Source organism: Lithobates pipiens, unplaced genomic scaffold, assembly GCF_037356315.1.
Source record: "Lithobates pipiens isolate NorthernLeopardFrog02 unplaced genomic scaffold, aLitPip1_a1.2 Scaffold_22, whole genome shotgun sequence".
Classification (NCBI taxonomy): domain Eukaryota; kingdom Metazoa; phylum Chordata; class Amphibia; order Anura; family Ranidae; genus Lithobates; species Lithobates pipiens.
Window position 1 is genome coordinate 50,496,088 of NW_027507784.1, and position 72,089 is coordinate 50,568,176.

Sequence of the window (72,089 nt, forward strand, 5' to 3'; positions counted from 1 at the left end):
ATCCTGGCATAGGCCGACAAGGCCCAAGCCTAGTGCAGCACTTTTCAGTGGGGGCAGCACGGAAAGAGTCCCCACCAGCTTGTGCTACACTGTTAGTGGAGGCAAATTAGTCTAGTGCCCCCATAAAGCAGCCACACTGCTTCTTGTATGCAGGCGGCTGGCATTCCACAACTGTGTGTGTGTGGGGGGGGGGGGGGGGGGGGGTTGCCGCTTCTAATTTTGTCCTCTTATCCTGGACCACAAACCTGTGCAATGTTTTCTGTTGCACCATTAGCATGGTTATATCTTCTTAGTCCTCTCCATAAAATTATCAGAAATTTGTGCTTAAAGTAGAACTATAGGCAACACATTTTTTTTCATTTTAGATAGAGTAAGGGAGGGTTATAACCGCTGTCTGTTTATTTTTTTTACCATCCCTGTCCCATTGCAGAGATTTTCCATAGCCAAACCGGAAGCGAGAGGAAATCTATGCAAATTAAGGGAATCCATTGCCCCTCCAGGCCCTCAGAACTAGTGTCCCCACTCAAAAATTTCAGGGCGGGTCTTAAACAGCAAGGGGTGTGGCATTTACAGGAAGGGGTGGGTCATATTTAATTTAGTGGGTGCACAAGTTTAGTCAAGCCTAAGGCAGCACAAAACCTAAATACGCTACTGTGTATACCTACAAAAAGTTTGAGGCATGGGGTTCCCTTAGAACAATCCTTGATTACACATTACACATGGTCAAACAAAGAGCTTCCACATTGAAACCAACGTTTTGTTACCTTTAAAGATGAATTTCCCCACAATGCCTGCAGCTACATAGGCCTATAAAGGCTTATGCTGGTTACGAATATACACTTCATTACCAAAAGTATTGAGATGCCTGCCTTTACACGCACATGACTATTAACAGCATCCCAGTCTTAGTCCTTAGGGATCAATATTGAGTTGGCCCACTGTTTGCAGCTATAACAACTTAAATAGAGATGGGCCGTACAACCCCCCCCCCCCCCGTTCGGTTTTCAGCAAAACTTACGAAAAGGGGATAATTAAAAAAATTAAAAATGAGAGCCAAACAGGAAAAATAAAAGTGCCCATTTTGAAGGCTTATATGCAGGTTATTGGCCATAAAAACATATGGGGTTCCGGGTAATGCAAAAAAACAGAAAATTGTTTCGTACTTACAGTAATTATCCTTTCCTGGTGCCTATCCATGGCAGCATACCTGTGATAAGCTCTGCCCCTGGAGTCCTCCCCTCAGGATAGTTGATAGCTTATAAAAATGACAACCATACCCCCCTAGCATTCTCCAATTATATTGAATACCATGGGAGGGCATGTATGCTGCCATGGATAGGCACCAGGAAAGGAAAACTATGGTAAATATGTAACAATGTTCTATTTTCCTGGTGCCTCCATGGCAGCATACCTGTGATACAATAAATAGCTAACACCAGGGTGGGTAATGCTTAGAAAGAATTTTTTATTGAGGAAAGGCGAGAGCTGACTCAATCGCCCTTCTGCCAAACTCCACTGAAGTGAGTGCTCCTGGGATAATTCTGTAATAAAGCAGGAATGTATTTGGGGCTGCCCATGTGGCCGCTTTGCAAATGGTTTTCAGAGATACATTCACCCTTGCTGTCCATGATGAAGAGACTGCCCTCGTTGAATGGGCTCTCACCGCCGGAGGGTCCATCCCTCTAGCTCTCTACACTTTATGAATCAGCTTACAAATTCAGGAAGCGATAGTCCTTGATGTGTCTTCCTTCCCTTTATTCCTGCCCCAAGGTAATATGAATAGTCTGAAGCTCTCAAGGGACTTGTGACCTGCAGGTAGCGTCTTAGTACTGGTGGAAATGTCCAATTCTTATAGTGAACCCGAAAGTGGATCCGTAAAGGTAGGCAGTGCCCAGGCTTCTGAGAGAGTGGACCGACAAGAGACTTTTGGGACAAACCTTTGAACTGTCCGTAGTTCTACCCTATCTGGAAAGAAGGATATGTGTTCCTCTTCTTCCGCTCCTAAAGCTTGCAATTCTGAGACCCTTTTCCCTGAAGTTACTGCAATTAGATTTTGTGAGTCAAGTTTCATAGTGAAGCGTATTCTATTGGGATAAAAGGCTGAGCCATCAGACAGTCCAGTACAAAAGGCAGATCCCAGCTTTGGTTCGAATTTTTTTGACTGCTTTGAAAAATTGCATGATGAGTGCATCTTCTGCCCATCATTTCTGGGTACCTGCCGAAATTGCTGCCATGTGAACTTTAAGTGAACTAAGACTGAGACCAAGGTCTAAGCCGGTTTGTAAAAATTCCAAGAGAATGGCAGTGGATGGCTTTGTGGGATCTGAACACTTGTCCTCTGCAAACTTCTTGAATTTATTCCATATTTTAGAATAAATGGAATATGTGGATGGTTTTCTGGCCTTTAAAAGAGTATAAATCACACTTGCAGAACACCCTAAGGACTGGAATTTCTCCATTTCAAGATCCAAACATGTAGGTTCAGCTTGTGTGGAGCTGGGTGTACAAATCTCCCTTGGGTGAGGAGCTGTGGGAATAACAGAATCTTGAGTGGAGGACTCATACTGAGGCTCATTGCCCAGGGGAACCATGGCCTCCTCAGCCAGTAAGGAAGAATAGCCACCACTCTGATTGGTTCCATCGTCAATCTGAGTAGAAACTTTGAAATCAAGGGTCTGGGAGGGAAAGCATAAGCTGTCTTGCAATGCCATGGGCTTGAGAGGGCATCTACTGCTTCTGAGTGGGGATTAGGCAGGTGGGAGAGCAATCTTGGCAATTTTGCATTCGTTGGAGAGGCAAACAGGTTGATTTCTTGAGGATTCTGCAGACTCATGATCCAACTGAACACCGAAGGGTGAGGAGACCATTCGTTGATGTCTTGAAAACAACGAGATAGATGATCTGCCTGCTGATTCAAATGGCCCGAAAGGTAAACCGCCTTCAAATCCAACAGATTCCTATCCACCCACAACATAATGGGCTCCACTTCCCTTAGTAAAGTGATGCTGTGGGTTCCCCCCTGATGTTGTATATACGACACTGCTGCTCTGTTGTCCAGACGCACTAGGACTTGTTTCTGGAGCAGATGTTCTTCCAGATTCTCCAGGGCTAGATAGACCACCCGTAGTTCCAAGACATTGGAGACTACCCCCTTCGTGGGGACATCCCATCTCCCTTGCACCACACGGTGATCGCACTGTGCTCCCCAAACCCAAATTGCATCGGTGGTCCAGGAGGGGCACTGAAGGAGACAAGGTTTTGAAATTAGGTCTTCTTTTGACCACCAGAGGAGACCCCTCCTCATGGAAGTCATGATCGTTATTCTTTGACACAGTGACTTCCTCCTCCATTGTGTCAGGAAGCCCCATTGAAAAGTCCTCAAATGCCAATGAGCCCAGGGTAACATCGGGATACAAGATGACATGGTCCCGATTAGACTTAAACAAATTGATGCTGACAGGTGAGATAGTGTTCTTACATGGTGCATCTTCCGAACAATAGCCGTCACCTTCTGGGAGGGGAGACGCACTGTACTGGTTAGGGCGCTGAAAATTACGCAGAGGTAAATCATTACCTAGGTCAGGGTCAGGAAACTCTTCTCTCTATTCACTAACCACCCAAACTCTCTCAGGGTGGACAGAAGAATCTTCCTGTGTTCTAGAAGTTTGTCTGGACTGGAGGCTAGTAGTAGGATGTTGTCCAAAAAGTGAAAAACGTGCAGTCCTTTTTTCCTGAGGGGTGCCAGTACTGCAATTAACACCTTTGAGAATATCCTTGGAGATGTGCACATGCCAAAATGGAGGCACTGAAACTGAAGGTGTGTTGGATCTACTGCCACTCTTAAAAATCTTTGGAAGGCCGGAAGAATGGGAATATGGAAATAAGCATTTTGTAAGTCTACCGAGATCATCCAGTCTCCCGGTTGGACCATCTGGATGATCATCTGTAAGGATTCCATATTGAAAGATTCCGGATGTATAAAACAATTTAATCTTTTCAAATCCACTACTGGTCTCCATTCTCCACTCTTTTTGGGGATAAGAAAGAGAGGAGAATAGAATCCAGTGAATCTCTCGGAAGGAGGGACAGGGATTACTGCTTGCTTCACGAGTAATAGGTGAAGGTATTTTTGCAGGGTCTCCGCCTTTTGAGGAGAAGCTGGACGTTTTGTTAGAATGAACAAGTCTTGTGGGGGATGATCTCAGAACGTCCAGAAATGGCGGAAACAGACTGTAGATACCACCCAAGGGTCTTTGCACCGGCTGGACCAGATTTCTGCAAACTTTTTCAACCTGGCCCCAACTGGTGGGAGATGGAATGGCCTCTTGTCAAAAGGTTTTTGTCCCCTCCTGGGGGTTGGAAAAACTTCTCTGCTTTTAGAAAAGTGGCTTGAGTACTTCTCCAGTTCTTTGTGGTATCTATATTTTGCCAGAAGTGAGCGAAGTTCTTGCTTCTGGAAGATTTAAATTTAGACAACACAACTCGAGAGCGCCTCACTCTTCTATCCTAGGGAAGTAATCCCGATTTTCCTCCAGTCACTCTCGAGAGCGCCTTCTCCAGTCTCTCCCTAACTGTCAAAGGGGATTTTGTACCAGTTTGCTTGGATGCTGCGTCGTCTGCCCACAGTTTCAGCCACAGCGCTCAACTCTGTGTAACATCACTTTGGCTGAATACCTCATTGAATCTATTGCGGCTTCCCCTATGAAATCCATCAATAATTTGAGCTCCTCTAAAGCTTTAATTATGTCATCTTTTGGTACATCCTCAGGAATGGCTACCTCAATATTCTCATTCCAGACCCTGACGGCATTAGAGACTGAAGCTAAAGCTACAGCCGGCCTGCAAGCTCCCCCAGCTAACTGGTAGGCTTTCTTTAAGTCTACGTCTATGCGCCTATCCAGAGGGTCTTTAAAGGAGACTGAATCCTCCATAGGTAGGATATTTTTTGCTAGGTGCACTGTCAGAGGGTATAACTTTTGAAGCCTGTTTAAGGAGCAGCATTTGTACATCTTTTTTCATTGCCCCTCTATTAGATGTTTTAACTCTTCCATAAAGGGAAAAAAGGTTAGTTTTTTTCTTTAGAAACGGAAAGAATGACTAAGCCCCTGTTCACACGGTCGGAGATTTCCACAACCAAATCCGTCGGATTTTGCCCGTCGGATTTTGTCCGTCGGATCTTCTCCTAAACTGTTGCATACACACGGTCGGACAAAGTTGGCGAAAAATCCGATCTTTCAGAGCGTGATGACGTAATTTCGTTATGACAGGACTACATTCAGGCTAGTAGCCAATAGCTTTGATGTAGGAATTTGATCTGAGCATGCGTGGCACTTGGTCCGATCAAAATTATCTACACATGATCGGAGTATGTCCGATCGGCCCAGTTGGTCGGGAAATATTTCCAACAGGTTGGAAAATTGGGTCCGACGGATATTCCGATGGAATCAGTCCGATGCATACCACACACAGTCGGATTATCCAACGACACGGTCCGATAGGACACATTCCGACGGATTCTCCGACCGTGTGTACAAGGGCTTAGACTTTTTTGGTGGTTCCTCCGCCTCTTCCCAGCCGATAGCGTGCTTGACTGCAGAGACAAACGGTTGCACTAAAGAAAAGTTAAAGCCCGAGGGATCTGATTCGTCCATAGAATACTCTGAGTCACCTCTGTCCCCTGCTGTCAGGGGTGGTGGGCTCGGTGCGGCCCCTGCAGGGCCCTTGGCTGATGAGCCAGGAGGAGTTAACTCAGAGGTTTGCACCTGGCCACTAAGTGTGTAATGTAGTGAGGGAGATGAGTGAATTAACTCTGCTAAAGAGTCTTTGACCGCTCTCTTTATTAAATCTGTCACTTGTTGCACCTCAGCTTTTCCTTGGTCCGCATAACCCTGAAAACAGTCTCTGCAGATCAGCTTATCTGCCATAGGGGTTACACCACATGCCCTGTATCCCTTGGTATTTTCCCACCTGGGAGAGCTGGATGATCGATGTCTTTATGTTTTTAGGACTCTAAAAGATTACATACACCTTAACTAAAATATACCCCAACCTAAACAGTTTTAATAAGCATTAAACAGGAAAAATAAAAATGAAGTCTGAAAACATTTAGTGTTTTTTTTTTATCAAGAACTCACTTTTTATGAAGAGACCTGCAGAGGTGCAGCCTGCCACCGACAGAGCATGCAGCCAAATCAGCCCAGTATGCTTAAATAGGAAAGGAGGCAAATTTGCCTGTCCCCCTTCCCCGGCTCTGCCCCCGAAAGCGAGTGGGCGAATACTCAGGTTTTTGACCACAAACAAGATGGTGCCGGCAGCGTCCTCTGCCCACACATGCGCCGAATGGCCGCGCCAAATGGCCGCGCCTACCGCTCATCCAATCGCAGCCTACCCGAAAACACAATACTGCCCCTGTCCTGGCGCTTCCGCGCTCCAGTGCTCGCAGCTCAGGGAAGCTAAGAAACACAGAAAGAGACCAAGCACACTCAAACAGATCAGCAAAGCAAAGGCAATAAAAATAGCATGAAAGAAAGGCTCAGAAAGAGAGCCCCTACCCTACCTGCCTCGCAGAAAGCCAGCTTAGCCTGAACGCAGGACTGTTGCTCCTAATTAGATAGCTCCTGCCCCAAAAGACCCTCAGAAGGGGCCCCCCTCTTATTAGTGCTGTTAGCAGCCCAAGACAGGGGACTACATCTGGGAGAGGCCTGAACCCAGACGGAAGCTGCACAAGGCAGAGGAAAGACACGTACTGACACTATCCATCAGGTATGAGGAAAAAAAGGAGAATTGCTGGGGGGTATGGTTGTCATTTTTATAAGGTATTAACTATCCTGAGCGGAGGAGCTTATCACAGGTATGCTGCCATGGAGGCACCAGGAAACATTTTATTTTTTTCAGGAGCAGTGATTTTAATGATGTTTAAAGTGCCACAATAAAAATGAAAAAATCCTTTAAATATAGTGCCTGGGGGGTCCTCTTAGTCTGCATTTAAAGTGGTGCATCTGTAGCATGCATAAAAGAAATTACATTTCTAAAGAAAAAAAAAAAAACAAGTCAAATCACATTTATATTGACTGGTGGTTGCAATTGCTGGCACCCAGCTATTGAAACCATATAAAGAAAGAAATTATATGGTATGGATTTTAACCACATATGCAGCAAGCCTATTTTTGACACTTGTTTACCAGTTAAAATAAGCATTTTTTGCTAGAAAATTACTTAGAACCCCCAAATATTATATATATATATATATATATATATATATATATATATATATATATATATAATATATTTAGCAAAGATTTTGGAGAATAAAATGGTGGTCATTGCAATATTTTATGTCACACGGTATTTTCACAGCAGTCTTTCACACACAATTTGTTTGGAAAAAATACACTTCACTGAATTTAAAAAGAACTAAACAGTAAAGTTAGCCCATTTTTTTTGTATTTTGTGAAAGATTATGTTACGCCAAGTAAATAGATATCTAACATGTTACGGTTTAAAATTGCGCACACTAGTGGGATGACGACAAACTAAGGTACTTAAATAAATCTCCAAAGGTGGCCCTTACATAAATGGTAACGGTTACCAGTTTAGAGTTGCAAAGGAGGTTGTTTACATTTGCGGGCGCAACGTACGTAACAGTCTTCTTTGGTGCGCAAGCACACACTTTAAAAATCTTTTTTTTCTTATTTTTTTATTTTAATACTGTCTGTTTAAAAAAAAAATCTGACTCTTTTTTGCTGTCACAAGGAATGTAAACATCCCTTGTGACAGTAATAGGCAGTGAAAAGTACTTTTTATGGAGGAATCTGGGGTCTAAAAGACCCCAATCCCTCCTTTGCATTTAAAAGTATTTAAAACACCAAAATCTGTGTTTTGGAATACTGTGGATTTTTCAAAATCGGTGCCATAGGCAGCCAAGTAAACCGTAAGTGACGTTGCTTCCGTGTTACTAAATCGGAAACGCGATCTAAGACGATTTCGAGTTTGTTCGGGACTCCGGCCAGCTGAGAGGCAGGATCGCTCTTAGATCGCATTGGACTATACACACACACACAGTTTGATTACCGCCTCCTATCTCCTCCAAGGGCTGCTAATCTCCTGGCAGCAGAAAATGTGGATGGGAGGTGGTACTCAAACTGTGTGTGTGTGTGTGTGTGTGTACAGTCCAATGCTATCTAAGAGCGATCCTGTCTCATGCTGTATGGACGAACGCTCTTCTGACACAAGGTGAGAGCACGACACAGCGCACCTCTTCCTGGATGTTTCCTCTCTGCTACTTCTCCTCCCACTGCTCCAGCCTCCAGGCTGCTGTGTCCTTATCCCAACCCTGAGTGTGGGTGGGGGAAGGAGCTCAGCGGCTGCTGGCCAGCAGCTAAAAGCCGGCAGGAGGGAGAGGGGTAGAAACCGGCTTTCAGTTGCTGCAGAGAGCTGCACAGTTCTGTCATTGTTTGTCGTCTGCTCCACAAGTCCTCCTGCTATCCGGGCCCCCTGCAGGAGGACTGGTGGAACCTCCCTATTGGTGGCCCTGTGCAAATACGTTAACTGTAGGTATGGGATTTTGTGATGTGATTAATTTAAATCTTTTTAGGGAAAAATAAACCTGGTTAAATTGATTATGCATACAATAATAGTTCATTTTATATACATTTTTATTGTGGAAAATGTTAAAAAAAAAAAACAACAAAAATACGTATGTAGAAGACACTAAAATAATGTTATCCTAATTAGACAATCAGCTACAGATGGGCCATGCAATTCCACACCTTTCAAAGATGGCCTTCCAATACATTTAAAATATATGCTGTATATTGTTATATATATGCTTATGTCTGTACTGATCATTATAGCTTGCAGTTTTGGAAAAGCATTAGATATCAAGGAATGATAAAGGATAAGAATGTACTATTCATCAGCTCTGCTTTCTCTGCTGACTGCTGCATATTGAGGAAGAGCTCTCAACATTCCTAGGAAATAATGAGCGTTAAACATCACAGGTTCTAAAAACAGCCGTGAGTTGGGCAATGTTTTATTTTAGTGGCTGGGAATTAAAGAAAATCTATTTGGTGAACAGGATACAGCTAAGTCCCAATTTACATACTTATATCTAATAGATATATATGTATCGTAAGTGTCTTGTAAGAAAAAAGCATGTGTTGTCGATGAAATTACATTTATTTGTGGATTATAGGTTTTTGCATGTGACAAAAGGCAACAACTGAATCTTTTTTGTATAAGTAAGGAATCTGTAACATATCTTGTGGAATGATGAGCAGAAGAACCTAGAGGCAACTCAAGATGCCAATTTGTATTTCCTTTTTTGGTTTTATGAACACAGTTATTCCATGCCTATAGAAGCTATTTTAACGTGTTCAGATTTAGAATCTACCCAGTTGCATGAATTTGATTTTTTTCCTAATTTAAAACTTTTTTTTTATTTAAAACATTTATCTTTAAAAAAGTATAGGTTTTTTTCCTGTAAAATTCAAATAAAAGGACTAAAAAAATAATTTTTCTTTCTTTTTATTCACATAGAAATTGGATATTGGATATCAATATTTAACCTCTTTCAGACTGGACCATTTTGCTGGCTTAAGACCAGACCACTTTTTGTGATTCGGCACTGCGCCGCTTTAACTGACAATTGTGCGGTCGTGCGTCGTGGCTCCCAAACAAAATTGATGTCCTTTTTTTCCCACAAATAGAGATTTCTTTTGGTGGTATTTGATCACCTCTGCGGTTTTTATTTTTTGCGCTATAAACAAAAATAGAGCAACAATTTTGGAAAAAAAGCATTATTTTTTACTTTTTTTTATAAAAAATATCCCCCAAAAATATATATATATATATATAAAAAATTCCCTCAGTTTAGGCCGTTACAAATTCTTCTACATATTTTTGGTAAAAAAAAATTGCAATAAGCAAAAGTTATAGCATTTACAAAACAGGGGATAGTTATATGGCATTTTTATTAATAATTTTTTTTTTTACTAGTAATGGTGCCGATCAGCGATTTTTATTGTGCGGACACATCGGACATTTTTGACACATTTTTGGGACCATTGGCATTTATACAGCAATCAATGCTATACAAATTCATTGATTCCTGTGTAAATGACACTGGAAGTGAAGGGGTTAACCTGGGGGTGGCAGTGAAGGGGTTAAGTATTCCTAGGGGCGTGTTACTAACTGTGGGGGACTGGGCTTTGTGTTAGTGAACACTGATCTCTGCTCCAATCACATGGAGCAGAGATCAGCGTCACTTGTTGCTAGGCATCTCCCCGTTCAGCTGCCCCGTGAGACGATCGTGGGTATCCCCGTGGCGATCGAGTCTGCGCGACCCGAGCCTGGATTCACGGGGGTCCTGACCGGCATGCAAGCACGCGAGAGCAGGGCGGCATATAAAAATGGACGAACCTGTATGCCAATATGCCTGCCCGTGCCATTTTGCCGACATACATTGGCGTGCACCAGTTGGGAAGTGGTTAATATTTACCAACCGTAGATAGCAAGTAGCAGCAAAACATTCAAGTTTAGGATTTATTGCTATGACATGAATATCCTGAATCTTACTTTGACCATTGTCTTACAAGTCCACTCCCTGACCTACATAAACTCCCATTCATTGTGCACCACCATTTCTCTGTCACAGCGGTTGCAGATGCCTCTTAATATTAGGTATCGTGAAGCATGTAGACATTCCATGGCTCAGTCCAGTCACCAGACCGAACACTGTCAGCTGACAAGGTGGATGATAGGGTTGATCACCATAAGCACCATGATGGGTTTGGTCACCATAAGAAACACATCAGCTCCAGACATTTTACCCCTTTCCTGACCAGGTCACTTTTTGTGATACGGAACTGTGTTATTTTAACTGAAATGTAATGACATAATGAAACGATGAATAATGAAATGACATAAAATGTCCCTTTTTTTCCCACAAATAGAGCTTTCTTTTGGTGGTATTTGATCACCTCTTTTTATTTTTTGTGCTATAAACAAAAAAAGACAGTTTTGAAAAAAATAAATGTTTTACTATCTGATACCCAATAAAAAATGTAAAAAATCAAATTTCTTCATCAATTTAGGTCAATATGTATTCTGCTACATATTTTTGGTAAAAAAAATTAAAAAAATCCCAATAAGCGTATATTGATTGGTTTGCGCAATGGCATAGCTGCTACAGACTATGGGATATTTTTATAGAATTTTTATTTAATAGTAATGGCAGCAATCAGCAATTTTTAGTGGGTCTGCAGCATTGCGAAGGACAAATTGGACACCTAACTGACACGTTTGATACTTTTTAGGAACCAGTGACACTAATACAGCAATCAGTGCTAAAAAAATGCACTGTTACTGTAGTAATGACACTGGGAGGGAAGGGGTTAACATCAGGGACGATCAAAGGGTTAAATGTGTTCCCTTTCTATCTGTGGGGCGTGTGCTTTCACTAAAAGAAAACAGAGATCCGTGTTTCTAAAGAAACCGAAGAACTCCATTTTCAACTCCACCATATTTACATAGGCAGGCCGCCATTCTGCCTCTGCTCAGAATGACCATGGGTAGCCAGAGGACATTTTGTTCGCTGGACTCGCTGATTGGCTCCCGCTGTGTCCAATCACAAGCATGCACGCCGCGGCCCAGGAGCGGAAGAAGAAAAATCACGTACGGGTATGTGATTCTGCACTTAAGGGCCGCCCTGCCACAGTATATGCACATGGGGGGGTCCTTAAGTGGTTAAAGAACAGAGGGTCAGTTTATTCATTCACACAGCTGAATAAGCCAGAAGAGGGAAACATCTCTCTCTCTCTTTCAAGATCGTCTGGATATCAATATGGAGACACTCACCAGGCTGCTCATGTGATGGCCATTGGTGCACCCTGCAATAAATGTAAAATAAAGATTATTTACGAAATAAAGGACACAAATTAGACATTAGTTTACAAACTTGTAAGCTTAAAAAAATACCAAAAGCCATTATACTCTATCATGAAATATAATGAGAGTCACTTTTTTTGTTGCAGTTTTACAGGGTAAAATAATAATAATAATAATAAAATAACAACTAGGTTCTTCAGAACTAATTTAGCTTAGGAGAAGACAATCTTTAGAGGATTTGCCCATTGAGGTTGATTGTAATAAACCAGATATGGTGGGCAATATAATGCTCAGGTGAGGATTGGGATGGTTGAGATTACTCTGAGGAGTTATGACAAATGGTTCTAATATGAGAAGCATTTATTGCATGCAACTTGTTGTAAAATTTCTATAGTATGGAGCTGAAGTTGCTAATGATACATACAGTAGTTTTTTTTCTTTTTTTTTAATAATGACCATTGAAGTAATTGTGCAAGAAACAACACTAGATACTGTTGCTGTGAAGTATTTTCAGATGTCTCCTCACCCATTATACTTGGAGAGACATCTGCCCATTTATGACAAGCCATAAATGTTTAATGAAATCCAGAACATAGTTAGTGGCGTCACTATGGTTTATGTCACCTGGTGCGGTAAAACTTGGTGCCACCCCCCCCCCCCCCCTGGGGAATGGATGGAAACAGATGGAATCAAGGGAATAAACGTCATGATGGAGGATGGAATCTGGGAAATGGATGGAGCCAGGATGGAATCAGGGAAATGGAGCTTGGATGGGATCAGGGGGTGAATGGAGCTGGAATAGGATCGGAGGGATGGATAGAGGCAGAATGGGATCAAGGGAGTGGATGGAGCCAAGACTGAATTAGGGGAATGGATGGAGTCGGGATGGAATTAGGGGAATAGATGGAGCTGGGATGGGGTGGTGGGTGGAGCCAGGATGTGATTGTGGAGTGGATGGAGCTGGAATAGGATTGAGGGGGTGGATGGAGCCAGGATGGGATCAGGGGAATGAGTAGAGCCAGGATGGTTTGTGAATGGAGCCGGGGTGGGACGAGGTGGTGGATGGAGCTGGGATGGTATTGGGGAGATGGATGGAGCTGGGATGGGATGGGGGGGTGGATGGAGCTGGGATGGGATCAGGAGATGGATGGAGCCAAGATGGGATCGAGAGGGATGGATAGAGCTGGGATGGGGTGGTAGATGGAGCCGGGTGGGATTGTGGGATGGATGTAGCTGGGATGAGATTGGGGAGATGGATGGAGCTGGGATAGGGGTGGTGGATGGAGCTGAGATAGGATCGGGGGATAGATGGAGCTGGGATGGGATGGGGGGGAGGGTGGAGCAGGGATGGGATCGGGGAGGGGATCTTTGATTTTGGGGGGTTAGAGGACATGTGCTAGGGGTTGCTTTGGAAGGGGAGAGGAATTGTGCTGGGGAGCTTAAACTTCAAATCAGCCCCCCATCCTTATAGCACAAGTCATTTCTAACCAAAACAAAGCACCCCTAGCATATATACTCAACCCCTCCCCCAAAAGGACTCTCCTGGCAGCATAGATGTCCCCCTCCTCTGCAATACCTCAGCCTGGACAGGTGCTGTATCCCACTGTCCCTCTTCCTTCTCCTCGGCTCCTCAGCCGAGGAGGAGGTGGCTATAGTCTGGTCTGCAGAGAGTGCAACCGGCGGGGAGAGGGATGATTGTGGCATGTGGGACAGTGTCAGACTCCGGACACCTCTGTCTTTGCCTCACTCCCTCCTCCCTCACTCTTCCTGCACATCGCATGCAGCTGAGGCGATCTAGAAGGGAAGGAGGGAGCCATGGCACTGGTTTCAGACTGTCTCAACCTGGACCACACCCCCCATCCCCCCTAGAGACTCCACTTAACATAGTGACTCTCAGCTACAGATCATCAACTTCGTGCACTGAAAAATAATAAGGTAAAATAAAGGAAGAATGGTGATTGGACTGGTGATAACCAAGCTTTGAGAACGTTTTTAGGGCTCATGCACACAGGACGTTTTTTACAGCTGCTGTTAGGGGCGCCTGCCAGTTTTATTTACTGCCTCTAAACTCTCCTCCGTGTTAGCCTACAGCAGAGATATGCAATTAGCAGACCTCCAGCTGTTGCAAAACTACAAGTCCCATCATACCTCTGCCTCTGGGTGTCATGCTTGTGGCTGTCAGAGTCTTGCTGTGCCTCATGGGACTTGTAGTTCTGCAACAGCTGGAGATTTGCTAATTGCTTATCCTTGGCCTACAGTATCTCACAAAAGTGAGTACACATTTTTGTAAATATTTTATTATATCTTTTCATGTGACAACACTGAAGAAATTACACTTTGCTACAATGTAAAGTATTGAGTGTACAGTGTAAATTTGCTGTCCCCTTAAAATAACTCAACACACAGGCATTAATGTCTAAACCGCTGCCAACAAAAGTGAGTACACATGTAAGTAAAAATGTCCAAATTTGGCCCAAAGTGTCAATATTTTGTGTGTACATCATTATTTTCCAGCACTGCCTTAACCTTCTTGGGCATGGAGTTCACCAGAGCATCACAGGTTGCCACTGGAGTCCTCTTCCCCTCCTCCATGACGACATCACAGAGCTGGTGGATGTTAGAGACCTTGCGCTCCTCCACCTTCCATTTGAGGATGCCCCACAGATGCTCAATAGGGTTTAGGTCTGGAGACATGCTTGGCCAGTCCCCTTTACCCTCAGTTTCTTTAGCAAGGCAGTAGCCATCTTGGAGGTGTGTTTGTGGTTGTTATCATGTTGGAATACTGCCCTGTGGCCAAGTCTCTGAAGGGAGGGGATCATGCTCTGCTTCAGTATGTCACAGTACATGTTGGCCTCATCAAACCACAGGACATAGTTCCAGTAATCCATGTCCTTAGTCTGCTTGTCTTCAGCAAACTGTTTGCAGGCTTTCTTGTGCATCAGCGTATGGTATGAACACTGACAGGCTTACCCTTCAACCTCTGCAGCAATGCTGGCAGCACTCATATGTCTATTTCCCAAAGACAACCTCTGGATGTGACGCTGAGCACATGCACTCAACTTCTTTGTTTGACCATGGCGAGGCCTGTTCTTAGTGGAACCTGTCCTGTTAAACCGCTGTATGGTCTTGGCCACCGTGCAACAACAAATAACAACAATTATTTTTTGGATCCTCAGAGAGTTCTTTGCCATGAGATGCCATGTTGAACTTCCAGTGTCCAGTATGAGAGAGTGAGAGCGATAATACCAAATTTAACACACCTGCTCCCCATTCACACCTGAGACCTTGTAACACTAACGAGTCACATGACACCGGGGAGGAAAAATGGCTAATTGGACCCAATTCTGACATTTTCACTTAGGGCTTGAACTCACTTTTGTTTCCAGTGAATTAGACATTAATGGCTGTGTGTTGAGTTATGTTGAGGGGACAGCACATTATCACTGTTATACAAGCTGTACAGTCACTACTTTACATTGTAGAAAAGTGTAATTTCTTCAGTGTTGTTACATGAAAAGATATAATAATATATTTACAAAAATGTGAGGGATATACTCACTAGTGGGAGATACTGTATGTGTCCATGCACACATAAACTTTCAGAGGCATTTGAAGGCATAAGCATTTAGGGGCAGTAGAAAACAAACAACATCCTGTGCGTCCAAGAACAGAGACTGTTGAGCTGTAAAAACACAAAATGCCAAAGAATGCTGCTAAATGCGGCTAAACATTGCTAAATGCTGTAACAAGCGTTTAGCCGCGTTTGGCATTTTCAGGCGTTTTTACATTATAGGGAGTGTTTTTAGTGAAAAAACGGCAAAAAACATTAAGCTCAAAAAACATGGAAAAATACCCATAAACGGTATTTAAAAATGTAAAAAAGTTTTTAACGACCTTTTTTCCTGGCAGTAGCATTAGCATTTTTAAATATCCAGTGTGCATTAGGCCTTAAGCAGAAAATAAGCATCTGCTGCTTTAAGTATTTGTGGCCCGGGGACAGGGGGAGGTGCCCGTTCGCCTGCAACATGGTGCGGTGATTGGATGCTTCTCCCTCTGCTCTACTGACGCGATCAGGGGGCGGGTTCATTCCCCTCCCCTGATATTTCGCTGCAGTACTTGTGTGTGTTGTATTCCGCTGGGCGCTGTCGGCCGGACGGACCATGTGAGCCGAATGTCCATTATATGGGCGCGGCCATGTTTTTGGTGTCCGTTCGGACGGGGCGCATGCGCGGGGCGGATACCAGCTCACGCTTTGCCGGACCACTGACCCCGCCGACGTCATACGCTGGCGACACAGCGTGAGGACCTACGGCGGGGTTGGGAGGCTTAAAAAGGCGTTCGTAACGCCTATCCACAGCAGCAGCGGGACCCGGAGGACGTGACTGATAGAGAACACAGGGGTAAGCGCCGAGTCCACCTTATTAGATACTATGTAGGAATCTTTCCTATTCTCTAATATATGGCCCTGATTTTGCCTGTTTGTATTTTTCTACTTTATGGATGTGCCATTCAGCATCTGGTGGGCAACAACTGATACCACATGGAACACTTGGCCAATCAAGATGGACTTTGCACCATCCCTGTCTCCTAGATAGTCCTCGGCTTATTACCCTTTATAGCCAGCTAGTCTTCTGGCTTCCTCCCCCCCGGGATCCCCAAAATTCCTCTTCCTTCTTCCCTTAAGAAGAGGTAAAACTTAACATATATTTATGTATATACTCTCTTTTCCTTCCTTTTTCACTTTTTTGGTTACCTCTACTTCTCAATGGACTTTTTGGTCTTTTTGATTCACTGATTTCCATGGTTACCCTGTTTATTCATTTACTCTTTGCACCCTTCTCTTCTTTTTTATGTCACAGAACCCTTCTAGCTATGGAGTGATGATATATCATCCTGTGGCTTTTTTCACAATCTCTGGATTTCACTCGTTTGGTTCACTGTGGGTGCACATTCTTCTCTTTTTTTGGTGGCTTTCCCCACATTGACTCATTACATTTTTAATTATTTACTTTATTATGATTATATATATTTCTATATACCTAGCAAACCCTTATAACACTTGAACTTGCCGCTGGTGCTGTGATATATCCCTCCCCCAGTCGCCGGGAGGAACTCTTTTCCTTTTACATCATTGGGCTTGACTGGGAGCAGAGGCGGGGTTGAAATGAGAGGTAGGAATATGCCTCTACGTTTAATTGTAATGATGACATTGTCTCTCATGTCTCAACAAACTGTCCAGATTTGTCTAATCTATTAAATTGTAAGTTTTGTATTCATTGACACTAATGATATGTTTATATTTACTTGTATATCTGCAGACTTAGGTGTTATCCTGACGAAGCAATTAAGCGAAACTAGTTGAATAATCACCTCACGTGTCTCTACCAACTGTATTTTGAGATTTCTTATATATTTTTATATGTCTCATTTTTATCTGTTTTCTTTAAATAAATTGTTTTTTTATGACTTGTCTTGATATCCATTTTCTATGTATATAAAAAAAAAAAATCCATGTGCCCCGTAACAGTCCCGATACTCACCCCTTTCCCTTGTTGATGTCTCCCTTGGGAGATAGGAGATATCCACATTTTCTTTAATCCATGCTTGCTGATATGTCAGTTAGTATGTTAGTAATGCAAGAGGAGACTGAAGGAGTGAGGTGAGGAGTAGACAGATAGATTTGGGTGTCGTCGGCATAGAGATGGTATTGAAAGCCATGGGAGGTTATCAAGTGACCAAGGAAGGAGGTGTTGATAGAGAAGAAAAGGGGTCAAAGAACTGAGCCTTGGGGGACCCCTATAGAAAGAGGAAATGGAGAGGAGGAGACAGAGCTGTAGGTAACACTGAAGGTGCGTTGTGATAGATGATTATCAAGATAGAGCAGAATCTTGGAGGACAAGGCAACAGAGTTTATGGAGAAGGAGCAAGTGTTCAACAGTATGAAAGACCACAGAGAGGTAGTGCCCATTGGTTTTAGCAGTTAGTAAATTGTTACTGAGTTTTATCAAGGTATTTTCTGTGAAATGAAAGCCAGGCTATAAGGGGTCAAGAAGGTTATTTTCAATGAGTTAGGAGCTAAGACAGTTGTAGACTAATGCCCTGTACACACAGTCGGAAATTCAGATGGAAAGGCTTGGATTATATTGTCGGAAAATCCGATCGTGTGTGGGCTCTATCGGACTTTTTCCATCAGTAACTCAGACAGAAAAAATTTGAGAGCAGGATCTCAAATTTTTTGACAACAAAATCTGATCTGACTTTTTCTGATCATTTGTAGAGAATTCAGATTGGACAAAGTGCCACGCATGCTCAGATCAAAGTACGAGAGCAAAGCTATTGGCTACTAGCCTGAACGTAGTCCCATCAGAACAAACGAACGTCATCACGTTCCAAACGATCGGATTTTCCGACAACTTTGTCCGACCGTGTGTATGCAACACCAGTTTCAGACAAAATCCGTCTGAAAAAATCTGACAGATTTTGTGGTCGGAATTTCCAACCGTGTGTACTGGAGCAATGAGATGGGTCTTAAGTTGTTCAGGTTGGTGGGATACAATGAGGGCTTTTTAAGTATGGGGGTGATCTGTGCATGTTTTAGAGGGGAGGGGAAGGTTCCACTAGAGAGGGAGAGATTAAAGATGTGAGTGAGGGGGCATAGGATAGAATAAGAGGGTGACCGTAGTAGTTGGGAGCAAACAGTATACAGGGACAATTAGGTGGGTATATGAGAAAAGATTTGTAACCTCTTTAGTAGTAGCCAGTTCAAAAGAGGAGAGTGTTGACTGTGCACTTAGACAAGGTATGTTGAGTGGGGAAGATGTATGTACAGTGGAGGTATCCTCATGTATTGCATCAATCTTATCTTTGAAGTGATTGGCAATCTCTTGGCCAGTGAGTGAGTTAGTGGGTAGAGGGGATAGGGGACAAAGAAAAGAGTTAAAGGTAGAGAGGAGCCGATGGGGACTGGGTGACAAGGTATTAATCGGAGCCAAAGTAGGTTTTGGTTGGCAGCATTGCAGCAGCATTAAATTTACCACTATGTGCTGGATAACACTGCTATGCGAGTCGGCTACTGAAGTCAATGGGGCTGCACCGCAACCATAAGCCAAATGCTTAGCTCACAGTTGTGGCATTCAGGATCACCTCCTGTACATCTGACAGTGTTTTTCAGGGTTTTGCCTAGTATAAACCTAGAAATAGATATCGTTGGGAAGCCTATTTAAGGCTGTTCCATAAACCCTAGATTGTCACCCAATCTAGTAGAAAGGGTTTGGATCAGGAGGACGTTATCTTATGCCCATGGGTTGTCATGAGAGAAATACAGAGGGCGCCAATATTGCCCCTTATTTTAAAATGCTAACTGGCCGTTTGTTATACTGACCTTCTGGCTTTGATATTCTAAGTCAGAAACCCTCCATGCTTTCCTAATACCAAGTTTCTTTTAAAATGTCTTAACATGCCATACTAACTGTCCTATATATGGATATCACCAAGTTTAAAAAATAACAATTCAAATATTTTATTCTTTATCCATGATTATGCTTTTAGGTCATCTGACCTTTTTTTAAGCTTGCCAATGGCTAAAATGATTTAGCAAGGTGAATAATTAATGAATTGCATGGAGATAAGATGCTAAAGGACTTCTGATGCAATTTATCTTAACAGGGAATCTGGACATGTCCTAAGTATAGCATATGCAGGGACTAGTGTTGTGGAAGCTATGTAGCTGTTGCAACATAAATTTTAACTTTGATTATCCTATGTATGTATGTATAATATAGTTGATGTTTACATTTTCTTTAAGAATATATTGTTTAGATAAGAGGTGTTATTTTACTATTAACCACTGCTGATTAAAATATTTATTTATGTATGAAAATGTTTATGAATACAATTCCCACTAACATACTGTTGGATAAATATTTTGTTAGTAATTAGATTCCCAATACGCACATTTAATCCTTTGGCATCTTTAAAAAAATAATAATAAACTATTATTCACAATGGAATGTTGGACTCAAGGGAAGGTGTGATTTTTAACAACTGGGCAACCATAGAAGGCTACTAGCTCACCACTGAGGATAGTGCAGTAAAGCTATCAGTTGTTCTTTAGCCCCTTGAGATCCAGGGCTGTCAATCATGGTTCCGCTTCAAAAACCATAACGATGATTGATAGCTTCATCCCCCAAGAGGTTCTGCGTGAGCTGAAATATTCCACTTCCACATATTGTCCTGCTTGAACAGACTGTTTTATTAGACAATTGATAACCTTATAGTTAGAATTTGGAGAACTCTGGTATATAGTTTTTCCAGTTTCCTTCAATGGCTATTATTATAGTCTAAGAGCTGTGTTGTGGCTTTAACAAATGAGACCTGCAATTCCCTGAGGTGTCTTCTACTAACAAGGAGAAAGCCCGAGTGTGACAGAACCATTAAGGAATCATGACATCAACGTGGGAGTGTTTGGTCGCATGTTAATTTACATAGTAACAGGAGCTGTCGGAAATAAAACCCAATGTGCACGTCTGAAGTGTTCCTTATTATCTCTAGTACTTTACACCAAATAGGTTTCATGAGCTTTTTAGATTCCAGGTCATTGTTGATCATTTAAAAAAAAAAATTTTGCGCTTGTAATTATGTATTTGTTTGTTAGAATCAATACAATGGGGTAGAAAAATTTCTTATGTCATACATGATCAGAAGAAAACTGTTCCATATTGTCAGATAGATCATACTACAATCTGAGAATAGGCCTTCAAGGCTGATGCAGTAAGTGAACTAAAGATTTTGAAGCCCTCAAGCAATGCTATCATCTTCATAGACTGTAGGTATTTTCCTAACAATCAGTCAATTAATTGCAATATTTACTATGTTGATCTAAAGATTTGGTTATATATAATGGGTGCAGGACGAAGTAAGGGACAGGCTACAGAGACCCTGGCTCTTACTTGGCTTTCAGGTAAGATGGCAGGTTGCTTCTTGTTCAATTGTCTAAATGTTGTTATGTCCTAGCTAAGCAAACAAAACAAAAAATAAAAGGTATTTTTTTTAATGCAAACTATAATCAAGGTTTCCATCAGATTTTTGAAAAGTAGAAAACCACAAGGAACTGTGGGCATGCCAAGGGTGCAATGAATGTGGCTTATGGAAGTACCAAAATGAAATCCAACCTTAACGATGGCTGTCTACAAGTAAAAGAAACTTGCCAAGAAAGAAATTCAGTAATATAAATACAATACTTGCTGACCTGAAATTGCTAGTTCCCTATCTGTTTCTGACTTTGTACTTCCTTATTCAAGATCCCAAAACATGCATGCACCTAGAGAAGAAGAAGTAAAGTCAGAACTTCTTTGTACTCCTATTGATGCCACTGGATCAGTAGTACATCCAGGTAACTAGCATTTTCAGAATGAGATTAGCAATGGCATCCTACATATTTATTCTAGCACTCCGTATTAAGTTCCCATAAAGTGGTTCTAAAGACAGTTTTTTACTTTAATTCATTCTATGCATTAAGGTGGACAATCTTCTGCAAGCAGCCCCCTTATACTTACCTGAGCCCGATCTCGATCCAGCAATGTGCACAAGATTAGAGGCTCTCTCAGCTCTCTCTCTTCTGATTAGCTCAATCACAGCCAGTGAAGAGGTAGTGGGGGCATGGCAAAGGCACACTCTGTGTGTGTTATGGACACAAGTGCCCCGATAGCAAACGGTTTGTTATGGGGGAGCTCGGCAGGCGGGAGGGACCAGGAGTGCCAGCAGGGGACTCAAGAAGAGGAGGAACAGGGCTACTATGTGCAAAACCATTGCCCTGAGCAGGTAAATATAACATGTCTGTTATTTTAAAAAAAATAATGTTATCCTTTACAATACCTTAAAAGTGGAATTATATCTAAAACTTTTTTAGGTTTTAAAGAAATGAGGTAAGATTGTAACCTCAAGTCACATGTTTGTTTTGATATTGTGTTGACTTTTTTTTACAATTTTGCTCTCATTATGGAGATTTCCAGTCACTTCTTTTGTGTAACCAAGACAGGAATTAAAGAGAATCTGACGACAGACAGCAATTAAAACACCTTTATTAGTGTAGTAGTAAATGGTTGGACCCTCAGAGATCTCTTTATTTCCTGTTTTGTCTCTGGTACAGGAAATGGTAGGAAATTGACCTAAACTGGGACACTGAGTCAGAAGTAAAAATTTGATCGAAATTTTAATTTTCCTCTCTCTATCCAAAATATAAAATGTTGGGTAAATGTTGTGTTTAAATAATATTGGTGCCAGACACCAATTCTCAGGTGCCAGCCTCTGACTAAGGGAACTGGGCCAATCCAGGACCAATATGGACTTTTTAGTACCAATACTTTAATCATTTGACGTAGGAAAGAGAGAATGGTAGTCATAACCATACCTTCCAACTTTCTGAGATGGAAGTGAGGGACACCTGTTAGCAAAAGTATGTAGGCAAAAGACACACCCCTGTCATGCCCCCCTTAAAGAAGATTTGTACAAAAAAAATTATTGGTTAAACCCACAAGTGCTTTTTTACTACTGATTTTTCTTTATATCAGCTTTTGGAATTTACAAAAAGCAGTAATTTAGAAATTGGATGAAATGTTTAACACTAAAAAACACTTTTTGATAGATAAGTAGTGCATTTTTATGCAACTATATAGAGCAGACCAAAATGAAGGACAAATGAGGAGGAAAGAGGGACAGAGGGACATTGTTCTTAATGAGGGACAGCCCCTTAAAATCAGGGACAGTTGGGAGCTATGCATAACCTGTAACTAGGCCTATATTCCTGAGAGGTCCTTTAGCAGCCCAGCTTAAAAAAAAACAAAAAACACTCTGAACAATTTAATTGGTAGTGTGATAATGATAATTCATGCGCTAACTTCACTGGCTGCAATGACTTCAACGACATCATCAAATCAGACGCTGTGCATATTAAATGTTAGGCACTTGGGCCTACCTCTATCTTATGGCAATTGACTTAACTGTATTGCAGAATAAGAATTTGTTTAATGCATGCTCAATAAAATATTACTGTTTAATCCATGTAAACTGTTCTGAGGAACAAAAAAAGAATACAAAGAGCACTCTGCCAAACAAACCAATTTGTTACGGCCAGCGTTACTATATTCATTTGTTACTGTGCCGAAAAAACAATGACCGTCAAAATGAATGTATTTATATTTAATCTATATGTGTCATGTTTTATTGATGACCTTTTGCAGCTGAGCTGGGATTTCAGTCTGATTTACTGCTAGGGAATAAACAGGTTATTAGCAGCTGGCTCTGGGCTGAGAGAATCTATGCATAATAATGTATAGCAGATAAATATTTGCAGTGCATTAATTACAAAGAAAGGCATGAAATATATAATAATGCAAAAAAAATAGGTATTATAACGTTCACTAATTCAAGCTTTAATAAAATAAATGTAATAAGCAAAATTGAAATAAAATACAAACAATAAAATAACATCTAAAAAAGATAAATATAGCAAAGTATGTACAAAAAAAAATAACTGCTGATATTTTGAAAGGTTTACACATGGGAATAAAATACTGTCCAACCTCGTGACAAGCAATCACTGCCAATAGTAATAAGATTATTTTCCTCTTGGAAAATTCACAGAAAGCTTTCGATCCATGCTGAGCACATTCAAAGACGGAGCGCCAGGCACACTCCCCTTGTTGGTTCATTATCATTCTTAGGTTATCCAAGGCAAGTGAATCAGGAAAGCAAATGAATTAGTGAGAATTAAGAAGCCTCTGTGGTCTGAACCCTCTCCAAATCTCAGCAAAGATGAAAGGTAGACGCTTATGTCTCGTGTCCCATCGTTCTTAGTAATAGAGCCTGAGCTCCCAGCCAGCTTCCTCCAGAGCCTCGGCAGAAATACACAGGCAGTTAATGTTGCCTAACGTCTCTTGACCGTGGGTTCATCCATGTGGGAAAAGTTTCACTAGCCTGCGAAAAAACTCCTCTCACTCGATTAATTACAGCAGCTGTTATAAAACTTCATCATCAATAACCCCCCGACAACAGCGTCACATGTACATTTTATGTTACATGCATCTTTCATTGATGCCCAGGATTAAGAGACTATTGTACGCTGTGAACTTATAGAGTCACCTTCTTTACTTAAATACCCCTTTGTATGTAATCAGCTCTTTGTAATTGTGCATTATATTTATCTTATTATTTTGTCTTTTCATTTTATTTGCATATACAGTATATATATATATATATATATATATATATATATATATATATATATATATTTTTTTTTTGCTCTTTGCATTTGCATAATGTGCTGTGTTCCCCATTACCGTTAACTGTAGAGTATGGCCTTTTTTACCCATACACAAATATACACTATATTATTGCATAGCTCAAATGCAACCTGATACATCTGTTAAGACATTGTAAATGCTAGTAACTCAGGCCAAAAAAGATGAATCTATTATTTTCTGTAATTAGACAATTTTCTTGTGTATTGGCAACATTTGCAATTGATTCCAATGTAAGCAAAGCACACAGTAGCTTTGAAATGCAGATGTGGTACTTGTATTTGTTTAATATATATATATATATATATAAATAAATATATATATATATATATATATAAATGTATATATAACAAAATATATTTTGTTTATATATATATATATATATATATATATATATATATATATATATATATATATATATATATATATATATATATATATATATATATATATATATATATATATATATATATATATATATATATATATGTGTGTATATATATATATATATATATATATATATATATATATATATATATATATATATATATATATATTAAACAAAATATATAACATATATAACAAAATGCATTATTTAATTATAATTATAAATTAGAACACTGTTTATAATTAAACTCAAGCTCACCCATTGTCAATACATTGTTAATACATGCAATATGTTGTAATAATATTGTAACAATTGTAACAACATTGCAATAATAACATTGCAATGATATTGTAACAATCAAAAACATTAACATTTACTTTCATTTGCAGTAAATTATAAGGCACATTCATAAATAATAACATATATATAGTGTGCACATTTACGCGTTCACCCAACAAATATCCTTTTTTCCCTTCACATGTTTTAATGGGTAGAAATTATACGAGAATCAATTAGCAATTTAACAGTTGTTAGCTGTCCAAATGTGTGCAAACAGCTATTACCTACAAGCTTAATAAGTACCTGCCAATAAAGAAAAAGATAAAGCAATTTGATGACACACACAGAATTATCCTGCGCCACTCCGGTAGTCAACAAGGACTGAGCAGAAAATATTGCCCTGTGCTGCCCGTATCTGACCATGGAAATCCCTGTGGTCCACTTGCATTTCTGCATTCTCATTTCATCATGAGCAAACTCTCTGCTGCTCAGGTCCCTCCCTGGGCAAAGTGACATCTGCCAGTCTAGACAATGAGGACAAATTAATGTTTATCTTCAAACTGCCTCTCACTAATAAGTGGCCAGCCATGGTGTGAACAATTTTCTGCCACACTCTTCAACTTTTCAATTTATTTCCTGTCACTTCTCTTGTAAACTAGCTGTTATAAACAGAATGATTATCATCTGTATTGGGTAATTAGGATGGTGATTTAGGGGAACTGGATTCTGAGTAATTGGATAACACATTCTGTCCTTAAAGGTGTTTTCTATTGCACCTGTAGCTATAGCCTATTCCCAGCTGAAAATCTTGATAATTAAAATAAAATGTTTTTACATTTTTTACAATGCAGCATATATTGTTACATTGCCAGTGCAACTGAGCCCCCTTCAGACAGCCACATTCTTCCTGGATTTGAAGGGAGGGGGCAACTTAAAAGGTAAGCGCTAGTATATTTTCAGTGTACACATGTTTTGAGTTTTTATTGTAATTTTCAAAAATCTAATTTAATTTTACTTTATTGTTGTTCCAAGTCTTCAGGATAAGGTTTATCTATATTAAACAACTGCAAATTAGCATCCTTTCTGAACATGTTAAGACATATTACCAGTAGCGGGCACTGTATTTTGCATGACTGCAGAGCAACGTGCTCTGGTGACACAAAAGTACAAAGATTATTTTATATAATAGTGCGCTTAAACCTGATTAATATTGCACAACACTAATATTTTGCATTCACAGAAAAATATCTAAATATAAACATGTAATTGTGCTTCTTCCTCTGTGAAAAATGAAATAAAAATAAAAATGTAAATTAAAACAAACAATTTCATCCAACCGTTTATAGACTACACAACACGTGTAAAAAAATCCCAATTATATAAGCAATCACCACCTGAAAGAGTGATAGACCCAAACCACCTTCAAGTAATAAAAAAACATAATTACAGTGATAGTCTCCAAATCATGTATCCCCGCTCCGATGGGATTGTAGACTCTCGTGGTTTAAAATGTATATTGTCATTCTAGCTGTTAATTTCTAAAGGAATTGCTCACAGACAGAAAGACATTTCATTGCACAATGTTGTATATTTCAATATACCCCCAAAGCAATGTGATTGACGACATGATGATCCAATGACTCATATGTCACTATGGCAACCGATATACAAAGTTTTCCGTTCGTCACATGGCTTTACTATCCCTTGATAAAGTCACCTATGACCTGTGACGCAACATGTCGGGAGGAGCCAGTGACGTCTTCCTCAGAGTTTCACTACGCGGAGTGTGTAATTAGGGGGAAGCCTGCGAGCATCTCTGATCATTTTATAAACATGCTTTTAGCCCTGATAAATGTGAGTGTATCAGCCTACATTGCTTTGGGGATATATTGAAATATACAACATTGTGCAATGATATGTCTTTCTGTCTGTGAGCAATTCCTTTAGAAAGTAATAGCTGGAATGACAATATACATTTTAAACCACGGGAGTCTACAATCCCATCGGAGTGGGGATACATGATTTGGAGACTATCACTGTGATTCAGGTTTTTTATTACTTGAAGGTGGTGTGGGACTATCACTCTTTCGGGTGGTGATTGCTTATATAATTGCAATTTTTTACATGTGTTGTGTAGTCTATACATTGTTGGATGAAGTTGTTTGTTTTAATTTTAATTTTAATTTTATTTTTCACAGAGGAAGACGCACAACTAATTGTTTATATTTCAATATATTTCTGTGAATACAAAATATTGGTGTTGCGTGATATTAATTAGGTTTAAGCACACTATTATATAAAATTATATATTTTTTAGCAGAGACCATAGAGAATAAAATGGTGGGTTTTGCAATTTTTTATGTCATATGATATTTGTACATTGGTTTTTCAAACACAATAAAAAAAAACATTTTAATGAATTTTAATGCCCACAAACATAATATAATACCCAATTGTTTGGTAAAATATAAAATATGGTGTTATGTCAAGTAAATAGATACCTAACATGTCACACTTTTGAAATTGTGCACGCGCGTGGAATGGCGCCAAACTGCACCACATTAAAAGCCTTTACAGGTCACCAGTTTAGAGTTACATGGGGGATTTAGGTGTTGAATTATTTCTCTTGCTCTGATGTTCATGGCAATACCTCACATGTGTTCTGCGATTTCCATTTACATATTAATGCAGGACCACCACATACGTTTGCCTTTGCGCAAGAGCACAGGGGAATTTTTATTTTACTTTATTTATTTTTACACTGTTACTTAAAAAAAAAAAAGTTGTGAACACCCCTTGAAAAAAGCAAAAGGTGGTGACAATTACTCTTTATGGAGAGTTCTGAAATCTATTACACCCAAGATGTCTTCTATGCTCTTAAAAGCATCTGATCTCACCAATATTTGTGTGATCAGAATCTTTCACAATTTAAAAATGACACTGTTTAAATCTGGGGAAACCGGAAGTGACACAATACTAGTCTCTTCCTGTTTCCTATGCCATAGAACTTCCAGTCCTCGTTTATCTTTATTGTAAGCCAGAAGAATCTCAAACTTCATTCTAGGCTCGCTAGTGGGACAGTAGAACCCGGAGGGTCACTGGCAGGTGACAGGAGAGAGGAGGCGACCCCTCTGGTCCCCTGTAAAAGCCATCCAGTAGCTAATTAGCCACTAGGGTGGCTTTTACATAAAAGTTGGGTGCAAGCTGAAAAAAACAATATCTGGATAATGCCTGTAGCTGCAGGCATCATCCCCATATACCATTTGAAACTGCCAATGTATGTTCTTCAAGTGGTTAAGCTGCCATTGCTGATTTTTCTTTCTGCAAATGCTTGTTCTCTGCCTGTCCTGTTGACGCTTTTGCTTCAGTACTGTGAGTTACTAGCTTAGAGCATAAACTTTAATCTGACTTATGTGATGTGCATGGGTATTCAATGTCAATAAATCCAGAGGGTCAGTAGCCAGGAAACTAGCCTATCTAGAAGAAGCTGAGCAAAGCAGCCACTATGTAAAAAAGTAAAAGTTTGTAAAAAAAAAAACATTTCTAAGAGTTTGATGACTACAGTCTGTAGATTGTTGTTGTCCAGTTGTCAGCTTATAATAGAAATAATAGCATAGTATTTATTAAACAATGTTCAAAAGAAACACTTTCAATGTCCTTAAAAAGCAATATACCGGTAGTTATAAAGTCAAATTAGTCATTGGTAAATTAGTCAAAGAGCTATAGTCAAGTTAAGTGACACTTACCGATTCTGACATATTTTTTCCAGGCATCTAAGCTTTAATGGCCTCTTGTCATGAAAGACTTAAAGTGGAACTAGAAGTCCAAAAGGTTTTCCTTGACTCCCACACTTAATTGTATGCAACATGTATGCCTAAAACATAACTAACCTAAAAAAAAAATGAAATATATTGCAGTTCACCAGTCTCAGATAAAGCGTCTGCTTTCGTTTTCTTTTTTTATATGCTTTCTTTTTCTTTACACGTGGTAAATAACACACTTCCTTTGCATGGGTTGCTAAGCCTACACCTCCACTGTATTTATGGAGTAATCTGTGCTTGCCATCCAGGCTGGATTACAAACATATCCACTTTTGTTCATCTCCATTAAATGGGGTATGGGGAGCTTAGTAGTTTACAGAAGTAAGATCAAATTGATTTATGTTTCCAGCTCAGCCCACAGGAAGTGGTGCCTTTAAAATCATCTCCATATAGCACTGTTCCTGCAGTTACAAAATAGACCTCAGTCTACAATGAAGCATTATGCCCCATACACACAGTTGGACATTTCCGACCACAAAATCCATCAGATTTTTTCAGACGGATTTTGTCCGAAACTTGTCTTGCATACACACAGTCACACAAAGTGGTTGTTCGGAATGAGGTGACGTACAACGGGACTATGTAGAGGCCAGTAGCCAATAGCTTTCGTTTCCAAATTATTTTCTGAGCATGCGTGACACTTTGTGCATTGGAATTCTCTACACACGATCGGAAAAAGTCCGATCAGATTTTGTTGTCGGAAAATTTTAGATCCAACTCTCAAACTTTTTCCGTCGGAAATTACAACAGAAAAAGTCCGATAGAGCCCACACACGATCGAATTTTCCAACAACATAATCTGATTGGACTTTTTCCTTCAGAATTTCCGACCGTGTGTATGGGGCATTATCCTAGCTTCAGCCCGGTCTGAAAGTGATATCATCATTTAGGTGGTTGACGACGGCTTGTTGCACATGCTCAGTGTGGCTCCACAGGCTATAGGTGCTGATAAGGGAGAATGCCTGGTCTGAGGTGTGTTTTTTCTTTAATGAATATATGTTAAGGAGGGTGAGTGGAGCAGCAAGGAAATAATTATAGTTCAGCCTGACTTTATATTCCATGATAAAAAGCAATTAATATATGTGTTGTTGAGCCTTTAAGGTTCTACTAATGTCACATGCAATCGGTAGACATGTTATTGGCTTAATAAAAGATAAATGATATTGAAAGACCCACACAGACATTCACTTTCAGTCATTTGCTAAACAAAACAAAATGCCATTTCTACGGTGTCTTATATTAAACAGTAAGCAAGGCATAACAACAGACAAATTCCGTATATTTCCTTGAGATAGATCGCATGTCACAATGAGTTACGCCGCATTGTATCGCTTTGTGGAAGAATGCAACATGACAAGATGTAATGCAATGTACGTTATAAAAAATGTAAATAATACACTTTTGGGGTTTAGGTACTCGCTGTCAATTCATATCTCTGATACTTGAGTTGAATTTATCGAGGCGGATGGAAGCTTACTGAGCACCAAAAAAGTATCCATGGTGCCTGAGAATCACACACATTACAGCTCAATGACTATTCCGATTACTTTTGGGCAGTTTGGCACGTATAACCTTTTTCTTTTTTTTTTTAACACCGTGACTAGAAGTGCTCAAGTTTCAGGCTGGGAGTAAATTAGATGAAGGAGAGGAAAGACATTTGTTTTTATGTTATTATGGTAACATTAACTTAAAGTGTCACTAAACCTATATCATAAAAACTATCAATAAATGGTGTATTGCATGCTGTTCATACTCACTCAGACAGTGTGAGAATTGTTTTCTGTATTCTGCAAAAAACCTGGTTGATCTTACTATTTCTACCTCCCTCTTATGTCCATGTCCTCAATTCAGCTTGGGATTTTGCAGTGCAGTGTTGGCAGCTCTGCACATGCTCAGTTTTCAGTGAATTCCTATGCTGAGCATTTCCTCCCGATCACATCTGAGTAGCCCATGTCACTATAGAGTCACCCATATGGGTGTATACATAAGGGTAAAGGACAGCCCACTCGCTCCCTCCTCCTCCATACCCACTAACCAGCTAAACACCCTGGGGAGGGATATTACATGTAGATTGATGGAGACTTCACCTCCCTCTTATTCTGAGACACAGGCTGGAGGGGTGGGACACAGACTGGGACTGGCAGAAATCCTCCCACACCATGTTATTGCTAAAAAAAATAATAAGGATTTGATATCAAATATATATTTGTACGACAATTTAAAACAGTTTATTGATATTAATTATTTATTTTTACTCTGTATTCCAAAGGCTGTTTTTTTATTTTATTTTGAACATGTGACCAGCAGCAAAGGACTAGAAGCTCCTCCTGCTTATGTTCCCCCGCAGACAGGTTGGGAAAGAGCTGGGTCATGTGACAGTTGTATATTGATTAGGAAAAGGGCACTTTTTTTTCTTAAAATAATTACAGTTCCATCATCCACATACAGAAAAAGAAGGGACAATGTAAATGGAACAGTGTGTGTTTAATATCACTTTAAATGTATTTTGTATGGAACTTCAGTATTTACATGATTTCAGTGTGCCATGTTTCATATTTATATCACATTGTGTAGGGCCATGTGTCAATAGTCAATGGGAAAATAATCATTCTGCTTGCATTTAAGATCAGTTTTGTAAGGTGTCAGGTGCATTTGACTTGTGGTTTACTTCCTCCTGACCTGCATTTGATCTCCTGCTTGAGCTGCTTTTGTGTTTTTCGCAAGTGAAAAAGAACACTTTTGACACAAACAAAACCCATTTGTATCTCAGAAAGTACAATCAATAGATTTGCTTAAAGTGACACTAAAAAACAAACCTATGCAAATATGTATTCTTAACTCTTCACAATGCCCTTTCTATTGCTCTTGGCCTCCTCCAAAGCTTTTTAACCATTTGCTGACCACAATAAATATATATACATTACAATTTGAAAGTGTTTTACCAGGGTTATGACTGAAGCAACCATTACTCCTTTTTCTTTTTTTCAGCCATGGACTGGCTTTCTCATGTAGTAGTCTGAGTGGCTAATTAGCTGCAAGATTGCTTTCAGAAGCAGTGGGAGCGAACCCCCCCGATCCCCGCCGCTCGACAGTGTTTCTCAGGCTTACCGTTTTAGGGCTGGGTTCACAATTGTGAATTGGATGCCAGTTTCCCTGCATTCAATTCACATGTCTATGGAGCTCACACATCTCCGGAGTGGCTCCAGTGCGAATTGCACAGGAGTCCTGTGCATCTTCTGGTCAATTTTAGGTCCAAATTGAGACAAAAATTCGGACTGAAATCGGACCTGAAACAGTGAACATGGACGCACCGGACCCCTGCTGTGAACCGCTCCATTCGGTAGTGTGAACCCAGCCTCACCAGTGTGCCCAAGAAACAATTTGATGGGGCTGGTCATAGAGGTTACCATAGTCCAGATTGTCTCTAAATGCCTCTATGGTCTTGGATGACCAGAGTGATGTCATTACCTCACTTCCGGTCTAGGGCGAAAGTAAACACATTTTTAATCACTTACCAGACCTTTTTCTGACATTTATTGTTTACAAGTAGAAATCTGCATTTTCTGCTAGAAAATCACGTAGAACCCCCAAATTTTATATACAGTTATATATTTTTTAGCAGGGACCCTAGAGAATTAAATGGCAGTCATTGCAATATTTTATGTCACAACCTATTTGCGCAGCAGTCTTTCAAACATAATTTTGTTTGGAACAAAAAACACTTTAATGAATTAAAAAAAAAAACACAACAGTAAAGTTAGCCCAATTTTTTAGTATAATGTGAAAGATGATGTGACACCGAGTAAGTAAATACCTAACATGTAATGCTTTAAAATTGCGCATACCCATGGAATACCCATGGAATAGTGACGAAAAACGGTACTTAAAAATCTTCATAAGCGCTTACATTTTTTTTAATGGCTACCAATTTAGAGTTACAGAGTAGGTCTAGTGCTAGAATTATTCCTCTTGCTTTAATGATCGCAGCAATGTGTAGTTTAACCACCCTGGTGGTATGATTTTGTCAGATTTTTTGCATCTCAATGCGGTACATTGTTTTGCATAGAAATTTGGCGTTTTATATTGTAGGCCTGTAATTCTTAGTAATAACACACTTAAATCTGTCCAAACAAGAGTCTAGTAGACATCCCGGGTATAATAAAGTTCACAACACAAAATCATAAATTATAATATAATAAATAACTATAAATAATTATAAAAAATTATATAATAATAATAAAATTTATTTCCCCATGATTCACTATCAATCACTTCACAATTCTGCAATTGTTCTAATTTACTGTAATTTAATTGTTTTCTAGCTGGTCTAAACCAATTTTAATTCCAATATTTCTTTATTGAGAGTTTTCAGACATAATAACAATGACAATGAAGTAAATGCAGTTATCAGACATTAACATGCACTGCAAACATGTCCTTTTTTTATTATTATTATGATTATTACATATTTTTATTAGCATATATTTTATTTGAAAGTATTTTCATATAGTTTGTGCTTTATATTGATTTGTTTAATGTTTAAAAACCCTTTACTTTGGATGATGAAAAAATCTGGCTTTAATGGCTGGCTTTTGTTTGTATATTGGTTTTCATGGTGCATGTGTTGGCTGAAACGCAGCACAGGACGGCATACTATGAAGGCTGGAAAGGCTATCTCTGTCCTATCCTAAGCCCTCTCTTCTCCTGGTATTGGTGGAGGGAGGTCTGGGTTTTACTGTTCTCTGTGGTTCCCATTGTATTGGGCGATCATTGCGCTCCAATGACCACTTCTGGATGCGCTCCATTGACTACTTCCGGTTTCTGGATGCGCTCCAATGACCATTTCTGGTTTTCGGATGCACTCCGGTGACCACTTCCGCTTTGTATCCCTTCGTTTGGGTGGAGGTCACATGTTACCTCGCACTTGATAGGGGGAGAGGGGACTAATGCTTTCATTTATTTGATTTATTGAATGCTGCGGTCCAGTGACCACTTCTGGTTTTCGGATGTATGAACTGTTGCGCTCCAGTGACCACTTCCGGTCCCTTATTTGAATTTTCTGGAGGTGGTCACTCCCTTTCCTCTTACCTGATAGGGTGGGGGAATGCAGGGAATTTCTCATTGAACTAGAACTTACCCTCCTGGGACACCCTGGTGAGCAAGTGAATTTTTCAGACTCATGGTGCGCATGTCCTGACATTTAAATTGACATACATTGCATACGGTTGCTTCATTGAAAGTGAAACTCAGCACCTGACATTCATATTGGGTTATTATATATAGAGCATGCTTGCATCATTTGGTCATGCCTCTGACGATATCCTTCTTGGATGAAATATGTAAGGCTGACCGATGCAAGCATATTGAATAAGGAATTCTGACGTTATCTACTGCTTTTTTCGATGCTCGTGTGTAACTTCATTACTGTAAGTGCACTACAATAAAATGTATATATTTTACATTTTATACAGGCTTCACTATGTTTTGTTGCTTCACTGCTTGCTTTACATGTCATATGTAAACATTTGGATTGTTGTGGCCTGAAGTTAAATGAGTCATCCCGATTACTTTTTGGATATATGCATAGGGGTTGTGAGAGATTGATATCAACTAAGAGTGGCGCAGTCCTGGTGATCATCTGCTCATCTGGGGGAGAGTGGAAGTTGTGACTTATTTTGATGCTCTTCTCTATTTGTGCTCTGGTAAGCAGATTTGATGCACCCTTGGAAATGTGGAAGCTTTCTCACTATCATAGAGTGTTTTTACAGCAATTTCTTCAATGATAAAACTTGAATAAGTGCTGCACTTTGGACTATATTCTATTGAGTTTGATGACCACGAACTGTGCTGGCTGCTATTGTTCCTCTTTATATCTTTTTTTCCTAGTGCTGATACCTTGAAAAAAGTGTGCCCCAAACTCCTGTATCATGTTCAAGATAAAAAGCCAGATGCGCCCCCCTCCCGAAGGCACCCCTCATGGGATCAAGCTGTGCCCATTGGAGGAGAGTGGCGCATCCACCCATTGGATTTAAGTCATCTGCTAGGATTCATTTAGGTTGCAAACTTTCTTTGAGCTGTATGATGCTCTACGGAGCCAAACTGGTTCTCCAGCTATGATGTGTACCCAGCATGTGTATTATTAGTTGTATTTGAAAAGGGGGCAAAAAGGAAGCCGACAACAAATATTAACTAAACAATAAAACTTGTTAACCATGAAAATTACACCATGAAATGTACATCCGTAGCTCAGCCAATCCGCAAGTTTATACTATCATTTGAGGCCTTCTTACCCACTTCAACTCACCCTACCCCATTTTTTTGTGCTGGTGGATACCATGTCTGCCAAGGATTCCAACATTGGATGGCCTTTTGATGTTTACCTATACTACGAGTGAACTGTACCTCATATACTCCATGAGTATTCATAATCTGTAAGGTTTCTCTTATGTGTGGTGATTCAGCGTCTTTCCAGTGTCGTAATATAGTGAGTCTAGCTGCCATGAATATATGTGATGTCAATGTCCTCGACTGGGCGGGGATTGTGTCTATCCCTAGTGATAGAAGTGCGAACCCCGGAGTGGGTTTAATTGTAATCCCTGTAACCTGCTGCAATGATTGAAATACCCTCCTCCAGAATCTCCTAATACGCGGGCATGACCATAATATATGCATCAGTGTGCCTTGCTTTCCACATTGCCTCCAGCACTCTGCAGATATCCAGATGCAAATTTAGATATGCAATGCGGTGTAAGGTACCAGTGCAACAGGATCTTCTGGTACAGTTCCCATAAATTTACACATCTTGTGGAAGCGTATGTCACACTCAGGGCTTTGTTCCACTGATATTCCGTGAATTTAACCCCTAAATCCCTTTCCCAAGCTTCTATAATAGTGGTTTTACTAAAGGACTGCTTGTTTTTAATATGTTTATAAAATAGCGAGATCCCTCTAAGTTTCGTGTTTTCCGACTTATAATATAAAGGTCAGAACTTGCCAGGGTAGGTGGGTAGATAGCTTGTCTCCCTGCTTGTTAAGCATGTGGACTATTTGCATATATTTATAAAATTCCGTTGCTGGGATAGAATATTCGAGTTGGAGCACTCAGAATGTCTTCAGTGATGAGCCAACGTACAGATAATCCAATAGGAGGTCTTTATCAGTGCACCAAGTATGTAATGATAAATCTGATATTAGTAGTGACAATGCGGTAATAGGAAACTTAACAGGAGCTGTTGGCATCACCCCGGTATAACCACTTGAGGCAGAATGTCATACAGGATATGTGATTTTGTGGCAAGTGGTTAAAGCAAAAGATCATATTTTTTTATTTATATTTTTTGCTTTAAAAGGTAAAAAGATTGGCGGTCTTATTGACCCCGATCTCTCCATAAAGAGGAACTGTCATCCCTTATTTCTATTACGAGGGGTGTTTACATTCCTTGTAATAGGCATAAAGTGATTAAACAAAACTAAAAATAAAGGAACAGTGTAAAACTAAAAAAATAAATAAGAAAACAAAATGAAAGTGTCCCCCATCCCTCTGTTCTCACGTGCAAAAGCAAACACACTTGTATGTCGTGCATGAATATGTAAACAGTGTTCACAGCACTGATGTGAGATATCGCTGCGACTGTTATGCCCTGTACACACGGTCAGACTCTCCGACGACAAAATCGGTCAGATTTTTTCTGACCGATTTGGGCCTAAACTTGTCTAGCATACACATGGTGGCACAAAGTTGTCGGAAAATCCGATCATTCTGAACGCGGTGACGTGGAACACGTATGACGGGACTATAAACAGGCCAGTCGCCAATAGCTTTTGTCTCGTAATTTATTCTGAGCATGCATGGCACTTTGTCTGTTGCAATTGTCTACACACAATCGGAATTTAAACGATTGAATTTGTTGGTAGAAAATTTTAGATCCAGTTCTCAAACTTTATGTGTTGGAAATTCTGACAAAAAAAGTCAGATGGAGCCCACACACGATCGGATTTTCCGACAACATGTTCTGACAACACGAATTCTAGTGCCAGACCTCCTCTGTAACTCAGGTAACCTGTAAACATTTTTAAGACATCACCTATGGAGATTCGTAAGTATCTTAGTTTGTGACCTTTTCACGAGCGTGCAAAATTTTAAAGCATGACACATTAGGTATCTATTTACTCGGCGTAAGATCATTTCTTATATATATATAAATAATTGGGTTATCTATAGTGTTATAGTTATCTATAGTGTTTTGTTTTTGCATTAAAATACATTAAAGTGTATTTTTTCACAAAAAAATGCATTTGTAAAGCTGCTTCACAAATACCATGTGACATAAAATATTGAATTATTTTATTCCCTAGGGCCTCTGCTAAAAATAAAAACCTATTTAATGTTTATGGGTTTTAAGTAATGTGATAGCTGATAACAAAATATGCCAGAAAAGACTTGGTTGTCAAGTGGTCCTGCTGCCCACATAATGCATTTGTGCAAGGGCAAAGAGATGGGGTTTAATACCCATATGCTTAACATACGCTGAGTGAGTGCTCACTGCAGGCTCCCAAAACAAAGACTGAGCCGTCAAAGAAAGCTTGTGGTCTGTACTAATGATAGGGAATTGGTGGGAACAGCTCCCGATCACATCACCACTGTGACAGCCAATCATATTGAACACAAGACTAGGCAGGCCTTTCCACTTCAAGGCCTACAAGCCCAGTTAAAGGGATGCCAGAAGGGGCAGGGGTTAAGCATGGTTCCTTGAAGGGAAATTTTCTTAATGGCTAATTAAGACTTCCTGCCCATGAGAGCTGCTAAAAACCTTTGGGTTTTATAGGCATAATAATTTTGCCTTATGAAATGTTGCATACCATACTATTTAAATACAGCATTTCTCTCATGAGCGGAAAACAGTTGGCTACAAAGTTCAGTGAGAAAATCTTTGCCTATCACTTAGTTAATAGTCATTAGAGATGACTGAAATTAGTCAAAAATCAAAGTGAATCTGGCAGGTTTGATCCAAGCTAGGGTTCACTGAGAAGTGTCAATTTGCTTAGTGAGTTGGTATAGTGGTCAACTGGGATTCACAATTTTTAGCACCAATGTAAGTTATGGGGCAAGAATACCTAACCCATTAATGCCATCAGCTCAGGAAAGAAATTTCCATGTAATTATTTCCTGTACAAGCACATTAAGCACTTTCTTATCACACAGGGATACCTTTTGCCAGTGCACATTTTATTTTTATTTTCAGGTAGTTGAATAGCACCAATAGTTTTAAGCAGCACATTACATACAGTATATAGTAAATTTACATAAGTCCCTGGACTGGAGGAGATTACAATACAACGTTCCTAACACACGTTCATTTATACACATACTAGGGCCATGTCTTTAGAATGTGGGAGGAAACCCACACAGGCACAGGAAGAACACGCAAACTCCAGGCAGACAGTGAGAAATGAACTGTTAAGTGGTCCTATATACCACTTTAATATTTCACTGAACAAAATGGATTCTCAAGTGAAAATTTCAGCTTAGAGTGAAGTCATAAATCCTCTTTCATTTTGAAAAAGGGAATAATTGTTCAGCCTGAGATATTTTCCTACATGTTACAGATCCTCTGTGCACAATAATGAGCATATTTTACTGTCATATGAATTTATCACTTAAAAGTTGTCCTCTACTCTTTCCAGCTGTAACAGCTGATGCTTAAAGGCTTAGATCACCTTTACAAACAAAAAACTACCTGTGCAGGTAAGCAATGCCTGTAGATAACAACAAACTGTGCAGCTTTGATCAAAGTTGAATAATGCCCTTGCAATGAATGTAGACCATTTATGTACCTCCTGAAGCTTGACTGAAAAACGTCCAGAAATTGCATCATCCTGTCCTGCCTTGTTGTTTGGAAGTTGCTAAAAGACTCCTAATGCCGCATACACACGTATCAGACTATCCGGCTTACTTAGTCTGGCGGACAAACCGCCGGACTGTCCGCCGGACTTTCCGCACGAGCTACCTGCCCGCACACGGTACTTTTGCGGTGGACTAGGTCCGGCTGACTTAGTCTGCCGGACCACCGGACTATCCGCCATACTTTTCAAATGAACGGACTCTCCCCCACACACGGAGGAAAGTATATTCATTTTGAGCACGGCTCCAGGTAGCCGGGACCAGTGAAGGAGGCGTTTCTGGCCCCATCACCTGATATGAACTTAAAGGCGAATCCCTACGCTAGATAAACGGTGCGGGGGTCCCCCTAGGTCCATATCAGACCCTTATCCGAGGAAAGGGGGTGGGGATGAGTGAGTGCCCCCCTCCTGAGCCGTACCAGGCCGCGTGCCCTCAACATGGGTGGGTGCTTTGGGGAAGGGGAGAAGGGGGGCCGCGCAGCCCCCCACCCCAAAGCACCTTGTCCCCATGTTGATGAGGACAAGGTCCTCTTCCCGACAACCCTGGCCGTTGGTTGTCGGGGTCTGCTTATTTGCTTATCAGAATCCGTGAGCCCCCTTTAATAAGTGGGCCCCCGGATACCGGCCCCCCCACCGTATGTGAATGAGTATGGGGTACAATGTACCTCTACCCATTCACCTGTGAAGAAAATGTAAAAAAGCACCCCCCATGTTGAGGGCACGCAACCTGGTACGGCTCAGGAGGGGGTGCGCTCGCTCGTCCCCACCCCCTTTCCTGGCCGGCCGGGTAGCGTGCTCAGATAAGGGTCTGATATGGACCTGGGGGGGACCCCGCGCCGTTTTTCCGGCGTAGGGATTCCCTTTAAGTCCATACAAGGTGACGGGGCCAGCGATGCCTCCTTCGCTGGTCCCAACTACCTGGAGCCCACACACGGGCGGATTGTTTGATCGTGTGTACGCGGCTTAACTCTTACTTTTCAGCTTCACCATCACAGAGGTGAGCTCTTTCTCTGACTGAAACCTCCTCACATGCACTTTATCTCCCTTGATGCAGTAGCTCTGAGCTCAGTGTTTGGGAGCTTGCTTCCGTGATTTTTTACATACAACCTTTTTAATAAGACAAACACTTGTACAGTATATCCTGTTAAAACTTAATAAAACTATTACACTTGAAAAATGTGTTTTGGGGTACCCAAGTCCCACCCCTCTATATTATTGGCTAATGTTGTGTTTGCTCACAATACTGATGCTTGATGTTGGAGGCTGGCTTATATAGGGGCTTGTTTAAATTTTTTTGCTTGCCCATGTCCCAACTTTCTGTTGATGACGGTATATCCCAACTGTTTAAGATTTCCTACATTTCTGTGTCCCTTGATGGACTTCAGAGAAAAGCTTTTTATGGTAAATACAAAAATCATATTTTTACAGAGGGCATTTTTTGCCATGTTTGAATTGGCAAGGTTTTTTGATGGATTTACTGTATTTCATCCTCACGTGTTGCATTTAAAGGTCATATAAGACTTGATCTTTGCAACCAGCAAGGCCAGATTTCTGCATAGACCACATAGACCATGAGATAGGGTTGCGAGACTGCTGACACCCAACAATCCACACACCTTGTTCCTGACCGAGCAATCTGTGTGGGTTCCCATTCATTTTACCACTACATAATTTGTGTATTTTTTTGAGGGTCAAAGATCCACACTCTCTGTTCACACACTGGAGTGGTTAAACCTCTTCACCCCCCAATAATGTATAAAGTTAGCCAGTCAACTATATTAGGACACTGTTTTGGAGAGTTAACCCATGGGAAACAGGTCAACCAGAGCACCTTATTTGAGAATTCGTTGTAAATATCAGGCAAGGCTTTGGCTGTGTAGAGGTTTCCAAGATTATAAAATAATAAAAAAGATAAAGGTAATGTAAAAAATGTTTCCAGTCATTGAAAACACTCACTACTGCTTACTGAGGTTGTTCAATGTACTGAAAAGTCTGTGCAAGCAAGTGTCAAGAATGGGCAGGTGACTTTCTGCCCATCATTCTTGGTGAGCTATGTGCCTATCTCTGGCCAGGCTCAGCTTTGTTATTAGCGCAAGATGGTGAGTACAGTGAAATAGGCATGCCTTTTGTTCTTATTGATTTATCATGGTGCTTTATTTACTATGTCTGCATTTTCATTAGCGTGGCAAGGGATGGTTTCAGAATTTACATACACCTCTATCTTCTATCATTTGCAAGTCATTAAGAATCGCCCCGCATCGTGACATTCAGTGCATGCAATTACTGGCATAAATGATAAGAATACCATTAGTTAATTGGTTTCACCAATTTAACAAAAAATTTTCAGCCGTTCCACTCTCCCCTCTGCTGTCTCATATATTTATTTATTTTAACGGAGGAGTGGAAGCAGAAGGTCACCTCAATGAGCGTAAGGTGAAGCGACAGTAGATTTCAACATTAGGCAACTACAGCTGAAAAATAATTTGGCGGCTTCTTCTTTGTTTTTAAAGGGTTTTCTTTCTGCATATTTATCCAATCCAGTCTTGAACCTCTTGATAAATAAAAGTACAGGTTGTGCATTATACACCTTTTCATGCTTTCACTCAATAACTGTCCCTCTTTTGTGTTCATATTTTTCTTGCATATTGATTGTACTTGCGCTGTGTAAGAGACTACCATATCTTTACAGAGGCTCATGAGAATGCAATGGATGGATTCAAGGCTGCAGTTCAGAGCACCAAAAAAGTCCTTCATGTGTAATTTCTCTCAAAGAAAATCTGCGGTAAAAAAATAGGTGTCAGAATTTAACTACATCAGCCTATCATACCTTACTGCTGAATCTTATATAATTCTGACAGATGAAGCTTGCCATCTCCTTTCTGTCTTATGTACATTTCTATTGGCCAATGAGGCAGCTCATTGTAATGATGAGCCCATAGGAATGGGTGGTGGGCAGCTAGCCCAAGCTCCAAAACTGTACATTAGTGTCTTTGCTTTGCCTAAGTGATACAAACAGTGGCTTAGATGGTGCAGGGTGCAGAAATTACGGCTTTTGTCATGTCCTCTATGGATGTCAGCTTTTGGTCCATGGAAAACTGAACAGGAGGAAGGGGTGTTACAATGTGGTTACACTTGTGCCAGGATTTCATTAACATTATAACAACCAACATGTGTTCCTTTATTTGGGAGCTAAAGTAGCTTCTGACTTATTTACTGTATTACATAGTTAGTTTAAATAAAAGACATCTGTCCATCAAGTTCAAACAAAAATGCTGCAATTTGTCCATTTTTATAAAGGCGCTTAAATGTTTCCAATAAAAATCATTTTTTAATACAGCACTACAAAATTAATGAAGGCAAATTTTAAAAGTGTACATGTAAATAGTAAAACAAATCAGCAAAACAGTCAAAGAGAAAAGGGGATGATGACATTAATGAACGTTTTTTTTGCAATTTACACATGACACTAATTTATGAATGAAGGCATTTTTTATTTACAAGAGAAACAAGGACAGCCTCCACACTTACAGCCGAGCCTTGCAATCACACTGGGAGAGTGTTTTTTTTTGGCCATTCATTTAAATCTAAGCCCTTGTACACACGGTCGGACATTCCGATGGACAATGTTCGATAGGACCGTGTTGTCGGATAATCCAACAGTGTGTGGGCTCCATTGGAGTGTTTCCGTCGGAGTATCCGACGGACCAAGTTTTCCAGCTGGGCTATAAAATTTTCCGACAACATAATCCGATCGGACTTTGTCCGATCATGTATAGAGAATTCCGATCGGACCAAGTGCCACGCATGCTCAGATCAAATTCCTACATCAAAGCTATTGGCTACTAGCCTGAACGTAGTCCCGTCCTAACGAAATAACGTCATCACGTTACGTACGATCGGATTTTCTGACAACTTTGTCCGACTGTGTGTATGCAACAGTTTCGGACAAAATCCGTCGTACAAAATCCGTCGGACAAAATCCGACGGATTTGGTTGTCGGAATGTCCGACCGTGTGTACAAGGGCTTATACTGAAGCTAGAACTTATCCTTGAAAAAAATATTTAAATTGAAAAAGCAAGTCTTTAAAATTGATCACAACATTTTTGATGATTGTTTACTTATATGATATGATTGTGATATCAAAGATTATATTGGATTTAATTAGTCACATTTTTCAGGAACAGTACTTACAATATTTTTTTTTGTTAATTTCAATATTTCTTTATTAGGTTTATCATAAAGAATAAATGATATCGAATTGCTGACACAATATCAGCAGGCATGTGAAATCATAACATAACTGTGTTAGTACCTATTATACAAAGATTTATAGCGCCGCTACATATCAACTTACAATCACATAACCTTTAGATCTTATGATGGCTTTCTACTGGTTCAGCAAACATTAGCTCATATACAGTGTGGTTGTGTATGGTCTTTATTACTTCTTGTATGGTAGGAGTCCCACGATCTTTCCAATGACGGGTTATTACCAGTCTTGCACTCAGTAGAATATGAGTGGCTACGGTTCTTGCTTCTACTGGGATTGACTCAATGGATAATGATAAAACCAGGAGATAGAGAGATTTTGATTTTTAATATGATACTCTGAGAGCCTTTTGCCATTGATCAGGGGTATAAGCAATCCCTATTTCTCTTTCCCAGGCAGACATTGCAGCAGTTTTAATAAACACATCTTTATTATTAAGCATCATATAGAACATGGATATACCTTTAGTTTTAGTGGTAGGACTAGAGTAAAATTGGGTTATGTTCCAGGGTAGGGATATAGCCATGGGTGTATGTGAGTGAAGGAAGTGGTTAATTTGCAGATAGGTATAGTACTCCCAGGTTGTGAGGTCAAACTCTATCTGAAGGGATCTAAAGGTTTTTGGGGAAGGCCCTATGATTATGTCCTCAACAGCTTTTATTCCTTTGGCAACCCATCTCCCTATGGTCAAGTTTAGTATGGCAACCGTTAAACTTTGTAGTGAAAGTGGCAATATAGAGTTTGTAGTGTTTTGAAAAGGGAAAGAAATAAGTGTGTTCCAAGCTTGTAGGGATGCAGACAATGTGGGAGATAATGCTTTGTACTGTATATTACTATAACAGCTTGTGAACAGAAGGTGGTATAGGCTATGGTCATGGGTTTGGGAGCTTTCTATTTCTGTCCATCTATTATTTTTAGATGAGGGAAACCATGCTCTAAGTTGAGCTAGTAATGTGGCTGTGTAGTAGTCTTTTAAGTTAACCATTCCCATGCCTTCTACTTTTCTAGTCTTAGTCGGTTTTGAGAAAGCACACCTTGCTTTCTTACCTTGCCATAGGTATTTGTTGATTACTGATTGGGCAGCGTTAAAAAAGGAGTTATGTACTGGAAGCGGGAGTGTTCTGAATAGGTAAATTAATTGCGGTAAGATAGTCATTTTAAAGGCCGCCAACCTACCAGACCATGAGAGTTCTACTTTAGCAAGAATTTGGAGCTTTGTCTTTAGTTTGTCTAGGAATGGAATATAATTAACCTTATATAGATCATCTGTTGTGGGAGTAAGGGTAATACCGAGGTATTTAATTCCTACGCTTTCCCCTGCATACGGAAACTCCGTTTTTTCTACAATACTTTTGTTTTTATAGTTACTGTTGACTGTGCATTTAACAGTTCAGGCTGTTACTATACTGCTCAGACTGTTATTCCCATTAACGAGTGGATAATGCCTGCATTATAAATTGATACATACCCACAATCGTTTTTGTTGATATGCCTAGATATGCCAACCAACCAATGGACTCTCTGTGTAATTGTTCAAAAGTGAACTTTTTGCCTCACCCCATTTAGTATCAAACAGTTGGTCATGTGCAAATATGTCAGATTCTGCAGCCTAATGTAAAGTTATACCTATTATGGTGACCTTCTTAAGTAATATGTCTGTAAATATTGGCATTTGAATCATACAGAGACAAATGTTGTACCTCTGATGGACAATTTCAGACAACATGGCCTGTAGCATTAAACACAGAAGTGCTTAGAGAGCTACAGGTTAGTATAAGACTTTAACTTTCACCTCTTTAAGGACATACCATAGCATACAGCTGGCCATGGATGAGCTATTTTGGGGGAATGTCTTAAATCCCCCATTCATGCACCCCATGTCATTGGAGGAATCCTCCCTGCTCAGCTATTGCATTCTGACAGCGGGGAGACTTCCCTTCCATCAGAATACACTGATCAGCGCTGCCAGCTATAGCCTATGATGCTGATCGAGTGGAGAAAATCTGACAGGCTGGTTATGTAGCAGTGGATTGGTAAATCGACTTTTGTACAATCAGCCTGCCCATGCATGGATCAAAATTCAACCGGTCCTTTCTGAACCAGCTGAATTTCGGTCCATGTATGGTCAGCTAAAAATATACAGTACATGTAAACCTAAATGTTGTTACAGAGCCCACCTTGTTTGTTGCAATGGCTATCCGTATATTTGTGCTTGTAGTACCATATGCCTGAAGCTGAAAAAACTTGTTAAAAACCCCAGGGAACCCCCATTGCACTTGGTCCCATTCAAGCCCATGCAGGGGTTGCTGTGATGCGCTGTTATATATTTCTCCCTCTTCCTGCCACTGCTGTCCAACAGGAGATGCAGTTGTGGCTGACAGTGCAGTGGAGAGGGCCATGAAAGGCAGTGTACACAGAGCCTGCACAATCCCTTCCCTCCTTTTTACTGCATTGAAATCTACTGATTACAGAGAAAAATACCTGCCTGCCTTCCAACCTGCAGCCTGCTATTTCTGATTGGAGAAGTATAAATGTAACTCTCAATGGCTTGTGCCCAATGCTTTGCAAAATAAAGGGAGATAGTACAAATACGGTGGAATTAAAGAAAAGATGGTTAGGGGGGCCCTTGTGAGAGATTACTTAAAGCAGAGTTTGCCCCTAATTTACAACAATAGCTGCAATTATATAAATTAATATTCCTGACTGCATACCTGTTAATTTTCCATTTTTTTTCCATCTTCTATTTTTTGTTGAGGGAAAAGGCTGCACTTCCATCCATTCTCGCTATGGCGAAGTACATTATTTCTCTTTTCCCATGGTATAGCAGTGTCATCAATTCCCAGAGTCAATGGGCATCCCTCACTGCTAGCACTGCATTATTTCACAAACGGAAATTACGCAATGCTAAGCAGACATAGACCCCCTTCTGCACTAAACCCCAGAAGTGAGTCCCAGCGAGCTTCAAATACCCACAATCGGGATGACTGCTTGCTTTATGAGGACTTCCAAGTAAGTCCTAAGATGTGCACAAAATCTATAATAAACAGCACATGCTGACTTTTAATGCACAAGCGGCAACAGTCACCTTATTTAAGGTAAAAAAAAGTCCCAAACTCCGCTTCCCAGGGGTACTTTATACTCCCCAGAGAGAATTAGAAACAATGCTAACTAATAATAGTGCAACCCAGGAAGTTTTCCGCTCTTAAGATAGCTGGCAGGATCACCAGGTATTTCTTTGCACTTATTGGACAGATATAACAAAAATTCTTTCAAAGGTATATTTACAGACCAAAAGGGAACAAAATAAAGAAGCTCATTGTTGGGGTTTGCGCACTCTTTATTCCAAAACATTCAGTATAAGAATAAGTGCAAAATGCAAATTTAAAAAAAGTTACTATTGCTGGAAGCAAACACATATGAAACATTTGTTGTTCGTCTTATAGAATTATATATAAACATATTTTTTTTGTCAAAGCTGGGAAGCATGTAAAGTGTATACATCTAGTTAAGTTTAAGCTAATACTTTTAACTGAATTGCATTTTTATTGAATTCAGTGTGTAACAAGTACTTATAAAGACAAAAATGACTTATCACATCTACCATCAATTTTGTACATCATTAATGCTTGCTATATTAAATTGAAATCAATATTAACAACATCTATTATAACCTCATCTCTTCTTAATTAATATGTTTTACTAATTGATATAGATCAGTGTTTCCTAAACCTCTTCCTAAGAATAACGAAAGCTTAATTTATGGATATAAATTATAGACATATTCCTTTTTTACCTCCCTTTGACTTAATAAAGAGAATATGTCAGTAATTTTATTTTTTAAACTAAAATCCTGCCTAAGAGAGGGCCATACAAGGTGACTATTGTATTTGTTTGCTAGTAAAAATGCCCCCTTGCACTTTTCTGAATCTAGTTTCCTTTTGAAACTGTAAGTCTGAATCATCTGACTTGTCTGCCCTTTTAGGATTTCCATGACTGGCCAATGAGAGAGTCTTACTGAAAAAGCTGATACCAGCTGTTGTGGCTTAGTCCTGATGGTAGGTAAAACTAATTTCAGAGAGGCACATACAGTATATGCAGGTTTTCTGGTTAACAGAGATTTTAGCAGGTGTCTTATGGTTTCTGCTCTTAGCCATTGTAAATGCTTAAAAATAAATGACCTGCCTAACGGGTTCACTTTTTTTAACTGCTTTCCACTGATTTTTGCTGATGGGAAAGGCTCAGGGTCTAATCACTGACCCACGGTAGAAGAGGCAGGGTGAGAGTGGATACTGTCCAGAAGGAAGAGTTAAGCCCCATACACACTATCAGATTTTCTGCTGATTTTTTCCTTCAGATTTACCAAAACCATATAATATAAGGTCAAACCTTAAGAGTTTCAATTTGTAATGCAATCAGGCAGGCCCTTGCACTACATGGTTTTGATGAATCCGAAGACAAAAACCAGCAGAAAATCTGATAATGTGTATGGGGCTTAAGGTAGCAGCTGATTCTGGACCATAGACAGAGCAAACAGCGTGGGATAGAATCATGGGTGGGTATATAGGGAGTCCAGACTGGCAGTGAGTGTGACAAGCAAAGTAACCTTGTCAGTGAACTCCTCATAAATAATAGAGGATAAGTATACATCAGCTCAGCCCTGAAGTCAAAAAAGCAGTATCACACTTAAAAAAAAATCTCAGCAGCTCTTAGTACAACTTAGATTTTGACTCAGAATAGGACTTCCTTATCTAATCTACATGCTGAATTGGACCATTATGGTACTCTCGGTGTATAAAATAAACTCAACTAAATCAGAAGCCCTTCCTATTAACATCCCTGCCACTGAGGTACATCACTAACAACCTGTTTCCCTTATTCCTGGACTAGAGCCCTTAAATACCTGGGGTCGTACATTACCCCATCCTATGCTACGCTATATAAAAGAGAACTTTTCCCCTCTTTTAACAATTCAGATCAACACTAAACCAATCGAAGAACCAATAATATATCCCTATTGGGCCACATTGATTCTGTCGAAATGTCCGCTCTCCCTAAAATTCAGTATTTATTTAAAATGCTACCTATTCATGTTACAACTCTAGACTTTAAACAATTTCAAGTAGGCCTTTTGAATTTTGTTTGGAATTATATGAGACATAGAATACCTCACACAGTTCTTATGGACTCCCGCACTGATGGAGACCTCCTGTTTCCAAATCTTATAAAGTATTACCAAGTATCCCAACTACACGCAGTTGCCTCATGGTCTACACAGTGTGCCTACAACAAATGGGTGGAAGTTGAAAAACGCTGGCTCCCATCCATCCCAATAATCTATTATGGAATGTGAATATGGAGGTGGACCCTAGTGGGTTTTTGGGGGCAATGGCTCAGCTTAGGACTATTTGGAGTGTATCACCAACATACCCTTAAATCTGAAGCAGCATTGGTGACTGCTTTCCTGTATAATCCCAAAGTTCCAGATAGCCTAACGTTCCACATGTCTTCCCCTTGGGCAGCGAGGACTTTATTTGATTTCGGCCACCTGGTTGACTCCAGGTCGCATAAATTGTCAGCATTTAATGAGCTTCAGGACAGATTTGAGCTACCCCACCAGGTGTTCTATGGGTACTTGCAGATCAGACATTATGCTCTGACCATCACTTCTACCTTATAATTCTCCCCCCTGTTCCTCTTTGAGAGAATGATCTTATAAGGCCCCTCACGAAAAGTCTTGATTTCAGATATTTATCAGATATTGAATACCTACCTCATTCAAGATCAAGGTAAACATTCTTACATGCTTCTTTGGCAGAGGGTATTAGGTGAGGAACTTTCTTTAGAAGCGTGGCAGGTGGTCTGCTCTCAGGCCAAGAGCTCTCTTTGTACTTTTTACAAAAAAAATGCTTACAAAATACTCTATTTATGGTACCTAACAGATGTTAGATGTAACAGATGTATTCCACGCTATTTACCCAACCAGTTCTTAGTGCTGTTGTCATTGCTGGTGGGATAAAGGTACTCTCTTTCACATATACTGGAGTTTTCCAGCAATCACCCCTTCTTGGAATTCAGTACAAAACTTGCTATCCTGCATTTTTGAGGTGCATATCCCACTTATCCCCAAATTTTCTTATTGGGCTTCTCTCCCCTGAAACTTGCTAAACCTTACAAAACATTGTTACACCGCATGCTTATGGCTGCTCTCTGCCTTAAAGCTCATAATTGGAAAAAAAAACACTTCTAGCATACAACTGCCATATTTTGTATGCTAGAATCAAATATGTAGACTCAATGGAGAAATTAACAGCTACAATACAGGATAAGTTAGAGGCCTATAATCACATTTGGGAATTATGGCATCTTAAAGAAAACCCTCCTTGGTGGCCTCCCCTAATCTTCACTCCCCCTCTTGTCGTTGGATCTCCAACAAGGATTTGGAACGTTGCGGTAGTCCTCTATCTTACCTGTTCTCTTCTCTTCCTCCTTTTCTTCTAGTCTACTCTGGGTATTTTTTCTCTTATTATTTTCTTTCTGTAATTTTGTTATACTTTGCATTAAAATGTTTACGTTATACTAAAGTCATAGCAGTGAACCTTCCTTTGACATTTCAATGCCTGCCTGCTGCACATTATAAGTTTTTAATGTGTGCCTTACATTGTCTGTATTAATGGCCTCTGTTGTTATATTGTCAATGCCATGCAGCATGTTCTTGGTGTGCTATGTTTGTAACTTGTTTAAAACATATATAGTGCCTGTTTTTTCTAACTTTTTTTAAAAAAAGAAAAAAAATCAATAAAAATTTTATTGAAAAAAAAGAAAATATATATATATATATATTCATTTCATCTGAAATTCTTAGCAGATCTCTTTTAATAAAAATGCTACCTGCGTTTTTGTATTGTGGATAAGACATTCCTTGGGATGTATGTTGTATACATTGGCATGTATGCGCATAGCATACAAATAGGCAAATCCATTCAGTTTTGGTGTTCATATTTTTTGCAAACATCCAAGCACCATTTACTGTCCATAGCCAACTTTAGTGAAGCCACAATATATTATTAAAAACACAAACTGGATTATTTAACAGGGCAAAGATTGGTGTACAAAATAAGAAAGCAGTCAATCAGCTAATCAGAATCCATCTTAACTCTGAGTACAGTTACCTGAGCCTGGCTTCTTCTGTTGTCATTTACTGCCCTTTGCAGATTATCCCCGCTCTCTGCACTGCCTTATTAAATAAGCCTGAATGTGTTAGAAAAATATTATCATTGAAATGCCTAAAAATCAACACAAACAGTTACAAATGCCTATCCACAGGGCATGGATAATAAGTTTTTATTGCCTCATAGTGTATGAAATTCTGCTTAATATCACATTCCCTGGAAAGAAATCTTGCCTGAGCTGTAACCGTTATGGGGTTTAATTGTCCCAATAAACAAGCTTTTAAAACAGTTCTAAAATGTTTTATAATAAGATGCTTTGGTCTTTTCTCCCTACAACTGCAGAAATAATTAGAAGTAAGTGCCGTTGTGTACAATGCCTTCTGGACTAGGCTGAAGGTGAAGGAGAGAGTAGCATGCTACCCTTGTCAGCTGCAAGGGTAATTACTGCTGGCTGAAATTACTCAACATTTGTTTATAAGCTCCCTAGAGCATGCTCTAAATAGATTGTCTGTTATAGTCCAATCATATTAAAACCCTGCTTCTTGCAAACAGCTACCTCCTGTTTCCTATAAGCTAGGCTGGGAAATCATGCTGCTCACTTACTGAATGCTGCACAATGCAGATTTATGCTTAATGTGACTGGTTTTATGAGCTGCTTTATAACAGATACCATGCTTACTGTATTTCAAGTTTACTCGCTATGTAATTGTTAAATAGCTATTAGGCAGGTTTAATCTTGCAGGAGGAAATCCCATACACAGGCAGTCAAGAAAGCATAAGTGTCAAGTGTTGCATGCAGAGATTTTTGTAAAGTGCACCTGTAACTGTAATGAACACGCTGCACGTAAGCAATACATATGAAAACCTTAACCGTTATTTCATTGAAAAGAAAAAAAGAAATAAATAAAACAACGTAGTGTATTGCTAGGATTAAAAAAAACAAAAATGTTTTTATTGCAGACTTTTACTGTTACTGGTCTTATGCAAGCAACACATGCATTCCAATTACTTCCTGCTTCCCGAGTGCTAACTGGGGGAATCTGACTATTATATTCATTGAAACAATCTCAAAGTTGTAATAATAAAAAATGGCTGTTGTGGTATCAAAAAGCATATGATTTTTTTAAGAAGTCTCAGGCTATCAAATGGCTGCAAACTGAATTAAAATTACATTAAATTACAAAACGGCTTGTGTAGAAACTATATAAGTTTTATAATTTTTTGAAAAAAAAAACAGCATGTGTTTTTTAAAGCCCAACTGTGGGCTATTTAAAAAAACAAAACAAAACAAAAAAACCAGCGGTAGATAAAAGAAAAGACACCATTGCTGCTATACTCTCCTAATCTCCAGCGTTGCCATCTGCAGTAGCACCTTTTCACTACTAGAGGTTCTTAGTCTTTCAGGTTGAATGATGGCAAATCCAGAAGACTGAGGACGTATTGTCAGTGGAGGACTTCATGGACCCTCTTTTTGAGATACCATCATTATGGTACATCTTACTCACAGTGTTAGAATAATGTGATCACACTCTCTGTATCATTGAGGACTGCCAACTGCTGAAGAAGAAGAGGCAAAGAGGAAAAACACCACTGTGGCCTGTTGAGAATGCTTCAATGTCCTGCCAGTCTTATTACATGAAGAGAAGTTCCATCTTCCCATCACTGGGTGCAAGCAGGAGGTATGGGGTATGCCCCTAGACTGTCCCTTCTCCACACAAATCTATCCCTAGTCTTAGCCTATCTCTCCCTCACAAGTGAGATTCTGTCCCTACCTTCTTTCCCACACTGTTGGGCTCCCCACAATGACATAGCAGGGGCTATATATCCCCTCCAGTCAAGATAGCTGCCCATATCATATGGAAACTCTATGTCCAGATAAAAGCTCCACCAAAATGATACCCAGAGCCTATGGCAGAGGACACTTTGGTTACATGCATGACTTAAGGGAAGTACTTCTCCTAAACATAATTACAATTAAGGAACTATGAATAGTTGGGTTGAAAGTGGTGGTTGAAAATAAAAACAATGCCAGAACTCTCACAAGAATGAAACAATGAGAGAATAACACACCTATTACATGTACAATCATTTTTAAATACATTAATAATTAGGTAACATGATATATTACTAACATCTGAAAGCGATTCACAATCAGATGATATTTTGAATGCACAGAGGAATATTTCAAGCTAAAAGATGCAAATCCTGAAACTATGACGGAGGGACCTTGTCAGCAGAGTACCCAATAGAAAAGCTGATTTAAATGTCAGCTTCTACCACAAATGTAAACACTTGTCTCAGTTGGTATTTTCCCTTTAGTATTATAATTCTTGGATGTTGGGTAGAGGTAGAGTCAGATGTAGCTATCACAGCAATTTAACACAAAGAAGTGCATTACAGTTGATATAAACCCCAACTGTATCATTAAAACATTGCCATACATTGTTCTTAATTTTTTGTTTTTGCCTTGCTTTATCCTTATTTTCATGTTGGTGCTGCAGATAAGGATGAACTTCAGGTCCAAGTTGAACATGAGTTTGACCAAAACATAAAAGTCATTCTATAGCCCCATACACACTATCAGATTTTCTGCTGAGTTTTTCCTTCAGATTTACCAAAACCATGTAGTGCAAGGGCCTGCCTGATTGCATACACATTGAAATTCCTAAGATTTTACCTCATATTATATGGTTTTGGTAAATCCGTAGGAAAAACTCAGCAGACAATCTGATAGTGTGTATGGGGTTTTAGTTTGAAAATGAAGTAATGCAGCCAATTGCCAACAATGTGCTTCCTGGCCTCTGAACTATAATCAGGTGGCTTAAACTGGCTTGCTGCTGCTGATTGCTGTAAGTTGCTATACCTACATTGAGTCAAACACAAACTCTTTGTGTGTTGGACAGCCTTGGAGCAGATAGAGACTGATGACCAGTTCTGTATAGGGAGAGTTAGTCTGCTAAAATTGGTATATTTAAATTGCACTGCAGACACACTTATGGGTTTTATTTATAAAACATTAATTGCCCAAATGTCAGAAGCAAATTCAATTTCACTGTATTTTCTCTAATATTACTATTTCTGTACCATCAGCTCCATCTAGTGAACAAAATGCAATATATTTTCTCACTGAGATATTCCAGAAAACTGTACTGCATTTTGCCCACTAGAAGGAGCAGATGATATAGGAATTAATCTATTAGAAAACATATGGTGAAATCTGTACGTTATATCGAAATAAGGGAAGTTATGGTTCCAAGAGAGAGGGGTAAACGTTTGGTGGGAGGAAGTGGTTAAACTAAGGTTAGAGAACAGGCTACTCTTAACAATAAATCAAAGTTATTAGAAGGGCAGACCAGCAAAAATCACCTATTTTGCTCCGCAGAAGGCTTAAACTGAAAAGGAGACAGCTAACTACTAGACATGTGCAGAGTAAAATATTTCGTTTCGGAATTTCGTTTTCGTCTGAAAACTTAATTTATTTAGTTACTCCCGAAATTCGTTTTTATTTATTTCGTTTTTCGTTCAAAAATTGCATTCGTCCGAAAATCCACATGAATTACGGTCGAATCTGTCTTGGAAGGCTTATGGTGTCTGTCGAATGTATAAAGAAGATTCGATGGAGCTAACTATATAGCATACTTTAGAACCCTATTAAAGTCTATGGGACTCCAATGTTCAAAATCTAAAGTGCTAATTTTAAATGCTAATTTGCAAGTTACTGTCCTAAAAAGTGTTTGGGGACCCGGGTCCTGCCCCAGGGGACATGTATCAATGCAAAAAAAAGTTTTAAAAACGGCCGTTTTTTCGGGAGCAGTGATTTTAATAATGATTAAAGTGAAACAATAAAAGTGTAATATTTCTTTAAATTTCGTAGGGGGGGGTTGTCTATAGTATGCCTGTGAAGGGGCGCATGTTTCCCGTGCTTAGAATTGTCCCTGCACAAAGTGTCATTTATGCAGGAAAAAAAGTCCTTTAAAATCACTCGCAGCTATAATGAATTGTCGGCTCCCGTAATACAGAGAACACTCATTGAAAGTCATTGATAAAAAAATAAATAAATAAATAAATAAAAAAAAAAGCGTGGGGGTCCCCCAAATTCAATTACCAGGCCCTTCAGGTCTGGTATGGATATTAAGGAGAACCCTGCCTCAAATTTAAGAAAAAATTTGACGTGGGGTTCCCCCTAAATATCCATAACCAGACCCTTCAGGTCTGGTATGGATATTAAGGGGAACCCCGCGTCAAATTAAAAAAAAAATTGACGTGGGGTTCCCCCTAAAAATCCATACCAGACCCTTTATCCGAGCACGCAACCTGGCAGGCCGCAGGAAAAGAGGGGGGGACGAGAGAGCGGCCCCCCCTCCCTCCTGAACCGTACCAGGCCACATGCCCTCAACATTGGGAGGATGCTTTGGGGGTCCGTGACCCCTCAAAGCACCTTGTCCCCATGTTGATGAGGACAAGGGCCTCATCCCCACAACCCTGGCCGGTGGTTGTGGAGGTCTGCGGGCGGGGGGCTTATCAGAATCTGGAAGCCCCCTTTAACAAGGGGACCCCCAGATCCCGGCCCCCCCCCTGTTTGAAATGGTAAGGGGGTACAAAAGTACCCCTACCATTTCACAAAGAAAGTGTAAAAAATGTTTAAATAAAACAAACACACTTTTTAAAAATTCCTTTATTAAAAATAAAAAAAAGATTCCAGCGGCGGTAATCCACTCTTGCTATCCAGCGACGGACGGTCAGCTCTCCATCGATGTCTAATGTCATCCAGCGCAGCGCAGCATCCTTCTTCTGTCTCCTCCACAGAGACACTGCAGGCATTCCGGCGGATGACATTTCTTATATACGGAGGGCGGGGCCACCCGTCACCTGACCCCGCCCCCCTCTGACGCAAGGGGAAACCCGGGGTTCCCCGTGACGTATGGGTGACCCCGCCCCCCTCTGATGTAACGGAAACCTGCCTGTGTTACATCAGAGGGGTGCGGGTCACCCATACGTCACGGGGAACCCCGGGTTTCCCCTTGCGTCAGAGGGGGGCGGGGTCAGGTGACGGGTGGCCCCGCCCTCCGTATATAAGAAATGTCACTCGCCGGAATGTCTGTAGTGTCTCCTCCACGGAGACAGAAGAAGGATGCTGCGCTGCGCTGGATGACATTAGACATCGATGGAGAGCTGACCGTCCGTCGCTGGATAGCAAGAGTGGATTACCGCCGCTGGAATCTTTTTTTTATTTTTAATAAAGGAATTTTTAAAAAGTGTGTTTGTTTTATTTAAACATTTTTTACTCTTTCTTTGTGAAATGGTAGGGGTACTTTTGTACCCCCTTACCATTTCAAACAGGGGGGGGGGCGGGATCTGGGGGTCCCCTTGTTAAAGGGGGCTTCCAGATTCTGATAAGCCCCCCGCCCGCAGACCTCCACAACCACCGGCCAGGGTTGTGGGGATGAGGCCCTTGTCCTCATCAACATGGGGACAAGGTGCTTTGAGGGGTCACGGACCCCCAAAGCATCCTCCCAATGTTGAGGGCATGTGGCCTGGTACGGTTCAGGAGGGAGGGGGGGCCGCTCTCTCGTCCCCCTCTCTTTTCCTGCGGCCTGCCAGGTTGCGTGCTCGGATAAAGGGTCTGGTATGGATTTTTAGGGGGAACCCCATGTCAAATTTTTTTTAAATTTGATGCGGGGTTCCCCTTAATATCCATACCAGACCTGAAGGGTCTGGTTATGGATATTTAGGGGGAACCCCACGTCAAATTTTTTCTTAAATTTGAGGCAGGGTTCCCCTTAATATCCATACCAGACCTGAAGGGCCTGGTAATTGAATTTGGGGGACCCCCACGCTTTTTTTTTTTATTTATTTTTTTTTTTTTTTATCAATGACTTTCAATGAGTGTTCTCTGTATTACGGGAGCCGACAATTCATAATAGCTGCGAGTGATTTTAAAGGACTTTTTTTCCTGCATAAATGACACTTTGTGCAGGGACAATTCTAAGCACGGGAAACATGCGCCCCTTCACAGGCATACTATAGACAACCCCCCCCCCCTACGAAATTTAAAGGAATATTACACTTTTATTGTTTCACTTTAATCATTATTAAAATCACTGCTCCCGAAAAAACGGCCGTTTTTAAAACTTTTTTTTGCATTGATACATGTCCCCTGGGGCAGGACCCGGGTCCCCAAACACTTTTTAGGACAGTAACTTGCAGAATCTTTTCTCTCTGTCAAATCTTTTTTCTCTGTCGAATATTTTCTCTATATAATCTTGGACTAATAGAGGTAAGGTTAAGCACATTCGACCACAGGTTCTATAGACAGATTGTTGTCAGAGTCATGTCGAATCTCCTATTCTATATCGAACTGTTGTAACAATGAAAACGAAAATAAAGCATTTATTTATGTCGGATCTTTCGTTTTTCGGATTTTGTGCTTTCGTTATCATTTGTCAAAACGAAAACGAAAATAGCTGAAATTCGGACGAAAATGCATTCGGACGAAAACGAATGCACATGTCTACTAACTACCAGTGCCCAAACGTCATTAAGGAAAAATCATTTAAATCTTTAATATAGTAACTGATGATATTGTGAGATTCTTTCAGGGTTTTGTAAACCAGTGACATTTATTGTAACTTCCAAAAAAAAGGAATGGATCTGCTTTTTAGCTTTTTACCATCCTATGCAGTAAGATGAAAAAACTTCTGACAGTGACCGGCCCCCTAAGCCCCCCATTTTACTCACCTGAGCCCTGCAATTCGCACGGCGGAGATGCTCTCTTCCTCTCTGCTTGGGGTTCTCAGCTCTTGATTGGATAGATTGATAGCAGTGCAGCCATTGGCTCCCACTGCTGTCAATCAAATCCAATGACACAGACACCAGGGGGCTGGGCCGAGTCCTACATTCTGCATCTATGGACGCAAATTCTGGACTCGGGAACGCACCCACTAAGAACCCCCCCAGGAGAGCACTTCTACTAGGAGGTTATATGATGGGGGGAGGAGCTGCCACTGGGGGACCCCAGAAGATGATTATCGGGGCCACTCTGTGCAAAGGTAATTGGAGGTAATTATGACATGTAATTATGACATGCCTATATAAACAAAAAAGATCTCTTCAGGCAGGGGAAAGGGATAGATTTTGTGTTCCTGGCCACCTTTATTTTCCAGCACTGCCTTAACCCTCTTGGGCATGGAGTTTACCAGAGTATTACAGGTTGCCACTAGAGTCCTCTTCCACTCCTCCATGATGACATCACAGAGCTGGTGGATGTTAGAGACCTTGTGCTCCTTCACCTTCCATTTGAGGATGCCCCACAGATGCTCAATAGGGTTTAGGTCTGGAGACATGTTGGAATACTGCCCCACGGCTCAGTCTCTGAAGGGAGGGGCTCATGCTCTGCTTCAGTATGTCACAGTACATGTTGACATTCATGATTCTTCAATGAACTGTAGCTCCTCAGTGTCGGCAGCACTCATGCAGCCCCAGACCATAACACTCCCACCACCATGCTTTATTGTAGGCAAGGCACACTTGTCTTTGTACTCCTCACCTGGTTGCCACCACACATGCTTAATATTATCTGAACCAAATAAGTTTCTCTTGGTCTCATCAGACCACAGGACAAAGTTCCAGTAATTCATGTCCTTAGTCTGTTTGTCTTCAGAAAACTGTTTCATTCTTTCTTGTGCATCATCTTTAGAAGAGGCTCCCTTCTAGGATGACAGCCATGCAGACCAATTTGATGCAGTGCGCAGAGTATGGTCTGAGCACTGACATTCTGACTCCCCACCCCTTCAACCTCTGCAGCAGGGCTGGCAGAACTCATACATCTATTTCCTAAAGATAACCTTTAGATATGACGCTAAGCATGTTATGGTCTGCAAGTGGCTTACTGGGGTTATGGCTGAAAATATCAGCCATGACCCTGGTACAATTTTTTTCAGCAAGCAGTCGGCTTTCTCATGAAACCAGTCCAATCGGTTCATGAGCCGCTGGGCTGATTTCCCAAGCAGCAGAAGGGGATGTCTTCCGACTCCAGATCTCTCTTTAAAGAGGACCTGTCATCTTTATTTCTATTACAAGGGATGTTTACAATCCTTGTAGTTGGAATAAAAGTGATTAAAACATTTAAATAAAATAAAGGGACAGTCTAAAAATAAAAAAATAAAAAGTAAATAAATATTAATAAAAAATTAAAGTGCCCCTATCCCTCTGTGCTCCTGAGCATATGCAAACACATACATAAGTCGCGCGTGCATATTTAAACGGTATTCGAATGACACATGTAAGGTACTGCCATAAACATTACAGCGAGAGCAATATTTATAGTACTAGAACTCCTCTATAAACTCTAAACAGGTAACCTGTAAAGGAGTTTAAAGCATTGCCTATGGAGATTTTTAAGTACCGTAGTTCCATTCCATGAGCATGCGCAATTTTAAAGTGTGATATGTTGGTATCTATTTACTCAGCGTAACATCATCTTTCTCATTATGCAAACAAATTGGGGTAACTATTGCATTCATGTGTATTTTTTTCAAAAAATTGTGATATGTTAGGTATCTATTTACTCAGCATATCATTATCTTTCACATTATACATGGGGCAACTATTACATTTCGTTTTTTTTTTTTTATTATTATTAATTAAAGTGTATTTTTTCCCCAAAAATTGTATTTGCAAAACTGCTGTGTAAACACTGTGTGACATGAAACAAATTGCAAAAATTGCCATTTTATTCCCTAGGATATCTGCTAAAAAAAGTGTATAATGTTTGGGGGTTATAAGTCATTTTCTAGAAAAAAAAATACTGATTTAAACTTGTAAATAAAAAGTGCAAGAAAAAGCCTGGTCGGCAAGTAGTTTAAAGATTCCCTCAGCCAAAATGACCACCAAAGTTTTTCAAAAGCTCAGTCTCCAATCAAAACACTTTCCTCTTTCCTCTTTTGAGGCACTGGATGTAATCATTAAGTGAAAAATTCACGTATAGTGCCACGTACACACGACCGGACTTTTCGAGGGACTAGGTCTGACGGTCTTTCCAACTGACTTTCGGCTGAGTTCTGACTGACTTTCCTAATGAACGGACTTGGCCACACGCAATCACACCAAAGTCTGACAGATTCAAACGTGATGGCGTATGACTGGACTAGAATAAGGAAGTTCATAGCCAGTAGCCAATAACTGCCCCAGCGTCCATTTTTGTCCATCGGACTAGCATACAGACGAACTGATTTCTCGGTCCGGCGGAGTTCCGGTGGGAAAATTTAAAACATGTTCTATTTCTAAAGTCCGCTGGATTTTTGGCAAGCAAAGGTCTGATAGAGCCCACACACGATCGAATTGTCCGACGGACTTGTTCCGTCAGACCTTTGCTGTCAAAAAGTCTAGTCGTGTGTACGTGGCATAGGAGTTCCCTAGCCATGCAATAATGGCACTGAGCCACCTACAGGCGGGAAGGCTAACTGCTACTGCCTACCTGTGTCTTGGAAAAGCTTTTACCATCTCTGTTTTTTTACTGGCTGGGGATTAGTGTGTTTGGTCTAAGTGATTGAAAATATTTCTGCTGTCCTTAAAGGAGTTGTCCCTGTGGAATTTAAATGACTGGAGGGGGGCAGTGTGTGTGCTGATAGGTGATTCAGAAAGAGACATGCTGTGTGTATACTTTTATTTCAATCTACACAGATGAGGGATGTGTTTTTTTTTATTACTAGCTGAGTGTTTGTGAATAAACATGGATTGTTGGGCCTGGAATCTCCCTCCTGTTTCATGATCCCTTAACACATGATAATTAGAAACATACTACAGAATTTGTATTTGTTGTACCTTATAAGTATGCTTTTCCCTGTCCTATTTAATATATTAAACAAACACATTAATTATCAGGGCTGCATAAATCTTTGAAAACAAATACAGAAAATTATTTTGGAGCTACTGTATAATCACAATTTTTGAGACAGGTAAAGTCTATTTTACAAAATGTGAAGTCTGCAAGTGAATCACTTGGATAAATCACAGTGTGAGAGAAGATTTAATAGTGTCATTGTCACTGGAATACCAGTTGTAGATTGCTAAGAAATTGATTTTCTTCCCCTTTACTAAAAATACACTAAAGGCAATACTGCAGATAATTCTCAAGGTAAAGGCTTGTGAATGATTTGCAGCCATGGAAGATATAATGTATTTATGTTCCTTGTCAGCCTTTTAATCAAATAACAAAATAAGGGCATAGTAGCCAAGGCATAATTTTATTTTACAACCTTTAGAATGAACTCCTACTAGTGTCTGTAGTTAGTGTGGGGGGAGCACTGCAAGAATGGACAGACAGCAACTTAACACCAAAAATATCAGATTGGTTTGATACTTTGAAGAAGGCATTTACGAAGCTCAAAATAAATAATTTGGTAAAAAATATACATTGAAGTTCTATTCTATTTGGTAGATGGTAGATAATTAATCAAAGCTGAACTGAATATTTTTATACTTATGTTATGTAAAAATCAATGAACTCTAACGATGGGTGTAGCATGTGTGGATGGTGGATGGTGCTGCATTAGGTAAAAACTATATGTTTCATTCTTCCTGGACACTACCGTCAGCACTGAACTTCTGGTGATGAAATTGACAGTTCCTAATCTGGTACAGTCAATGCTAGTGGCTCGCTTGCTCTACACCTTGCTCTTTCTTCATCCATTCTTTTCACAGAAAAGATGTTTCATAATTAGACGTAAGTGTAAGCCTCATACACACGATAGGACTTTGTACAAACTTTCCCTTGGATTTTTGTACAAAGGGCGTCGGCCCGGAACTTGTATTGCATACACACAGCAGGACTTTTTCAGCCAACTTTCACCAAATCATGTGGTTTTTCTGCTCTTTACCGCCACCTTTGGTCAACTTCTGTATTGTTGTCTGATCTTTTGCATTGGATCTGAGCATGCCTGTTTGTACTTTGTACAAAAGTCCTATGGTTTTCTGTACACACGATCAGACTTTGCTCCATTGGACTTTTGTTGCCAGAAAGTTTGTCCGTTCGCACAGCCAACAAAAGTCAGATGAAAACCAAAAAAGTTTGTCCGATGGAGCGTACACACGATCGTATGTTGCTCCAAAACAGCTAATTTGCATGTTTGTTGTCAAAAGGTCTGATCGTGTGTATGGGCCTTTAGTGTGACTGAGTACGTACACAAGCAGCAGGTTAAACAAAAAAACTTGACAGATCACTGCATCAAAACAAGAGATGTTGAGGCAGGGATATCTCCTGTTGAGGAATTGTATTTTTGCAGGGGGCGTCGTCCCCCACCCACCAGAATACATTGAATGCTGGTTTTCCAGTATGACTGTTTGATATACACTGGTCATTAGACTGGTTTCTGTTGGACAGAGAGTGGTACCAGGCTTTATTATACCGAGTGCTTGTATCCAACAACAGCATGGAGTGACCAGTTTGGTGTGTTGCATTTAATGCAGAGATGCAAGGAACAATTAGAAACATAACTCTGATTAGTAGTAACTTGTTATTGGTGCTGTATGAAGTTTACAGTCTTGAGAACAGCTGGCATGAAACATTCCAGAATGGAAATAGGCAGGAATGATGGATGGTATCCATAGTTGTCAAAGACAGGTTTGTTTTATGTTGGAGTGGGTAGATTTGCTGTAAGCAAACTCAGCTAACGGCAGCAGGGAGATCCAGTCATTTTGACAAAAGGAAGAAAAACAAAGGGCACCAAAGGCAACTTGAGCCTCATGAGTCCAGTGGAACCAGACTCCCTGCTTGGTTAACTGTGTAATGAGGGAGATGATGGCTGAGAACCCTGTAATGAACTTCCGATAAAAGTTTGCAAATCCCACGAACCATTGAATCCCCCTCTTGTCTGCAGGGACTGGCCATTCTAAGATAGCGGAAATCTTTTGGGGATCCATCTTAATGCCCCCGATTGAGATAATCAGTCCCAGAAATTGTATACATTGCTGTTCACATTCACATTTTTTGGGTTTGTTGTATGGGCCATGCTGCCGGGGCAGACCCAACATACACTTGACATGTTTGCGATGACTGTCAATAGAGGAAGAGAAGATTAGAATGTTATCTAGGTAGACAATGACAAACAGGTCTAGATAGTCTCGAAAAATATAATTGATAAAGTGTTGGAAGGTGGCAGGGGCATTGCATAGTCCGAATGGTATCACCAGGTATTCGAAATGTCTGAATCGGGTGTGAAAAGCTGTCTTCCATTCATCACCTTTCCAAGTTATAGGCCCCCCGAAGGTCAAGTTTGGTAAAGAGGACTGCAGAACCAAATCTCTGAAATTATTTGGGTACTAAAAGGGAGAGGATAGCGATTCTTAATGGTGATTTTATTAAGTTTGCGATAATCAATAAAAGGCTATAGAGCAGGGATATGCAATTAGCGGACCTCCAGCTGTTGCAGAACTACAAGTCCCATGAGGCATAGCAAGACTTTGACAGCCACAAGCATGACACCCAGAGGCAGAGGCATGATGGGACTTGTAGTTTTGAAACAGCTGGAGGTCTGCTAATTGCATATCCCTGCTATAGAGTGTGGTCCTTCTTTTCCACGAAGAATATGCCAGCTCCTGCCAGAGGTGTGGACGGGCGGACGAACCGTTTCTTTAGCTTGTCATCAATGTACTCTATGAGTATACCCAGCTCTAGTTCAGTTAGAGGGAAAATTCTTCCAAAAGGCACCTCGACCCCTGGAAGGAATTCAATAGGACAGTCATAGGCTCGGTGGGGAGGAAGAGTCTCTGCACCCTTTTTACTGAAGATGTCCAAGAAGTCGTGGTATGCCACTGGGACTGATTGGCAAACTTCAGAGTCCAGACCCAGCAAAGAGGAAGAGTTATTGGCAACTTCTTGAAGGCAGTGTTGATGGCAATAAGAAGAAAGCAAGGGGACTTCTCTGGTGGCCCAATTGATGTGAGGGTTGTGGGCCTGTAGCTAGTGCATGCCAAGAATGACTGGAAACAGTGGTGATGTGATGATATCCAGACATAACAGTTCTTGTGGAGATTGGCAATGGTGGCTGGTGGAGGGGTTGTCTCCTATGTGACAGGACCCGACTTGATGGCAGACCCATCGGCTAGATGTACTAAAAGTCTTTGAGCCTTGGGCAACAAAGAATTGAATGTTTAGCTGCGAAGGTAAAGTCCATGAAGCAGCTACATGCTCCGGGAGTTGCAACAGAATGGGGAGAGCAAGGTGAGAAGAAGGGTTGGTTACAGAAACAATGTGGTCAGTAGAAATTGAGAGCTACTTACGGAGCTTGGCCAGACAGGATCTCAAATAGTGCCCAGGTCCCCCACAATACATGTACAAGTTGTTCAGATGACGTCGTTAGCACTCCTCTCCCGTGAGTGAGGGACATTGAACGATCAACTGCATAGGTTGGGAGGTTCGGACGTGTCAGGAGCTGGAGCTGACTTCACCAGTGGAGCTGTGTTGGAGAACCTGGGAACTCTTGGCAACATCCAAGTAGGACGAGGTTGACCTGTGGCCTTTTCAGGCTTAGACTTGCTAAATGTAAACAAAGTTCATTCATCAGAGATGCTCCCTGCTCGGGCTCAGACATGTCTGTCTGATACAGTCATGTACCTAATAGATGAGCCCGATATGCAGAGGGAGGCCTCTCTTATGCCCCTGACTTGCGGGCCCTGATAGAGTGAACAGGAGGACAAGGAAGACACTCACAGGATACAGAGGAGAGTTCCAGGGACTGGAACACAGGAAGGTCAGGCAGGCCGGGTCATACACAGACAGACAGTACTGGAAAAGACGCTGGAGATAGGAGCAGAGTCACTGGATAAGCCGGGTCGGTAACAGGCAGGCATGGATGGACCAGAGGATAAGGCAGGTGCAAGGTCAGGGACAGGTCAAGGTCAGATGCAGGCAGATAGCAGATGTAGTCACAGGACAAGCTGGGTAATCACAGGAACAGATCAGATAAGCAAGTAACTGAGAGGGAACTCTGTAGATCAGAAAACAGAGCTTCAATGTAACAGCTGAATTTAAATAGCCTGCCTGGCGCTGGGAATAGCACGCGCTCCCGTGTGCGCACGTGCATGGGAGCGCATGCGCATAGGCACCTGCAATCGTGCACCAGCTTGTGTAGAACTACTGATTCCAGCAAGCCTTTCCTGACATTAATAAACAATGTACAGCAAAACATGCAGACAGGCAACAAATTTGTTCGAACACATGAACACCATCAAAGTCTATGGGACACGAACATGAATAATCAAAAGTGCTCATTTTAAAGGCTTATATGCAAGTTATTGTCATAAAAAGTGTTTAGGGTCCTGGGTCCTGCCCCAGGGGACATGTATCAATGTAATTTTTTTTTTAAAAAATAACCATTTTTCGGGAGCAGTGATTTTAATAATGCTGAAAGTGAAACAATATCTATATCTATATATAAACAACAAAATGTCTATAGTATGCCTGTAAAGTGGCGCATGTTTCCAGTCCTTGCACAAAATGCAATTTCTAAAGGAAAGAAGTCATTTAAAAGTACCCGTGGCTATAATGAATTGTCTGTCCCAGAAATACACATAAGGCCGCGTACACACGCGGGGACTGTTCGCTCAACTTTGTCCGCTGAACAGTGTTTCGGCGGACAGTCCGCTCGTGTGTGGGCTTTCAGCGGACAGTTTCAGCGGACAGTCTGACGAACAAAGTTTTTCGGAAATTCCGAAAAACTGTCCGCTGAAACTTGGTTTGAGCGGACAGTCCGCCCGTGTGTAGGCTTGTTCGTCAAACTAAGTCTCGCGCATGCTCAGAAAGAATTTACACGCCGAAGGTTGCATTGCAGTGTATAGGACGTCGTTTTCTAGTCCCGTCGTACGTGCCGTTCACGTCATCGCGCACGGTTTCAGCGGACTGTTCGTTCGTCGTGTGTGGGCAAGTCGGTCCATGCTAATTTTGAGCGGACTGTCCGCTGAAACTGTTTGACGGACAAAGTTGAGCGAACAGTCCCCGCGTGTGTACGCGGCCTCAAAGTCATTGAAGAAAAACGGCATGGGATTCCCCCACAGTCCATTACCATGCCCTTTGGGTCTGGTATGAATATTAAGGGGAAACCCAAACCAAAATTCCAAAATGTAAAAAAAAATTGCGTGGGGGTCCCCCCAAATTCCATACCAAGCCCATACAAGATTGTTGTAAACACGAGAAACATGCGCCACTTTACAGGCATACTATATACACCCCCAGGTATGAAGTTTTAAGGAATATTTCACTTTTATTGTTTCACTTTAAGAATTATTAAAATCACTGCTCCCGAAAAACTGCAGTTTTTAAAACTTTTGTTTTTGTATTTATACATATCCCCTGGGGCAGGACCCAGGTCCCCAACAATTTTTATGACAATACCATGCATATAAGCCTTAAAATTAGCAGTTTTGATTTCTCCCATAGACCCCCCATAGACTTTTAAACACCCCAAATTGTTTGCTATTCGGGGAACAGGCAAACACCCAATGTTCGAGTCGAACATCGGGCTCATCCCTATTAGCAACTGTACTATGGCTGCACTGTATTGTGTACTGTGTACACCACCAGAAGTGTAGTAGAAACTAGGGATGAGTCCGATGTTTGAGTTGAACATAAGTTTGACTCAAAAATTGGGTGTTTGCCTGTTCGCTGAACAGCAAACAATAGGCAGTGTTCGCGGCAAATTTGAAAGCTGCTGGACACCGTTAAAGTCTATGGGACACTAACATATAAAATCAAAAGTGCTAATTTTAAAGGCTTATATGCAAGTTATTGTCATAAAAAGTGTTCAGGGGCCTGGGTCTTGCCCCAGGGGACATGTATCAATGCATTTTTTTTTTAAACGGTCCTTTTTTCGGGAGCAGTGATTTTTTTTAATGCTTAAAGTGAAACAATAAAAATGAAATATTCCTTTAAATATTATGCCTGGGGGGTCTCTATAGTATGCCTGTAAAGTGGCACATTTTTCCCATGTTTAGAACAGTACCACAGCAAAATGATATTTCTAAAGGAAAATGTGTCATTTAAAACTGATCGCAGCTGTAATGAATTGCTGAGCCTGCAGAAATTTTTTTTTTAAATGGCGTAGGGGTCCCCCCAAAATCTATACCAGACCCTTCATATCTGGTATGGATTTTAAGGGGAACACTGTGCCAAAACTAAAAAAAATGGTGTAGGGGCCCCCCAAAATCCATACCAGACCCTTATCCAAGCACACAACCTGGCAGGCCATGGGAAAAGAGGAGGTATCAGAGAGTGCCCCCCCTCCTGAACGTACCAGGCTACATGCCCTCAACATGGGGAGGGTGCTTTAGGGTAGCCCCCAAAGCAACTTGTCCCTATGTTGATGGGGCTCAGCTGGGCTAAATCTGGACATTTTCACTTGGGGGATGTACTCACTTTTTGATATTAATGGCTGTGTGTTGAGTTATCTTGAGGGGACAGCAAATTTACACTGTAATACAAGCTGTACACTCACTACTTTACACTACTACTTTACATTGTAGCAAAGTGTTATTTCTGCAGTTTTGTCACATGAAAAGATATAATAAAATATTTACAAAAATGTGAGGGGTGTACTCACTTTTGTGAGATACTGTATATACATTGGGCCCAGAAGAAGGCATTACGAGTGGGAGTGCAGAATTTGGGGTGTGATCCCAATAAGACAATAGTCATTTGGGATGATCTTAGGGGAATGCGCTGGAGGGCTTTGAAGCCACTCTTGTTAGAGATGGCTGGTCATTGTCCTACTCCTCTTGGCATTATCATCCACTTAGGTGGTAATGACGTGTGGAGATTGTCTTTTTGTGTCCAGTTTGAGACAGATGGTGGAGTTTTGTCTGTTTATGGGGGATTTGAATTCTGAGTTAGAGTGTGGATGGTTGATGTGTGCAGTGGCTAAATAAATGTAAAGTTTGCTTGAGTGAATAGTTGATGACTTTGTCCCATTAATGCCAGCTCTTCGAGGGTAACATTTACCCAGTTCATGAGTATGGCTACTCCAGCTCATGGATGTCAGTAGAGGAGATGGAATGGACGGTGTCTATATTTTAGGAGGATAGTAAGGAACTAAAGTATTGTAACCTTCTTTTACATTAGAAAGTCTGTGGGCAGGGGTGGGTGTGTGAGAGTCAATGACTTACCGTATATCTTTGCATTTCAATACTTAAGATGATAGCTGTTTTGGAAGGTCTTTTATCTCATTCACCTTTGGTTCCTGTCACATTCAGGCTGGTGGAAAATAATGAAGATTAGTGATCGGCAATGATCAAAGGGGGGAAATGTATAGGGATAGTTTATGATCATGCTGAATCACTATATGTTTGCTGTGTTAATTAATTCATTAAGTATAGTCTGTATTCCTCTGTCAACACTGCAAAATTACTTAAACATGTGTTGCTAGCAGTTAGATAACAATATGTATTGAAAACTATTTAGATAACAATATGCATGTTGTAGGCAGTTTGTATGTCAAGTCATGGTTGTGTGTACTAACAGAGGATGGGAGACACCGATAACCAAATAAGCAGATGTGGAACTCTGGGTGTGTCAGACCACTGAAAGCATATAAAAGTACCTTATGCCATGTGGGATATTGCTAATATACACACGTTCTGTATAATGCTTTGTTCCCCATATATATATATATATATATATATATATATACACATATATATATATATACACACACACATATATATATATATATATATATATATATATATAATGTGCTAATAAATAATTTAATTTGGAGCCAGTCTTGCTTTCGGGTATTTCCCTTTACAATCTGAAGTCTTTTTGACCCCATATCCCATATTTAAGAGGTCCTGCCATGCTTTTTTTTTCGACTACAAAGGATGTTTACATTTCTTGTAATAGGAATACAAGTGACCCAAACATTTTTTTTTTTTTAAAAAAGACAGTGTCAAAATAAAAAATAAAAAATAAAATAAAAAAGAAAATAAAGCGCCCCGTCCTGACGAGCTCACGGGCAGAACCGAATGCATATGTTAGTAGCACCCGCATATGAAAACGGTGTTTAAACCACACATGTGAGGTATCGCCCTGATCGTTAGAGTGAGAGCAATAATTATGGTACCAGATCTTCTCTGTATCTTAAAACTGGTAACCTGTAGAAAATTTTAAACATCGCCTATTGAGATTTTTAAGGGTCAAAAGTTTGTCGCCATATTACAAGCAGGCCCAAGTTTGAAGCATGACATGCTGGGTATCAATCTACATTATCTTTCACAATATAAAAAAAAATGGGTTAACTTTACTGTTGCCTTATTTTTTTATTCAAAAAAGTGTGATCCTAAGACCGCTGTGCAAATACGATGTGACAGAAAGTATTGCAACGACCGCCATTTTAATCTCTAGGGTGTTGGAAAAAACTATAATATAAATATATATAATGTTTTGGGGTTCTAAGTAATTTTCAAGCAAAAAAAATTATTTTAACTTGTACAAGAGTCAAAAAGAGGTTCGGTCCTTAAGTGATTAACAACCAGCTATTTACTATGCCCTGTTAGGACAAAGCCTTGTCCAATCAGGGCTTAGAATGCACTGTGTAGTGTGCAAATTTCAGATGTTTGCCGAATTGGTGAACAGGCGATGTTCAGGCTGAACTTTTGCATGACCCAAAATGTTCGCTCAACTCTACTGTGGTGTAGTTTTACCAGTAATTAAATTTTGTAACTTAGAGCAACTCAACTCTCCTCTCAGCTGGCAGGAATTTCTTTAAAGTGGAACTAAATTTCCGATACTTACCTCTTCTTTAATAGTCCAACACCACTCACCTATTCTGGCATCTTCTACCAAGCTTCTTCTGGGTGCAGGGCTGTGGCTCTATTCATTGACTGGTGTCAGTTGACATCAATGACACCCAGGTGCTGTGCTAGAATGTAAAAAAAAATGTGTTTATGCAGCTCAGTGTACATTCTAAAGAAGATTATGAGCGGCCAGGTTTATTTCTTTTTTTGCAGAAGAGACATTGCATGTCTCTTCTACAATAACGACCCTACCTGCTTGCAATCTTTTAGCCTGAGACTTTAGTTTTTTTTTATTTACTCATATAAACAATGGCCACATTGCAAGTCCTGCAGTATTAGTTATGCAAACTGACATCTTTGCTTCATTGCACACAGTCTTCACACGGTGACAACAACGTGTGCAGGCTCCCTTAGAGTAATGGAATTGTTTGAGTGCTGTTGAGTGCTGCTCCATCGCCGATGCTGGGTAATCACTGGTGTGTGCTTAACACATTTCTCCCTCTCACACTGAACTGGTTTTCCTTCATCACATTTTTGCACTGCCATTTAAAATAAATCATTAAAACAAATATTAGCTTTCCACCAACACGTGCAATAGCTCTATTAGAAAGTTCTGGTTAATGAGAAGAGTCCTGTACTTGGTGGAAGTACTTATGTCAGGCTGTTGATAGAGAAAGAAACCCATACAGAGCTAATGAACACTATACATTAACTCTACAAATTTCCCATTTATATTGTTAATGTGGACGAAAGCCCAGACGCATTTTTACAGAAAGCTGTTGTCCTCATTTGTCGGATATTATTTCCCCTGTATCTTGCCATTACCAGAAATTATCAGCAGCTATTTTTTTTCTTTTTTTTTTCCTGCAAATGAGAAAAGTAATTAAACTTTGAAAGTTATTTGCAGAAAAGAAAGCAACAAAATAATCTTCTGCAGGGAAAAGTGTTTTTAAAATTAAACATGTTTCAATTACCCTGTACATTGCACTCATTTTAAAATGTTGAACTAATGAGTAGAGAGATGAGCAAAATCCTCTCCAAAATTGGTCTAATCAGATTCACATGTTCACTTGCCCACCTCCCTTCCAGTAATGTTGGCCTGTAATTTCAACTGTTCATATATTATTATAGCTAGAATCTCAGCTTATATACAAGATGGCAAAGGTATGAACTGGGGGCTGGGCATGTTTTTTGTTTTCTTGTTTAATTAGCAAATTTCTAAAATAAAAAAATAAATTAAGAGAGTGGGATGTACTTTCAAAGATACTTTTGATTCTTGTTAAATGGTTATATTGTTTGAGATATGGGTTCAACCAGCTTGGATCACTTATATGTATACATGACTGCAGAACTATATCCCTAAAGGCCACTTTACACTCACTGTGCACTGAAGCACACTTTGTTGAGGCAGCCGATTCATTTTAAATCAAAAACCAAAAGGAGCAAGGGTGGCAACAGCTAGGATCCATTTAATACTATCAGAAAATAAATGATGCATTGCCGTGGAATTGCTTGATCCAGTGTACACTATCAGCCTGTTAATTTAACAATGAAGGAACAGCAGAAGACTGATGAATCACCAACAATGTCGACTCTGCTCTCCACTCCTGGCAGCGTGTTCACTGTCAGCACATGCAGAGCTTGATTTTCTATTAGTGTAATGTTGTTTAGAGGATTGGTGCTGTACAGAGGTTTCAGAAGGCTGATATCAAGACAGAGCTAGTTATTTAAATTGGCTTCCATTAAAATGAATTAAAGGAGCAATGTGGGAAATAAAAAAAAATAGAAACATACATACAGTACTTATCTATATGTCTTCAGCATCAGTCTGATGTTGCAACTGTCCTCTTCTGGCTCTAAACCACCACTCTCTGCTCTGCCCTTCCAGAGTTCTCTAGAGTGGCCAGGCTGTAGAGTGAGCAGTGCACTGGGAGGCTGAGACAGCTGCCAGCCAGGTCTCTGGGTGGATCCCATTTTTAAAGTCAGGATCTTTCTAGAGCCTAGGACTGGCTCTGCGGCATCAGCCGAGAGTGGGTTTTAGCCCCTGGGTGACAGTAGTGCAGAAAAAGGTGCACTACCGTGATCCAAAAGAGGAGTATGACCAAAAAAGCTTTGGCCACACTTCTCTTTTAAATATTAATGTCATTATGAATTGATTATTTCGTGTCATAGCTTTCATTTTCCAACACAATATGAATGATCATAAACATTCCTTTATTCTCTTGGATTTTGGTACCAACAGAGCAAATGTAAGCAGTTTTTTGCTTTTTTTTTTTTATAGGATTCATTGATACCCACCCTAGTCCATACTCATTAATCATAGCAGGTGTCCTCAGTAGATTTTATAAATAAAGAAGTAATATGAAGAGATCCCTAATCCTGAACATAATTTGACGAAAGACAAAAAAACTGTTAATGGTTAGTCAGTTTGTTAAGTTTGGGAAGTTGTTGTCAACAGGAAGTTCAAATGAGGCACCTGACATTATTCAAATGATTTTGTATATGTAAAGGACATACTAGAGGAAATGATAGTCAGAGTCTGTAGACATGTTACAAGTTTAATTTAACAATGAAGACATGCTGCAGAAGACCATAATAGACTAGCGACATATTACATAAGGTTAGTAGAGATCACTGCTACTATACTGCTACAAAGCAATGCAATCACTACAACTACAGCCTGCTAGTATCTGAAGCTGCACACAAAATACCAAAAGGCAGCATGTGACCCTTGGGTTGCAGGCTTGACACCAGAGTCCTAAGGCCTTAAGCACTACATTGTAGTATGGAAACCGCTTGGTAGTTTGAAGGCCATAATAATAATAATACTAAAAAGGCCTCACTGTTCCATCTTAATTATTAATATTGTTTTTTCTACTAATAGTAGTAATTATATTCTAAAGGTACTTAGTAAACTGGTTAGTTAGAAATTGGTTTAGTTATTCAGTAACTGAGAGGAGTATTCATATTGTGAGGCCAGGTGAGAGTTTCATGCCTATTGCTATATCCCGAGGGCTATTTACAGATTTGGTTTTTACATCATCTCTTGGTCACCAACTGTTATAGTTCTGTATAAACTGGAACTGAGAAGACTGCATGAATGAACGGCTTTTCAGTTGTGCCTTGTTGAAAGGTGGCTTAGCAGTGCAGCGTCAGAAGTGCTTTTCTTTTGAGAGGATATGCACTTGTCTCCTTTAGGCTAGATGAGGCTAGAGCAGTGCCCCCTATTGCTGTTGTTGACAGAGATCTAAATGCCTATATACATTGCTGCTGTGTTTGTAGAGCTTTATAAACAC